This window comes from Glycine max, chromosome 20, assembly GCF_000004515.6.
Source record: "Glycine max cultivar Williams 82 chromosome 20, Glycine_max_v4.0, whole genome shotgun sequence".
In the NCBI taxonomy this organism is placed as follows: Eukaryota; Viridiplantae; Streptophyta; class Magnoliopsida; order Fabales; family Fabaceae; genus Glycine; species Glycine max.
Window position 1 is genome coordinate 31,416,023 of NC_038256.2, and position 72,089 is coordinate 31,488,111.

The following is a 72,089-nucleotide window of genomic DNA, read 5'->3' on the forward strand; positions in this document are numbered from 1 at the left end:
TGGTAAGCCGAAGAGAGGAGAACTTCATGATAAGAGTGCTTGCTAAAGCCTTATCTGAAGTGATGAACTGGTCATCAATGGCCTTAAGCAAGTCTCAGACCTTTTCATGTTGGTCGACATAACCACATATCCCAAGCGAGATTTTGGTCTTAATGAACATCATGTTGAGCCAGTTGGATCACTCTCACCGCTCATATAGCGCAACATCAGCTAAGCTACTTTTTTCAGTGATTGCAGGTGATTCGTCTTTCCTTATAGCATAGTCTATGTCCATCCACCACAATTGCAGAAGAATTATCTCCTTCCATATCTTATAGTTATCTCCTTTGAGTTCGAGAACATCACATTGGATATCAGAAAAACTAACCGTTTGAGAAGCTACAAAATCCAAAGGCTTATGTCAAAATTTGAGGCAAATTAATCTTAATTGTATGTTTTACCAATGTAAACATACCATAAAATTAAATCTTGTGACATAAAAATTGCTTGTGGGCTAAATTTTTAATTCAATAAGGAACAATTAAACTTTATGATAGAATAATCAAATTACATACTCAAATTCATGCTTTACGGGAACAACATGAAAATAATTTAATTTTTTATCGCAAATATTCACTTTATGATAAAATTGAAAAATTATACATACCTCATGATCCCTGTTGGTAAACCATGAAAAATGATATATCATTTTATCCTAATTAATTATACAAATATAATAAAAATTCTTGTGGGATAAAATTCATTATATAAAGTACAATTAATCACAATATTATGTCTAATTCCTTATATGATCTTTAAACAACTTAATATATAATTTTAATCGAATTATAGATGTTCTGGCTAATCTATAATTAATCAAAATTATAAAGATCACTTAGACATAAAAGTTAATCATATGAAAATAAATCATATTATGCATTTTAAGATCACGATATAATACAATGATAAATAAAATTCTCATATATAATTTCATAATTGAAACATAATATTATGCATTTGATTTTATATATATATATATATATATATATGCATAAAATAAATTTTTTTCAGAATATATTTATGCATAAAATAAATCAAAACTCCATAAATGGTAAAGATAAACAAAATAAGGATATAAGATATGAAAAAGAAATATATATCAAAAAATATTCAACGTGGCTTGCGCATATTATAGTATATGTGATACCAAATGTTACATTTAGTAGCAATTACCACTCATTAGTGGTCATTACCATCCAATATTACATGGCCTTCTATCTATAGTAATTATTCATGTCTCATTCTCTATTTTTTTTTTCAGTTTTCTCTTGTGAACTTCATCTCATTGTATTCTTCATTTTTGTTTTCTGTTTTCTCTTGCTCTTACTTTTCAGTGTTCTATTGTCTTGAATCGCTGAGGTCTTTTTCTTTGGCCATCTATCTCCCAAAAATCCAAATCCATTCACTTTTTTCTCTCTATCTTGTTGGTTAGTCACGACATCCTTTGTTACTATTTACTGGTATGTTTGCATAGGAGCTAAGACCTATAACTGTTTATGGTTAATTATGAAATAGCACCATTTATATGTATTTGGTGTGAATTATATAAGCTGTATAAAAAAATTTCAAAATTAGCAATCGTCCTACAATAACATTTTTGGGGTTAGTCGCTCCATGCAACTATCCTGGATTGACTACTATAACTGAATTACTGAAGAATTCTTTTTTCAAGTAGTATATATCTAATATCCATGGTTAGTTAGAATTACATATTATTTCAGAACTTGTGCATGTTCTCTGGCCCCTTGGTTTTTTAAAATGTCAACTTGAGTTGGAACAAACCCTTTTCCCAGCTACATCGGATATTGTTGTAGTTGATGAAAGAGCTGTAGTTTATGCTAAAGCATCGGTTACGAATGACCCAATCTATCTATGGTAACCACCCTTACTTTTAGTAGATGGAGATGCGCACCTAGGAAAGACGGATGAAAGAGAACCTGCCCTAAGAGATTGGCATAGGCCTGTGGGCCCGCTGTGGTAGAAGGCCTTTGTTGGCCTGTCGATCTATCCTGATTAACTTACTGACGCTATTTCTGACTAGAGAGAGGGCTTAGATCGGAGAGGAGCAACTATTTTATTTTTAACATAAAGCAGTGATGAATGGGACGGAGCTGCTACAATCAATAGCTTCAGCTGCTTTATGTATTAGAGCAGAGGTGGTAGTTAGCAGCAGGAATAGGACCAACAACTAGGGTTGTTCATAGAGCAGTTGTCTTTCCGTCTCAAGCAGAGAAAACATCTAAAGAATCTTTATCTATGGCTCTACCAGGGAATCCTAGTTAGTTATAGGGTTCTGAACCAGAGCAGAGATAGGAAAAAGCATATCCTATGTATACTGAACCTGAGCTTGCTTACCATAGGACTGCTATTGGATAGGTTTACGTTTTTTCTCCAACTCGCTTATTATAGTGGGAAGCTCGGCTGGTAAGGGATTCTATTAGGATAGGACTCCAACTGTAAGAACTGGCCTTAGTACTGCAGCAATTGGAAAGAGAACTGAAAAGACCTTCGACCATTTCATTTGGTAACACGTTTAGCTCGTTATGAAACGTATTGTTAGAACTAGAAGTGTTCTTAGTCCAGGTAAGAGTCCAATGCTAGATTAATAATGTAAAATATGAGATATCCTAAGGTATTTAATTGCTTGTTTGATAGAATAAAGAGGAAAGAAGTCTGTTTCCTATTGATAGTGGCACTTTCAGAGGCTGGTGGGGAACTCCCATATGGATGGTTGAGAATAATTCATATATAGGCTATAGGCTTGAAAAGAGTGCTAGCTTTCGTTAGGCCTTTCTTTTCCTAAAGATAGGATCCCATCTTCCCTAATTCTGAGCAAGAACATCTTATTCAATTCAACAAGTGCTACCCACTAATCTAATCTAATCTCAGTCGAATGCTCCTTAAGTTTAAGGGGTAAGTCCTCAACGAAAAGCCATAACTCTTAACCGTTCGGATCCCATATACGCATGGGCTACTTCACTCCTTTCTTTATTTCATGTTTTCTCGAGAAAATTAGTTGCAAATAGATTTCTGCCCATAAACGGACATTCAAATCGATCAACTCGCTAAAACCCTGTATTTTTTATTGCAAGTCAATTTTTGCCTATAGACGAACATTGAAATCGATACAGTTTCATTTTCCCGGGAATTTTGCTTTCAAATGGGAAAGATTGGCTGAATTCCTATCCCAAGAGTGGATTCTGATTCAGTAGTTTTCTTCAGGTTGGGTCGGCTTGAGCTTGAGACAGATATGGTTATTCTGGGTCAGTGCTAATGGGAACTACATATCAAAGAGACCGAGTTCCATTTAGTTCCAAAGACTGGTAGGGATAGGGATCAATTCAATCGACCTACTTCCCCTTACTATAAATATAAATAGTAAAACTACTTTGTCCCATAGTGAGAGTGGAGTTCCAAGCGACTATTTTCTGCCCAAGTTTCTTTCCTTTTGTGAAAGCATATGACATAGTTAAAGAAAAAGAAGAGAATGCAAGCGGAACTTCATTCGTAAGCGGTGTTGGAGGACTAGCAATTGAATCAGCTGTTGATGCAATAAAAGTTGTGATCCTAGGAGCTGCACATGATGGGGAATAGCCGGTGCATCGATATTCTGTAAGTGTTCCATAAACCGGAGGATTTCCGCTTTGAGATCTCAAAGGAGCTCATCTGAAGCCCCTCCCAGGCCAAGTTCCCCCACTGAAAAAGCTAGAGAAAGGTTGCCCAACCCCGACTTCCCTAGGCCCTTCGTTCAACTCGCCTTTTGGCGACTACACTTCCTACCAAAAATAATAGATAGAAATATTGCAAATAGAGCCATTGCAACACCCATCAAGGGAGTAGTTCCCCACCCCGGAGCTACTTTACCATATTCTGAATTTAATGGTTTCAATAAATCACCTACAACAATTCATCTTGGACCAGATCTAGAATTATCCTCAACGGTTTGCGTAGCCATAAATACTATTTTTTATTCATTGAGATATGTTTACTTTGTATATCATTCCGCTGTAAATATAAGAATCTTATCTTATAGATCTATTGTGGTCTTGAAACTTTATAATTCTAATAATGGAAACAAAACCCTAATTGTCATCTCTATCAGTTAGTTAGCTAGCCGCTCTTTCCCTAGTCTTAGCTAGTCTCATTTTCCTTCGGCTTCTTGTAAGGCTCACTTCACTTCTCTTGAAAGACAAGACAGGGAAGAGGTTACTATGTAGCTAACGGGAGAGGTATGAAGATCTCAACCTTAGGGAGAGGTTAGAATACGCTCTCCCTCATAGCCCAAGGAAGGGCAGTAGCTTGATTACTTGACTGCCAGTTCCAATGTCACCTCGTTCTTTCTATCTTCCTTCCGTTACCTTGTTCTTCTTGCCATTGGGGCTTCAACCTTTCCATCATTTCCTGCGATCGAGCTAGCTTAACATCCATCCTTATTAATTAAAGCATGATGTTGTTATTCTGCTCGGCACATTTCTTCGAGATTTTCCCTTGGTCAAGTAAAGGACCAGGTGAGCTGAAGGCGAGCGGGGGGACGTAAAGTGCTCTATAAGCACAATAAGGCGGGGAACTCATCACATATATAATCTAGTTGTTGTTCGTACCATCATGCTATGGTCGAATGGACTCGTAAGGACGAACTGAAATACCCCATCATAGCACTCTAAGGTCCCGCGAGGAACTATTGAAGCTTCCAACTTTCCACCTATATGGATTGTTTGAGCGTAAATAGACATGATCTTCGTTCGGTACGCGTCCAGTCCAGTCTCTCTAAGCCCTGAAACCGTAACTATGGCTATGTTCTGAGATCCGTCTTTTCTGCTGTTCAAAGATCTCTCTAATTCCTTTTCTTTCGAAGTGGCATTGCCCAAAGTCGAATCAAAGGCTTGACAGGGTCTTCTTAGCCCAGGCTAACTAGAATAGTTAGTAGCTTATAGGATCCCAAAGCAATAACCACAGATGGTGGAGCATTCGTCTTTTTAACCAGTTTTCCAAAACCAAGATATCCTGCCTATCCCGAAAAACGGACTCCCTAAAAAAAAAGTAACTTCGTAGCAAGAGTGGTTTTGACTAAGCATATGACGAAGGCTCGGCCGAAGCTAGAGCTAAGTGGCTTTTTCAGGGTAAGTATGGAAAGCATAGGTCGACTTATGAACATTGATTGGATTGGTTAATTTACTTAAAAATCCGAAAGGGCAGCCTATAGACATCATTTTGAGGGAAATTAACATTGAGATGATGAAAAATATAGACCGGTGTGTCACTGGTCTTTCGTTCGTAGTGGGATAAACTAACCTAAATAGTCAAGTGAAGGAGACCCACATGCCCACTTCTCCTTCCTCGCCCTATTTCTGGGACGAGCCTCATTATTATTTGAGGATACCCCCGCTCAAATAAAAACTACAACCCCCGAAAGACTAAGAGGAAGAATCTTAAACCCACATATCCTTTTTACATCATAGCATAGAAAGCAGTACCATTGATCCCATATTAATCGTAATGTGTCAAAGCTCAAATTGTCATGTCTTCCTTAAATGAGGTTTCACTAGTACCATGCCCCACGTTGTTGGACGATTGATCTCGGCACTTGGAAAAGATGATGTTTTCAAATTAGTGTTTTATCAATATACTTTCCGTGGGTCCATTATATGGAAGAAATGGAGGTCATAAAGTTCCTTTTTCAACAACAGGAATTCTTACCTGCAAAAATGTCATCAGTTGTCTTGTGAAGTATCCATCACCTATAGCTTTTCAAGAAGCATCCGCAATGATGGGGAAAAAAAAAGGTATTTTTGAAGGGTAATATTAGATATACAAATACATGAAAATTCACATTGCCAATGAAAAAGCATCAAAAGATAACATTAGAAATTGAAACCTGTAAACTACCGAAATTTTTGAAAGAATTGTTTGGAACTACAGACGATGGTTAAGCTGCAAGTAGTGTGATTTCATTATGCATTAGAGGCTAAGTAATGAGACAGGAGGGAAAGAATGGAGAGTGTAATTGGACGGAGAGTTAGTTGGTGAAAGGTTGAATAACATAAAGGGTATATATGGATGGAAAGAAAGAAAATAGAGAGAAAAGAAAGCACCAATATGAATATATTGTTCTTTGTTTGATTTAAGAGAAAGAGAAAAGAAAGAAAAAAGTTGACTTGTAGATAAAAAAATAATTTTTCATGTTCTCTTATTTTCTTTTTAATTCAAATTTTAAAAAAGAAATTGTCTGTCATTTTCTTTCTTTCAATCCAAACGGAGGGAAGTGTATGGAAAAAAGGATATTGAGAAAAAATAGATAAAACTCAGCACATTACTCTTTCGTATGGGGAAAACCTTTCGAGAATAGTCTCCTTGATTCTGTAACAACGGTGGCAACTTTTTCGTTCTTGTTTTCTTTCTTGACAGATTATTCTATCATGCATGTGAAATTAAAAAAAAATCACATTGTATGACAGTTTATTTTTAACCATGGGATGTGTTACACTTTTAATATTTAAGCGTATCTAACGACTCGGGTTAGTTTCATACCATTTATTTTCGCATGGTAGAATTCGTCTTCTTTCTCTCTGAACCTGTCATCATTCTTTTTGCATTTGAGTTTTTATCGATAAACAAGAGGTATGTCAAAGTCTGATTAGGAACATGCATGTACAAGTCAGATGTTCCAAACTAGGGTATCCAATGACTCAAAGATGCAAGATATCTTGGAGAGAGTTTTAAATTTTTAATTTTTGACTTAAATATATTATTTTAGTCCTTGTATATAAAGTGTAACATACACTTTTAAAAAATTATCCTTTTAAAATTATTTTTTAGAAGTCCTCTTGATGGAGGATGTGAAATGGATGATTTTGTGTGTGTGTATTGTGAAATGGATTACGATAATTAATAATGAGGTGTTAATGATCTTTACCACAAAAGCCTTATTCCTCATTGACCAATCAAAAAGAAAATTTACTCGAGCAAAGAAATTCAAATCCCATACTTGTTATTTTGTTGAGTTGAGCATGTGAAATACAAATCTCATACGTATTCTGCAAATATTATTTCCTTGTTTGTGAATATGAAAATTTTACAAGAAAAATTTCAACCACAAAATTTATTTGTAGTTGTAAACATGGGGCAATCATACTATTTTAAGAGTGAAACCTTCACTTATTTTAATCTCTTTATCGCAAGCATCAATTACTTTAGTTCTTGAATTTGCAAATAGTGATTTACTTTAATTCATTTTTTGTATAAAACAGCAGTAAAAATAAAATAGAAAAGAAAACTAAAATAAAGGACTCTTCAATTAAGAAAATATTTTTTTTTAAATCAAATTTTAAAGTGACCGAGTCTTAGAATATCAAGAATTAAAATAGAAGACTACTCAACACTTTATATTTCAGGTCCAGAAGGAATAATTGCTCAAAGAAGGTGCCAATTATCTTTGTTCAAATTTCTGTTTATAACTTGGTTTGTACAAAGGTAGCGGAACATTGATTATGTATCAATTATTCTGAGGTTGATTAACTTCAATTCATTTCAAACACTACTGTGATTGGTGTAGCTCAAAAAAGAAAGAAAAAGAAAAATCAAGCGACTGAAGTAATAGATAGTATTAATTTTGCCAGTTGCCACCTCATAGAGGCAAGTGCAGTGCAGAATTAGTGATAAATTAGCGAACTTTCTGTCTTTCTTTTGCTGCTTCTGACCATTCAGAAAGCAATCGATGTGCATTCCTTCTATTGTAGACACTATAATCTTGGTCGTATTATAGTGTGTGTTAGTTGAGTGAAAATCATTACATCTGGAGAGTGAAGACGGGAACAATCCCGAGAGAAAGTTATTATAATTTAGCTTTTATCATGTTCATTGTTCAAGAAGCCAATCCTCAATGAACTCGCAGTTAAAATGATTACTATATGCTCATCAACATTCAACATAATTGTGTTAGCGTTTGATATTCACTTAATCTTAGCTTGCTTACTTCAGGGATAAGGCTCTCTTCACTCTAGTCCAAGGAATAGTAGTCCCCTAATTATGATAGAAATTCAATAGAGAATCTAATTATGCGGATAACTAGTCACAAATGATTTTTTTAACAGTATTTTCTCACTTAACATAAACCATTAAACCTTATAGTGGGTATTATACAAAGGGGATTTGCAATTTTTTTAAAGTACGAATTTGTTTTTTTTAATCCTCCAATTCACCACGGGGAAGAGACCCTTAACTAATTTCAAGTTTACCCAAAAGATAGATAAAATTTAACTAAGAATTATTTTTTCCAAGAATTAAACTCGAAAAATATTCATACAATTTAACCTTAATTTCAATATATTAATTACTTGTATAAAATTACTTAGATATTTTTTAAGTAGGGATTTGCATCTTCGGTTTAACTTTTTAATTTAAGAAAAAAATATAAATTTATTAAATATTAATTTAATATATAAGCAAAAAATCATAAATGCCCGGTTATTCATTTAAATATAAACTACACTAAAACAAAATGAAATTGCAAATACTATTTAGGCTATAATTATATGTTTTTCATCATATTTTAAATTTTTGCTATATAATTAAAATTAATTTAAAATTATATTAGTGTTACTTTTTATCTTAACTATGTACAAAAATAACAAATTGTTAGCACTCAATACCTGTCGACATAATAGTAGTAATTATATGCTTCTAGTTATCCCAAAAGAAATCATGGAAACCATTTTTGTCTCCCACTCCAACTTGCCAAAAGATGGGTTAACTCTATGCTCTATTACAATATTTCACAGTAAAAGTACATTAAATTATTTCAAGATTACAGTCTTTTTTTCTTAATCAAATGTTTTTTCCCTTAAAATGGAAAAGAGAATTATTTTCTTGAAGCAATTTACTACCATATTTGCAATTAAAATGCATTCAAATGACTCGCATTTTCCATCTAAAGATATGTTTCGGTATCTTTGTAATCTAATACTTCAATTGATTTAAAATATAATTGTCATTTACATTTTTTTATAGAAATTAAAAAGTATTATATATTCTCTATTTTAAATAAATATCATGCGTATTTTTTATTATATTATAATATGTTCAATCTTACTTGGCATATTCTTGATAACTACTGCTCTACACAAACAAACTATCTTTGGCTAAAAGCCAGAAACCACGAATTGTAAAGAGTCCAATAAGTAGGTTGATTAGAGGAAGCTTTGTGAATGATATATTTGTGATTGCTGAACTCACCATTAACGACTTTTGAGTCTATAAGTTTATCATATATTCTTATCTTCCAAAAGTATACAAAACAAACTATGATCCTCAATTTCAGTGCATTTTAAATGTTTTTTTATTCAATGTTGATTTTCAATAATGTTTATGCAATTCTTGTTGGGTTATAAGTAGAGTTAAAGTCTCACATCGAATAAAAGTGAAAAGATTTTGGGTGAAGCACTTATAAGTGAAGAGAAGATCGATAAATCTGAATGTTAAGGTTTAGTGTTAAAATTTGGTGTCAGGGCTCCAGAGGGAGACTACTATGGGAAAGAGACTCACACTTGTTGGGTTGGTTGGTACTACAGGTGTATCACTCGAATCTTCCCAACAATTCTATCTTTTGTATTTTATTAATATTTATTAAATTGATTCTATATATGTGTGTAAGATAATATGTCTTCACAAACTCATGCAATAATTTGATATAAATTAAATTTTTGAAGTAATAATTATTTAAAACAGAACTATAAATAAGAAAACAAGATTATTCCTTCTTATTGATTATAGCTTTGGACAAAAGTCAGATTCTGCTTTTTCCAGTACGAGCAGGGTGGCCTAGTCTTGAAAACTTTGTAATTCTTAAGCAATTGGCGCATAATTTAATGGAGAACGCGAAAAGGTGTTTTTAGAGAAATACTTAAGGGGAAAAAAATTAGTATTTTAGCATTTCAACTTTATTTATTTCAGTTTAGTTCTTTAATATTTTTATTTCATTTACTGTGTATATAGGTTTGGGTACCCTTTTGTCCTCATATTAATATATATTACCTTTTGCTGATTTTATATATATATATATTTCATTTTAAAATTTATAACTTTTTAATTTATGTATTTTGTTAAATTATTGATTTTAGTAACAATAAAACTATCATAATTGGTTAAAAAATGTTATAATTATGTCTTCATAAACCCCTACTGTTGTCAATTGACAAAAAAGAAAATTCAAATCAAAACAAAAGATTAAAATGAAAAAAAAACTAAACAGGAAAAAATAAAACTAAAAGATCCATACAGTCAGCTTAAATCAAATTAAAACTATTATACTATAAGCATAGAATTATTTAATATTTTTAAATAATGAAAATATTTAATAATGTTTATTTGCGTCAACAATGAATGTTTATTGTGTACCCAATAATTAAATCCTCCATGATAAGTAGCAGTGGAGATAAAATCACAAGTAGAACGATGAAAGAATTATATAATTAATAATATGTGGATAATTAAAAAAAACCAGGGAAATTGACATTAGAGGGGGGAGCCCTGAAAATTAGTAACACCAATTGCTTAGTCCAATCATCTTTGAGTAGAGACTAACACATACGTGGGCTTATTGTTTATGAGGTAACAGAATCTAGCATTTGAGTAAATGGTAGGGTCATTAGCATGTTTTGTTAGCACACGCAATTCATAGTCCATTTAAAGCATCTTTCACCAACTTCACTAGCCCACCCCATCATAAGGGGAAAAATGGTAAAAATAACTCAAAGGTCAAAAACTACATTTAATTACTAATTTAAAAATCTCACCGTTTTATTTTCAAGTCTTTAATGTCCCCATCTTGTTGACAAATCACACAATATGTGCTTAAACACATTTTGTCTTGTATGGTGATTAAAAAAAAACGTTTTTCTTATTAATACTATCAGATTTGAGGGCTGAGATCAAAGAAATAAAAGCAAAAAAGTAGTAATTAAAAGTGATTGAAAATAATTTAAATAACATTGGTATACTTTTAATGTAATAAATGTTTGTAATTTTAATAACTTCAGCATGTTTATCTCCTTAACCTTGATCTTTAAAACTGACGCTATCAAATTGGTGAAAGAAATAATTGCATTAATTATGAAATATCTACTTAATTAAACAAAAATATACTCGTAATCACTTCGCCTCAGTGACAGGACAGCATTTTATATCGAAGCCAAAGGAGGAAAGACATTAAATTCATCAAACAACTTATTATTCCAATTGATTGGATCTCTCTGGTATTACCTCCATTTCAAGGTAGTTGTGTTAGAGTATTATGATTGAAATAAGATTTGCTTTTATACAATTCAACTTTATAATAAATATCTTTAGTTACGGGAATTATATTTGAAATTTATAATGAATGATTTAAATCATGACATAAAATTATTTAAAAAATAAATAAATAAATTATACATTAAGAAAGGTAGACAATTAAAACCATCCAATGACAAATATTTACATCATGATTCAACATCAACATCCCAAATATCCTCATAAAAAAATAGAAGCTTCCCATTCCCACATAAGTAGTGCTTATCTTTTTTAAGAAAATAAAATAAAAAGGGGCTAATATTTCGAGGCATACAATACTACAAGCAGGAGCAGCCATTCTTTGTGTCACTGTCGGATTTCTCGTGATTGTCATTCACTCCTATAATTAATAGCCACCAACCTAACGAACAAAAAGTACTTTAGAATTCAGCAAAATTTAAAAAAAAAAAAAAAAAAAAAGTTGTAGTAACTTGTAATAAATAAATAAACAAATCCCCTAATCCACTTGGAGGAACCATGATCCTTCAATTTCATGACTATGAGTCACTCCCACTGTACACATAACACAATGTACCCCTTCTACGTGAAGTCAATATTATATTTTCCTTTCCCTCAAGCAACAAGCCAATGACAAAAATACCCCCAGCCACGTAATTCACCTCAACCCAAACCACAAGGGCAATACCGTCAATATAACAATTAAAACCTCTCGTCACGTGACTTCAAACCTACGACGCTTGCGGTAACGGAAACGACGTCGTTACGGCGACGCTGCTGTGATCCTTGCAACTCAGTGCCTTCAGTATTCTCCACGACACCTTCCCGTGGCTGCGATTCACGGCCATCTTTCCGCCGGAATCCGCCGTGAGAAACATCGTGCTGGACGGATTTCGGCGAACCTGCCGGTTCTTCATGTCGCTGAGCTCCATCTCCGGCGGAATCTTCATCGTCCCGAACATCAGAGAGTACCAGCGCGGCTTCGTCGCCTTCTTCACCGCTGCCTCCGGCGGCACGACGCTTCTGCTGGAAGAATTCCGATCAACCTCCGGCGCCGCAGACTCTCGCAACCTGCTATAATCCAAGCTCTTGCTGTTCCTCATCATGAGGTGGCGAGAACCGGTGAACGTGCTCACACTGTTCGATCGCGTCACGGAGGAGAGAGACTCCGATCTCCGGCGGCGCGCGGGAGATTTCTCCTCTTCAGCGGCGATGAGGTTTTTCAGCGGCTGTTCGGCCTTGAAAGGAACGAGTTTGCCGCAGAAAATGATGTCGTCGGCGGGGCACATGTCGGAGCTGCTGCTGCTGCTGAAGCCGTTGAAAATCTCGCCGGCGTGATCGGGTAACGAGGACGGTCGGAGAATTTTCTTAAACGACATGTCGTCCAAGCTTGGAGTTCTGGAATTGCGGTTAAGTGGAAGGTCGCAGAGCGAGAGTGCCTCCTCTCGTTCTTCTTCTTCTTCTTCTTGGGATTCCATGTCATCGGAGTCTTTCATTATGTGTGTTTGCTCTTCTTCCATAGTTTAAGAATAATTATGGGAATGAATTGTTTTTTAAAGGGGAGAAGAGACAATGGTTGTATATGTGTGTGTGTGTGTTTTTTTTTTGTGTGATGAAAATGAAATGGAGGTGGGCAGCAAATGGTGTGAATCAATTTGTAACACATACTAACTTTATAAGGAAAACTTAGATTATTTGATTGGTTTAATTGTTAATTTAATCTCTAAATTATTTTTAAACTCAATTTGATTCTTACGTTTTAAAAAAATATATATCAATTTAATTATTTTAAAAGATTTAATTTGTTTCTCTCAATTTTTTTAAATACATCAATTTAGTTATTTTTGTCGAACTGAATTATAATTTTCTGAATTATAATTTTAAAGACTAAATTAAATATATTTTAAAAAAATTGATAATTAAACGTATTTGAGAAAAAGATTAAAAAAAATTAAATATAACTAAAGAAAGATAAAGTGTCTCACTATGATTATTTAACAAATCAAAGTTTGTAAGATATGCGAGTGTCTCACTAAAGAGATAAAAACCTTAATTACCTGATTACGAAAAAGATAAAGTGGTGGAGTGGGGAAAAAAAAACAAAGAATGGTGTGAGGGAATTATTAGTTTCTATGACACCTTTTTTTGGGGAGGTTGGAGTGTACACAACGATATTTGTATTTGTAGTTTTATTCTCAAGGTGCGGTGTTCGGTGGTTATTTTGGGGATGGCTTCTAGAAAAAATGAAAGGGAAAGGTGTCTAGAAAGCCCAAAACAGAGAAAGGTAAACAGAGGAGAGATGAGAATAGTTCAGTGTCCATTTCTGCGAAAGAACAGGCCACGTACTGTGATCATACAATAATTCCAAGGGGGTAGATATTCTTGTGGCTGTGGCTGTGGCTATGGTAAGAATGAGGGCTCCAATTCAACATATTTTCAGTGCTAGGCCTTATTACTGGCTGCTTTTTTTTATTTGCCACCACGGAAGAGGATAGGCCAACGTATACCCACTTGAACCCCTTTTACAAATGCAAACACAACACAGGTGTTGCTGATTTGTCATTGATCTTATTCATTAGTACCAACGTCAACTCAAAATATTAATTTCAAACCACCCAATTATTTGTAAATTCTGAATGCTTGTATAAGTGAACAGGAACCGCAGTTCGCCGGCCTATTTAGAGTCTAGTTTGAGTGATTTATGTTTTTATTTTTAAAGAAAATAAAAAATTAAAGTGAAAATATGTTTACTTAAAATTTAGAAAATGGATTTTTCTAAAATTAATAAATCAACTTTTTTCAGATTTTTCTAAATAAATAAAAGCGCTCTAACACTTTAAAGTACTTTTTACTCTATTTTATAAATCTTAAAAATTTAAAAATAAAAATAAACACTCAAACTAAAAAAACCTAAAGTTAAAAATTTTAAACATAATATTAACATCAAAGCGGTGCATTTTTTTTCTGTTTTTAGGATTGATTGTTGTTTCATTAAGTGATCAATTTTGATTCAGGCAGCATATGATTTGCTGCATTTTCATGTTTTGTTGTTTTCTTGAGTACACAATCCCCTGACGAATGTAACACCGAGAGACCCGCCGTCATTGACATCTCTTAATTAGAAAACTGGATAACACCAAATTACTCGTTTTCCTTTTATTACCCTTTTTATACTCACCAACTCATGTATTTGTAATATTATTTTCCAAATAAGCTGGTTTCGTACTGGCATAACATAGTTATTATACTATTTACAATAGCTAATTAGTTGTACAACCCTACTTTTTTTGTCTCATTTGATCACATCAACTATTTTACCAAACATTTTTCACTCTCTATTACACAAAATATTACATGCTCTAATTTTATAAATCAAAAACTATTTTTAGGCAGCTCAAAAGCTATTCAGCACCTGCTGAGATATAAAAAAGTGAGAGAAGTATAAATATGATATGTGATATAATTTAATAAAAAGAAAGATAAAGAAAAATTAAGAGAATTGATGAAGTGTTTAAAAATTAGGATATCTAACAATCATCAGTCGTCATAAATATAATTTCTAAAAAAAATTAAGTGCCTCCAAGTATAGTATATTTTCTAATAAATAAGGACTGTAACAGACCTCATACTTGGGTGTGAAATTGATGTAAATCAATAAAATAAAAAAATCATATATAATAAATTTGTTGAATTATAAATCATCATAAAAAATAAATAATAAACTCTTACATCTAACTCCATCCTCGTCAAGGTTATGAAAACTCGGGAACTCATCTTATCTTTTTTTAATTTAATTTATTAATGTTTTAAAATAAATATTTTATCAAGTTACTACTTGTATTTTAATTAAAATAATATATATAAATTAATAAATAGCAAGAATTTCAAAAATAGGAAACTTAATAACTAAATATGTATTTATAGAATGTATAGTTTTAATTTTTTTAATTTAATTCTTATAATGCAAATTAATTATCTCTTATAATACTTCATTTATATTTTCGATAATTATAAAATGTGAGAGCATGAGAATAAAATCCTAACTTTGTAGGCCTAGCTGAGGGTGGAGTGAGTGGAGAGGTAAGTAGTTACATCTTGGAACCTATTGGGTCAGGGGCCTATAATGCTGGTTATGCCACAGCCCACAAGAACAATGTTAAACTTTAACATTCCTAACTTGTTTTAGGCTTAGGGGGGTCATCAGGAAATTGTTGAATATAAGAATCTATTGGTTAGTGGGGGACTCCCGAAGGAAGGGAGTGGCACCTGTATACACTATCATGCAAAGTTAGAACTAATTTAAGGTTCAAATAGCTTGTACGGGAAATTTAGATTTTAGAGTATACCTTTATGGGAGAGTGATGATGTATTTTCAATTCTAGGTTATATAAATTTTTAATTTTACTGTAAATCTTTTGATAAGAAAAAAATTGTTATCTACTAAAAATATAAAAAAGTTTTACAATCATATTTAATCATAATTTATCATATATTAAAAATTTATTGATTTTTAAAATAGTTCAACACATATGTTCGATCATGGCATCTACAAAAGGATCAAAATCTTATTACAAACTCTCGTTAAAGTGCACGCCAGCTGCTCGATCTTTGTTCCAGCACATTCAAACCACCGATTCCATACTTCAAACATACTAAAATCTGTCCTTACATTTGTTACACCTGTGTATCATACTTCCTACCATAAATCATATCCTCAATGTTGATTAAATAATACCAGTTTGATTTTATCCAAAACCTAAATCTAACCACGAACGCAGTTGAAGAAACTATCGAAACTGCAGCTACATTTAAACATAACGTTCAGGGTGCAAAACAAAAACACTACGCCAAGCAAATAGCGAACATAAAATCTGTGAAAATGATAAACAAAATTACCTTTGCATTTTTTCAAGCCTAGTAGAAAATTTACATTAACCAACATTCAACGAATGCTTGTTACCTGTCAACCAGAGACTCCCTTCAACGAAAAACGTGTGATTTACCGGAGATAAGAATTAACAATTGGCTAAATAGCTAAATTTGTCAATACCTTAACAAATTAATCCTTAAAAAATAAAAAATTTAAATTTAAACTCTAAATATATGAAAAATACAATAAATTAATCCTACAAATAATTTAATAACAAAGTAATTCCTAAATTGATAATTCAATATCAAATTAATCCTAAAAAATATAATATAATTTATTATCAAATTACCCCTTAAACACGTTAATAGTCAAAATAACATCACAAATTAAACAAGAACTAATATATCAGCTAAATTGCATTTTCCATTTCTTAAAAACTAATTTATCACCGTGTCATAATTTCAAAAACGAATTTAACATTGCACATTAACAATTATACCGAAGACTCTTACTTCATCAACCTCAAACCGAGGCAACAAAAATTGCAATCCGATTAAATTACACTATTCCTTTCACGATTTAAATTGAACAATCAAATTCAACTTAGGCATAAGAACATTGCAAATAAATTTCAGTTTAGCGTTGCATGCTGAGTAACAAGAAGGCATAAATATAATCAAATTGACATACTAAAAATTCTCATAACTACGACTCAAAGAACAATCGTTAAATCTCAAGCTACAGCTAAAGAACCGTTGCATAATATCAACAGCGAAATTGACTGACACTATAAGAAACCCTAATCCACGACGCAATGCAGAAATCGGTAATTCTCTAACCGCCGAAACCGTAGAGGGTCCTGCCCTGCCTCTTGAGGGCGTAAACAACGTCCATGGCAGTGACGGTCTTGCGGCGAGCGTGCTCAGTGTAGGTGACAGCGTCGCGAATGACGTTCTCGAGGAAGATCTTGAGAACACCGCGGGTTTCTTCGTAGATGAGACCACTGATACGCTTCACGCCGCCACGTCTCGCGAGACGGCGAATTGCGGGCTTCGTTATGCCCTGAATGTTATCCCTCAGAACCTTACGGTGTCGTTTCGCTCCTCCCTTTCCGAGACCCTTGCCTCCCTTTCCTCTTCCAGACATGGTTATGGTTTTTCTCTCTCCGATGAGATTCAACCTCGATGCCAAAATGAATATAGACGCAAATTAACTTGATAGGTATTTGGGGAGAATCCGGAGGGTTATATATATAGTTGCGGAAATAGATCTACCGCCGTTGGATTTGATAGCGATCCGTGTGAATCGGTATGGATACCGTTGGATTTAAAATGGTTGATTTTGATTGGCGGAAAGGGTGTCACGCGGATCGTGAGGTTTGAACATTTGAATTTTGGGCTAGTGGTAGTGGGTACTCAATTTTTTTTTCGCTGGGAATTGTGTCTGAAAGAAAACACATTTTATTAGCACGTGAGGGGGAAATAATTGTGTGGATCCGATGGCGAGCTCAATTGAATACGGGAATTTTGAACGAAAATTGAAAATGTACCCACAATTTGGTTAATTAGAGATGTGGCTCTACAACGCGGGAAAATGTAATTTGAGATTTGAGACACTAGAAAACCAAGTCACAAAATTGAATGGCTTAAATTCACTTGTTGTACTTATAATTTTATGATTGCACAAATTTCATCATCAAATAAATTTAACATATATTTTAGTTTTTTATATCTTTAAAATGTAACAATTTTAAAACTTTATTACTTTATCCTCAATTTTTTAACACAAACTTATTACATAACATTTAAGTTCTAGATAAGAATGACAATAGATAAGGTTTGAATAAGATTATATAGTATTTTTCTCATATTCGTGTCAAAAGAAAATATTCATACTCGATCACGTGTAGATAGTAATTTTAATTCTCATCCTCGTATCTTTTAGATATTTTTACACACACTCACATTTGTGATCCGTACTTTACTTGTGTAAAAAGTTAATAAATCAATAAAACTATATTAATAAGAAAAATTGCTAAAAGTAAATTAAAAGTATCCACACATAATACTATGTTTGGTCGTGTATATAAGAAATAATTACATAATGCATTAAGGCCAATATAAGTTGTTAGATTAGTTTGTTTATCATAAATTTTAATTTTATTCCAACACTACCCATGATATTAAATCGGTCAAGAGGTGATTATTTTCAAAAGGTAATATTTTAACCAATGAATACATGTTATTTTGTTGGTAGCTCAATCAATGTTCTCACTTTCATGTAGAAATGAGTGCATATCATTAATAGACCTCACAATTAATTAGGGATAAAAAAATAAATTTAGCAATAAAATAGTTTTATATTTCTTATAATTAGGACCAAGAAAATATTATTTTTTATTTCTTATATATAGGACCAAAGATGGTATTAAAAATAAGCAAACATAGTATTGATTCGTGCAAACTTAAGTCATAAATAAATAACATTATAAATATAGTCATTCAATATTATAAAGATATGTCATTAAATAGATACAAATCTACACTAATAATTTGAAGTATCAAACTATACAAAATATTGATTCACGATTAAAAGACAATCTTAAAAGAACTTTTCAACAAATTCATAAATGTATACATAAAAGTAAGTAATAGTTGAATATTCTTAAATAGAATGTAATATAGAAGAGTATATGTATATGTATATTATAAATTATTTACTTAAGTAACATATTTTAATTGCATTAATATTTAACACACACACACACATATATGTGTGTGTGTGTGTGTGTGTGTGCAAGGCGGGGTGGGTACTATAGTACTCATACCCATCTCGATCCTCGCAAAAAATGCAGGTAAATATTCGCCCCCTTCCCACTTGTAGATGGATAAGTAAATTTAAGTAGAATTCAGATGTAGCTTGTATTTGAGAAATCCTTAATTTATAGTTTTATTATAATTAGAGTTACTACTCTAATTCAATCAATTAAATTGTGATATTGTTTTCATACTTGTTTAGAACTTATCACTATTGGCATGCTTAAACTGATTATTTGAATAATGATATCATACTATGATTATTTAGTAGGCTTATAGGATAATTAAGTTTATGAAAGATACATGATCAAACTTTGTTTTTAAGCTTCCAATTAGCTTAATTACTTTTGTTAACCATCTTCTTTATACGTAAAGTTCTTTTCAAAATGAATCTCTTACATGATCACTTGAGAAGTTAATTTAGATAAAAATATTTTCAATTCATGATCAATAATTGTTAATAGAATCTAAGGATGATGAATTGGTAGTTGAAAATTAAATTATGGTTATTAAAGAATTGGAATTTCGGGAATCAAGGTATAAGCAAACCATAATTCTAGACATTTGTAGCCTAAAAAAAGGGAGTTGAAATCCTTGGAGATTTGGGATCCACTTATCCCCAATAACATTCACACAATCTTCAATGTCAATTCGCTAATAGTTGTTTGCCTCCATAATTAAATGTGTCGCATCTATACTTAACAAAGCATAGTATGCTTTATACCTTTAGGTGCATCCCAAGGTTTTCCACATGGATAATATCAAGCCTTGTATACCTATCTGTTGTATGTGATTTAATATTAGTTGGTTAGTTGGAGGGTTAGCTGTCAGCCTTTAGTAGTTATTTTTATGTTATGTTGTTAATAACAAAAGGCATGCTATCACATTTATATAAGTTTTGTTTTTCTGTTAATAAAAAAAACACATCTCCATTTTATTCCTAATTTTATGTTTTTACAACAAATTCATCTTCTTCATTCATAACAAGTGGTATTAGAGCTGAGTTGAGATCCTAAGGAAAAGAAGGGAGAAAACCATGGCTCTCGCAAGCATGGAGATAAAAAAATTCGTTGGTGGAATAGATGATTTCAGTCTATGGTGGGTGAAGATGAATGCATTGCTCGTTCATCAAGGCTTGGATGCAGCACTTTTAGAGGAAGCAATCGCAAAGATAGAAGAGAGGAGACGCACAGATGTGACGAAGAAGGCTCACAGTGCAATCTTGCTTAGTCTTGGAGAAGAAGTGCTTCGGGAAGTTGCTGAAGAAAAGTCTGCCAAGGCAGTTTGGGATAACCCGAAGGATTTGTACTTGAAGAAGTCCCTAGCAAACAAATTATATCTCAAGAAACGCTTGTATGTTTTGCTAATGGAGGACGACAAGCCCTTGAAGAAACATCTCGATGATTTCAATAGGATCATCTCGGACCTTAAGAGCATTGATGTAAAGATAGATGATGAGGATCAATACATCATTTTATTGAGTTCTCTTCCCAAGCGATTTGAGCATTTTGTTGATACAATGTTGTATGGGAAGGCTACTTTATCAATGGATGAAGTCAAGGTTGCATTGAACTCAAAAGAAAATCAAAGGGAAAATGACTCCAAAAAGGAAGAGATTGTTGAAGGGTTCATTACAAGTAACAAGAATCAGAAGAAGGATTTCAAGAATAAGAAATCAAAGTTTAAAAATAAGAAGAAGAAATGTTTCCTCTATGACAAAGAGGGGCACTTCAAGAAAAACTACCCAAGCAAGTCAAGGTTCAATGAGTGGAACAAGCACAATGCAGAAGTGGTTGTGGCTCAAGAAGGATATGAAAGTGCAGAGGTTTTTTCCGTATCAAAAGAGGATTCTCAAAAGGAATGGATCTTGGATTCAGGGTGCTCATTCTACATGTGTCCCAACAAAGGCTGGTTTGAAAATTACAAGCAAATAGATAGTGGTATTGTATTGCTAGGAAATAATAAGCCTTGTAAGGTTATTGGGATTGGTTCATTAAGAATCAGAATGCATGATGGAATAGAGAGGGTGCTAAAAGATGTAAGACATGTTCCGGAATTGTAAAGAAATATGATTTCTCTAGGCACATTGGACAAAGAGCGTTGTGGCTACAAGTGTGATCATGGTAGCCTTGAAATCAATAAGGGAAAAAATCTGATCATGAGAGGAGTAAGGAAGAATGGATTATATTCCTTGGTTGGACAAACAATTTTTGTTGATTCTGCAAATGTTGTAACTGATGACAACACAAAGTTATGCCACCACAGATTAGCACATATCAGTCAGAAAGGGTTGGAAGAGTTAGCAAAACAAGGTGTTTTGGGGCAAGGCATGATTAAGCCACTGAAGTTTTTGTGAGCATTGTGTGCTAGGCAAGGCAAAGAGGCAAAAATTTCCCACTAACACTCATTCCAACAATGCATCTCTTGATTATGTGCATGTAGATCTATGAGGACCATCAAGAACTAAGTCACATAGAGGGGCAAGGTATTTTCTATCCTTAGTAGATGACTTATCTAGAAAGGTTTGAGTTTACTTTCTAAAACACAAGAATGAAGCTGTCAAGGTGTTTGAAGAATGGAAAATTTTAGTTGAAACTCAAATAGGAAGAAAGGTGAAGAAATTAAAAACAAATAATGGACTTCAATTATGTGATGAAAGGTTTAAGACCTTATGCCAACAGAATAGTATTGCTAGGCACTTAACTGTGAGAGGGACACCACAACAAAATGGCTTGGTGAAGAGGTTCAATAGAACCATACTTGAAAGAGTTAGGTGTATGTTGAATCATGTTGGTCTACCAAAGTCCTTCTAGGCTGAGGCTATAAGCATTGTTGTCTACTGCATAAACAGAAGCCCATCAACTGTCATAAGCTTTAAAACCCCACAAGAAGCTTAGAGAGGCAAGAAATCTGATTACAGTGAACTAAAGACATTTGGTTGTATTGCTTATGCTCATCTAAAGCAGGATAAGTTGGAACCAAGGGCCTTGAAGTATATCTTCATAGGCTATCCACAAGGAGTGAAGGGATACAAGCTAAGGATTTTGGAACCTGAACACAAGAAGTGCATCATCAGCAGAGATGTAGTGTTTAATTAACTACAAATGGAAAATTTAATTATGCCATTCAAGTATGGTAGAAGTCAAAGTTCACAGGTTCAGGTGAAGTCTGAAGAGAGTGTGACTACTTAAACTCATGAGGAATCAGTTGTGGCAAGATACAAGTTTGTTCCTACATCTAGACAAGCAAATGAAGAAGCAACTTAAGATTATTGTTTGGCTAGAGACAGGGAAAAGAGGACAATTAAACCTCCTAAAAGATATGGTCATGCAGATCTGATCGCCTATGCTTTAATAGTTGGAAAAGAGATTGAAGATCAGGATGAACCTCAGTCCTATGATGAGGCCATAAGTAGCAAGGACAATTCAAAATGGATTGAAGCTATGGAAGAAGAAATGGGTTCTCTTGAAAAGAATCAAACCTGGACACGTGTGGATTGTCCTAAAGGGTAGTCAATTGTTTGATGCAAATGGTTGTTCAAGAGGAAAGAAGATGTTGAAGGAGTTCAAAGTGCAAGGTTTAATGCTAGACTAGGAGTCTATGGGTTTACTCAAAAGGAAGGAGTATATTTTGTAGAAATCTTTTCACCTATGGTAAAACATAGTTCAATAAGAGTTATTCTTGCTATGGTAGCTCATTTTGATATGGAGCTTAAGTAGATGGATGTCAAAACAACCTTTTTGCATGGGAAGCTGGATGAGACCATTTATATGAAGCAACCTACTAGTTTTTTCAAAAAGGGTGATGAACAAAAGGTATGCTTTCTCAATCAGTCCTTATATGGTCTTAAACAGTCTCATAGGATGTGGTATAGGTGCTTTGATGATTATATTATTAAAATTGGATTCTCTAGGAGTGCTTATGACTATTGTGTGTACTAGAAATCTCACAAGAATGGGAAACCAATTTATTTGTTGCTCTATGTTGATGATATGCTATTGACTAACCAAAGCATGACTAAAATTGCTAGAGTTAAGAGATTGTTGAATCTAGAGTTTGAGATGAAAGATCTTGGACATGCTAAGAAGATCCAAGGTTTAAAAATAATCAGGAATAGGAAAGAAAAAGTGTTGTACCTATCTCACGTAGATTACCACAAAAGGGTCTTGGAAAGATTCAATTTAAAAGGAGCAAAGTTAGTTATCACTCTCCTAGCACAACACTTTAAGTTGTCTAAGGAACAAGAACTAAAGTCTAATGAAGATATAACCTATATGCAGAAAGTGCCATATGCTAGTGTTGTTGGAAGTATCATGTACTCCATGGTGTGTTGTAGGCCAGATCTATCATACTCTATTAGTGAGGTAAGTAGATTTATGGCAAATCTAGGCAAGAGGTACTGGGAGGCTGCTAAATGGGTTTTGAGGTACATATTTAGGACCATTGATGTTGGACTGAAGTGTGCTAATCAAGGTGAAGTTCCTAATATTGAAGGGTATATGGATTTTGATTTTGCTAGGAGCATTGATACAAGAAAGTCCATTACGGGCTATGCTTTCTAGGTGTTTGGAAACTTAGTCAGTTGGAGGGCAAATTTATAGTCAGTAGTGGCCTTATCCACTACTAAAGCTGAATACATAGCAATTAGGGAAGCTGTAAAGGAAGCACTATGGTTAAGATGCTTGGTTTTAGAACTACTCCAAGTGAAAGAGCTGAAAACCATTGTAATTCACTATGACAGTCAAAGTGCATTGAGTTTGAGCAAGAACCAAGTGCATTATGATATAACAAAGCATATGGATGTCAAGTATCACTTCATTTGAGATATGATCAAGAGTGAAGTTGTTGTTATTGAGAAGATATCTACAAATGAGAATGCGTGCAAACATGCTCACAAATGTTTTACCCTATGACAAGTTCAACTATTGTTTATAGTTGTTGAATATTACTGGTTCTAACTAAGCATTAAACCAAGGTGAAGATTGTTGTATGTGGTCTAATATTAGTTGGTTAGTTAGGGGGCGTTAGCTGGCAACCTTTGGTAGTTATTTTTCTGTTATTTTGTTAATAACAGAAGGCATGTTATCATATGTATATAAGTTCTATTTTCTGTTAATAAAAAAAACACAGCTCCATTTTATTCCCAATTTTTTGTTTCTACAACCATTTCATCTCCTTCATTCTTAACACTATCAACAAAGTTTTTTCATCTAGAATGAGCCCCGACCACTATCTAGCTAAAATAGCATATCAAAAGCTTTAACATATCAAAACCTTAGTTTTTTATTCTTCTTGTTATTAGTTATCTTACTGATTGAGGTCGTACCCGAATCGAATAAATATTAAAAATGCAGTATCTAGGAAGTGATCCTCGGTCGTCTCCCAACGAGCGATGGTCAACCAAATGTTCATAACAGATAGTGATAAAATAGTAACGAATTGGGGGGGGGGGGTTGTTTGTTTTTGTAATTTAAACAGTGAGCAAATTTTAATTAGAAAATAACATAATTAAAACATGTTGTTTCCCCTTGATTCACAAGCAAGTCTCTTATCCTAGGTTACGAGGATTTATCCCTAACTAGTTCAACCTCTTAATCCAACCTTAAATTAAATTACTAAGCGAAAATTAACATAAGGTTATCATTATGTGATTAAGCAACACATACACCAATTAATCATGAACGAAACTGATCGTTAAGCATGAACGTAAATTAAGCGCAGAGACAATTAATCAAGCACTAAGCATGCATGGATTAATAGCAACAAATACAGAGTAATTGGTGAAGAGGAAAAACTGATCAGAATTCAATATTAATAACAAAACCTCAAAGAGAGCTGTGCTTGATCCTCAAGAGAAAACAACACTAGAGACTTAGCCTTTCATTAATCAGCAGAAAACGAAATTGTAGATTGAACTAGAAATGAAATTGCAGAAAACGAATTTTATTCTACGTGAACAGTGTGCACGAACAGTAAAAACTGGAATTCTAAAACCCTAGAATTATTCTCCTCTCCAAAAACTCCGAAAACTAAAACCATGGTGCTGTTATATAGGTCCTCAGCCCCAAAGCTTACAAATCTATTTTAAGTCCAAGCCCATTAACGAAATAAAATAAAATCAAGACAAGATAAGATAAGATTGGATGAAATAAAATCTGGATAAGATAAGATTTGATAAAATAAAATTGCATGCTCTCTTCAAGTCCAAGTCCAAGCCCAATTGCTTATAATTCTCCTGAAATTAAATTAAAAACACAAAATTAGTCAAGTAGGCCCAAATGATAAAACATCATAATTAATTTAATGATAAAACTGCATAATTAATTTGACGATTAAGGCTAATCAGTAATTAAAATGGTGACAAAAAGGGTTAAGAAATAGGAGAAAATAATGACACATCACTTTCTCCAACTAAATCAATGAATCTTCATTTCTATCCCAATGACATTTTGTTGTTAGGCTCTTGATCTCCTTATACATTAATTGTGATAACTCAAAGCACCCCATGATATAAGTGGGAATTGATAGTACCATGGACTTAATGAGCACTTTCCTTCTTGTGGTTTGGATTTGGTTGAATTGAATGGTTTATTATTTACAAACACATCCTTGTTGACATTTTAATTTTGTATGACTCTTTAAATATTAAAATTTAATTTAAAAAAAATATAAAAAGGAAGTACGCCATCAAGTCCAACTAATAAATGATCCTTTTTTTTAGAAGAAAAAAGTTGTAAATCAACTAATAAGGGATCTCTCGTATCCAATAACTTTCTCTTAAAGTGAAAGCTAAGCTAGCAAACTTGTGTGCCACTTTATTGCCCTTTTTTTTTTTGTAAAAAAAGGTCAATATTGTTAAGAGTTTCACAAACTACAACAATGCAAAGAAAGTAACTTTTGTTATAAGAGACATTGTTTTTCCAATTGCTCACAAACTAAAGACAATCTTTCTCAAATAACACATTTGTGAAGCAAAATCTCCATAATTAGTTGGATAGCCTACCTAAAGCATAGATCTTCTGCAACTACTGGTACAAACATTGTTAGAATTGTGCATGTGGTTGCCATGAGCACATCCATATCATGATTTCTTGATACCAATCTCATTCCAATGCATTTTTGTTTAATAATTGATATTTTGAAATTGATCTTTATACAATCCACTCTAGGATGTCTCCATGTGGTTGTTTGTGAAAACTCACGTGTTTCCTGTAAAGGAACATCAAGTTGTTGATTATTCGCCTTAGATAGCACTTGTTGAAAAGCCACATGTCTTCCTTTGTGTATCAAATAATTCTAACCGAACTAGATTGCTCATATAATGTTGAAATGGTTAGAAAGTGTTGTTTTGTTTACAAGTATGATAAATAGTCTTCACTACTCCATGAAGGAGCATGCCTAGTTACAGTTTCGAATGAAAAAATGAAAAGAAAACTAAAATGTCATTGATCCAAAGCATGTTATAAGTGCTTGTTTTATTGATTCAACTTCCCATCCACGCCTTAAGCGTAAGAGTTGACCTCGATGTGACGACCATGGAGATTTATGCATATTGCTAGTGAGTTGCAAGCTCACCACACCAAAATTGTGCATATTGTCTTTGAATTCACTTCCCATATTTTCTTCCATATATTATATCATGAACTTGCATTGTTGAATCAATCCGCTCATCAAGCATAGCTTTTGCTAGACAATGACTTGACTTGGCTTGACTTTATATTTCCAATCATCATTGTACTACCACAATAGTATACCAAGGTCACTAAAATATCAGAAAGGCAAAAACACAATGCAACAACAATATATAGGGAGAACGAATGTTGTAAAAGATGTAAATTTCAATTATTAGTTTCCATGATAATGAAATCAACCACTTTCATAGACATTAGTAGCCTAAAAAAATGGTGCCAAAATTCTGGGACATTTGGGATGGAATATTTACAATCTTTAGATGCATCCAGAGGTTTCTCACAAGGATAATATCGAACCTTATATACCCTAACCATCAAAGATTTTTCATTTAGAATGAGCCTCCACCACACTTTGGCTAAAATAACATATTAAAAGTTTTAACATATCAAAACCCTAACCCTCCATCGTTCTCATTTTTAGTTAGCTTGCTTCAACTTAACCAATGAATATTCCTCCAACTCAGCACCCCATGATAAAAAGTGAGAATTTATTTTACTATGGACTTAATGAAGACTCTCCTTCTTGTGATTTGGATTGGATTGAATGATTTATTTATTTTTTACTAACACATCCTTATTGACATTTTAATTTACATTGCTCTCTAAATGTTAAACTTTATTTTTAAATCAAACACAAAAAAGTATGCAAATCAATTAATTGATTATCTTGCAAGTTTTTTTTATTATCATCTTACAATTTTTTTCTTAAGTTGATAGAAGCATGTGCATTTTAAATAAAAGTCAAAGATTTTTTAATTGCAAATCAAGTCAACGATAACAGAGTAGCATATATAATTTTATTACATTGATTAGATATTGAAGAAAAAAATATAATACAAATATTAATGAAACACTAAAAAGTATAATAAAACAAATAAAAGTTACATGTGAAACCATAAACAATGTATTTTCATATTAAAAATATTTGTTCAATTTTGCAAAGACCAATTTGTTTGGAACCACCACAAAAAATAATTATTTAGCACCAATTAGTTATACAAAAAATATCCAAAAAATATTAAAGAAATTTAATTTTCATTGATTTTTGTTTTCAACGAGATAAACTCATGTTTTGTTAAATGGATTGGATCTAACTTAATCCAAGGATTCAATATAAAAAACTTTACATGATCATTTTTTTTAAAAATAATTTAGAGACATACTTGAAATTGTGAGTAATTTAACCATTTTTAATTAAATAAACATTTTTTTCTATTTATATGGAATACACCGCATAAATATTGTTCTAAATGTGATTCCTGCAACTGGACTAACAAAAAATATGATATGTGCAACAGATTAGGGAGGTGGCACATGTAATATGCAATTGTAGATCGGAGGCTGGGCAAGAAGGTCGCATTAACTTCTTCATCGCGCAATGGCCAATCCCTTTGTTGTTGTTGTCTTCGTTAAAAGGCCAATCACCCACGTTTTTTTTACATGGACAGTCCCTTGCTCGACATACTATTGTTCCATCCATCTTCAACCATATTCTCATTGTTTATCGAATACAATTTTCAAAATCATGTTTATGTTGCAGACACTAAGAGGTTCTATACTCAATTCTAGTAATTATACTCGTTGGTACAAAAAAACCTTTGATTGGTCCCTCAAGGAAAAAGATGATGGGAAAGAAAGCAATAGAATCTGCTAGGGTCTTTGTTGAAGAGAGAATCAATGATTCTCTTAGTGCTGAGCAATTCCTAGTAGAAAGAAAGGATATGCTGCAGAAGTTGTTTCCACTAGTGAGCCTATGCCAATATGGATTAATGGAGCTTATATAGGCTTATAAAAATAGCTTATGTAACATCCCATTTTTCGTAAGCCAATTTAAAAAGAATTTTTTTATTGTTAAATAAATAAATTTTTAGAAAAATGATCAGTTTTTTATAAATAAATAAATAATGAGAAATAATGATTTGAAGAAAAAAAAGGGACATTTGATTTATTCATTTGATAGGGAATAAAATAAAGTTCATTTTTTTATAAAATATTAAAAATAAATAAATAGAGTAATAATAAGTTGTGTGTACCCTAGGTATAAATAGCGATGTTAGGTCAGTTTTAGACTGGTGATGCCTCTTCTTTCTCTCATTTTCGTTTTCCCCCTCCTCCTCCCCAAAACCTTTTTTTTTTCTCGCAGCCCACAAAACCTGTCTCAGAAAAACGATGATCTCGAACTCATTAACCGTTGGATCTTTGTGATATTTGAATACCACGTTCGAAACCCAATCATGAACATTCTCACCGTTGGGAATTTCAAAATCATGTTTGAGTTTAGAGGAAAACCCTTCGCATTGTAGCCTTTTATTTTCCCGCAGAAACCCAAAACTATCTCGGTAAAACTATGATCCCGGTTTTGTTAACCGTTGGATTGTCATGAAATTTGGATATGTTGTTCAACATTCAATTTATCACGCTTTCACCGTTGGGATTATTGAGATAATGTTCGTGAAGGTAGAAAAAGGAATCACATGAAGATAGTACAAATGGAGGCTTCAATCCCTTCTCTGTCTCTCTGACGTTTGGGAACTCTATCGGAGCAGTCAGAGGAAAAACTGGAGAAATCTTAGGGAACCGCTAGAGATGCTACTATCACTTTCAGAAGACACGTGAGTCCGCTTAGAGGTAAGGGATGAGTTATTCTCAATTGGTGAGAACATGTGTAGGGATCCTTAGAGTATCAATTGGAATGAGTTTTTGGATGTTTGTTATTTTTTTATTCTATCCTTATAGTTATAATTGTGAATTGTATATGTTTGACAAACCAATTGTTGTGAAATTGATATGCAATTGTATTGAGCGTGAACTCTATAAATCGAACATTTTTCTAATTAACATAAATTGATGAAATAAAGTAAGGAGAAATTTAGAGTGAGATATTGATTTTGTATTTTCTCTTTTTCTTGCTTTTTTAGGTTTTTTATATATAATTTAAAAATTAATATCATAATTGAAATTGACCAAAATGTTCATATAATTATTTAGAATTTGTGCATTGAAAGCTTACTTTGAAATTTGTGATTCAATATGATGTATGCTAGTTTATATATATAGAACTAGTTATTTATATTAATAATTTATGTACATAATATTGTAGAGTGTTATAGTATGATTCCAAAAATTATTAAGTGTTGGAGTTTGAGAATATTATGGTTAAATTTGATGAACATGTGTATGTTGTACCTTATGAATATCATTAGGAATGTTATGAGATGGTTGATGTGATGTTATGAGATGTTAAAGTGTGGGCAAGATATTCGATTGTGAATAAGTGGATGTGTTTAACACTTGATGTTACATTTATTATATTGTGAGCTATGAATTATATAATAACCCGACCAGTGTTTATGCGCAGTGTTAAAGAGAAAGTGTAGGTTCCTAGTTAGGAACTAGTATTAAATTGTAGCGCAATGTGTTAAACGTGTTTGAAACATGAGTGTGAGGTCATGGTATTGTGCAATTCATGAGCAGTGTTTATAAATGGAATATGTGATGAATTGTGGAATAACATGTTGCTTTGAGATTATAATATTGTTATTGAGATTGAGTATAAGTGTAAGGTTGAACACGTGTTAATTTGTGAGATACGTGTAAACATGTGAAGGTGGATTGTGACACTATGAGATGTGAAATTGTGAATGAGTTTTAGTTGTGGATAAGTGTGTAGTTAACACTTGATGTGAAATTACTTGTGTTGTAAGCTATAAATTATACAATAACCCGACCAGTGTTATCTTGAGAAAAACGTTGATGCACAGTGTTAAAGAGAAAATGTAGGTTTCCTATTTAGGAACCAGTGTTAAATCGTAGCACAATTGTGTTGAACGTGTTTAAAACACGAGTGTAAGGTCGTGGGTATTGTATAATTCATGAGCAGTGTCTGCATACAAAATTATTTTAGGGGTTGGACCTGAATCAGGAGGGAGAGGCCCTGACGGACTCTTCGAAGTGTAGGCCTTGGGGGTCACCGGGTTTGAGTGCTCCTTTAAGCCTATGCTGATCCCATATGGTTGGAGCATTCTCGCAAAACATCGTGACCCTGATTGGTCTCCCTATGATCTTACTTAGTGAGAGTGACTTGACAAACCCAGTGTGTGGTGTGCCTTGTTATGTACTCCGAAGCGCCCAAGGGTGGTTTTTCACTAACATGGTACCACATTGCATATAGGATTGAGTCTTAGCATAACTATTGCATATGCTTGCTAATTGTTTATTATGAAATTCATGTGTTATTATATCTTGATCGGAGTGTGGGATTCTTGTGTAATGTGATTGATGATTGAAAAATGAATTTTGAATGACGAAGTGGTGAAGTTACGTGAGCTATGTTTAAGCAAGTGGTATCTCATTTATATAATATGTATATTTAATTGTTTTGTTTCTCTATTAGTTAGGAATGTGATAACTCACTCCCTGTGTGTTGTTGTGTTTGGATCCTGTGATGATCTTGAACTTGTGTTCGGGGGAGCAGATGAATAGGTGGATGACTATGAAGAACCTCATGCTAGAGGACACGGGAACACAACGCTCTGATAGGATGTGACATTAGGATATAGGTTCTATATTAATTGTATGAAGCTTAGACGACCTTGTTTGAGTCGATAATACTTTATTATTTATTTGGACAAGTTTAAACATGATGTAGAAGAAAATGAATGTGAGATTTTTTCCCCTTTGAAAGACTTGTTTAGAAAAAATGTTTTAAAAATACTTTTAATTAATATTTGAATTTTTTATTCCTTATTAGTATATATGTGAGGGGTAGAGGGTGTCACAGCTTATGACACCTATAAATTGTTTTTAGCTTATTGGTAAAGTTTATCAAGATAAATCTTTTTCATCTCATTCTAGTAAGTTTCATAACTAAATCTATGACATAAGCTCTCATGAAAGCTTATTGAACAATTGCTTAATTAAGTTATTTACCCAAATACACCTTGAATGGATGACATTTGAATGTCTTAATGCCTTAATGCATGCATTATTATGTATATATGTAGCATTGGTAGAACCTTTAATCCCATTGCATTTATTAATGATAGCAACTCATTCAAATTTGTAGACTTCACTAATAGTTGTTCATTCTCAATGTAAAGAGAAATGTAAGAGGGAAAATGAGGGGATTGTTTATGGGTAGAAAACTAGTTTACACCTAGGGGTTGGACAAATGCTTCGCCCTATATGAACTATCTGACAATGGACACACACTTAAAGCATAAGTAGTCTTTTAGAAAATAGGTTTGTTAAACTCAAAACTAAGTTCCTTTCTTATATAGGTTAGCACCAGTATAATATATACAAATGAAGAGAAGAAAGAAGAGACACATAGAGTTTTGCCACCGGTTCATTGAACTAAGCGATATGTTTTGTCTTTGGTTCACTACTAGCAAGATCTTACTATCAACCATGGGTTACAAACATTGCTTCCTAACACCAAAGTATTCATTATACTTGTCTTTTTAGAAAATTTTTCCTAGTATTTTCTTCCATAAGCCTCTTTAGATTTCACACACTTACAATAAATGCAAGCAAGGATAAATCTTGTACTTTATAGCAAGTAAGACTATTGTTAGACTTGTTAAAATAGTTGTTGGAGGGTGTCTTTAGTTCTAGAGAATAGACCTTTTAATTTGAATGTTGGAGCCCATGAAATGCAGGCGTTAACTACTATCTTCTTGCAACTGGATAATTAAACACATAAATAGGTTGTCTTAGAGTACGTTTTGTACTTTGTCTGTGTATTAGGTGAAGTTTCCATTCTGGTGAAAAGATATGCTAGCTTTCTATGAGTGGTTGTCTAGTTTGCAAAGACTTTTGTCTTATCTAATCAATAGTGGTGTTGTAGTTAATGATGAATTGATGGTCAACAAGGTGGACTAGTAGATCCTTCTAACATTCTTGTTTTTGAATATGCACTTGCAAGAGTTCTTGCAACAAAGAATGTTGGAATGTAAGTGGATTGGAGCATTGGAAAATATTTTTTATCTTCATATCTTTGTATTTAAATGCAACAAGCTATGATTTCAATTTGTCAACACATGATAGAATGGATAGATAATTTAGTGCTAGATCTAGCAATTTCTCACTTGTTGTGTCATTTGCTCTCTTTTAATATATTTCTTTTGCCTATAAAAAAAATTGGGCAGTTTCAAATCTTACAATATTACTTGCATAGCATGTAGTATTTGCATCAACAATATATATCACTAATATGGAATTGATGAAATCTGTGCTTTTTCTACTCAACAAATTCTTCAATTTAACAATTATGATAGATTGCATCTTTCTAACATTTATATGTTCAATAGGCTCTTTCTATTTTTTCCCTCTCATATATAGAGGTCATGATTGTTGATATAATATTATTACATGCATGTTTGAGGTCTAAAAAATTGTGACATATGAATATGAGTATCTTCGAAGCTAGGTAACAACTTCCACTGTCTTGTATGTTCCTGCAATAGTTAAGTTTGAATGTTAACTAATTTTAAGTGGCAGTTGCTAATGTTTTACAAGCCAGATAATGATTAACCTCTGAGTTTTAAGAGTAATTGAATTTTTACCCTAAAAAAATTCTATTGCACTATTTAGTTAACTAATAGATATAAATTAGCCTAGAGAACTGGAGCTAATTCACAAATCATAAATTAGTTATGGGTCTTATAACTTTCATTGATCATAGAGAGCTATCAGTTCAACTCTCATTGTTGAGCAAGTAAATAATATTATTTGAAAAGAGTAAGGCATTAAGTGACCAAACTCTACAAGTAACTAAAAATGGATACAATGATTTATCCGGTCTTGATGTCAAGCTAAGAAGACATCTAATGTGGTCTCTCATAATACCCAATCATGGTGATGTCTACCCATTCCTATTTCTTAAGACACATTTCATTATAATTAGTTGCATGTTATTTTCTTAAACAAGAATACATTGTGCTTGTGTGATTAGAGTATTATCTTCAATTTGTTAATCTTTTATGGTTACATGTTATGTAGGTTTGTTGTTATGATTTCTGTTCCAAGGTTGGACAAATCTTTTCTTGATACAACAGACCAAGTTTTGAACTCACTGTTGGATTTCAACCCTAGTGAGTGGAGTTTACCTCCTTTTGAAGATAATAGTGGTTGAAATTGTAAATTTTTACTGTAGACAAAAAAGTTGATGAGTAGGTAATCCATTTCCGCAGATTATTTGTTCTTGGTGAATTACTACAATCAATATTGATTTTTTAGATCTTAGAGGGTCAATGTTTCATTTACATATTTCTCTCGTGGCACAAAATGTAAAACGTGATTGATTTGGTTTATTTAGACCATATACTTTTTTGTTATGATTTACTATCAAAAGCAAATTGATGATGACATTATTTTGGACTAGTTAGACACTATTGAATTAGTCTATTAATCTACTTGAACCAACAAACCATAATATTGTTTAATAAATATTTTCACGCATTTCATAGATGTTTATATACATTTTATATTATTGGATGCGAACTAGCTTTATCATCTCATTTTATTCAATCAGTTGGTTAAACTAGTTGAGAGTTTGAATTGGTTAAGCTTGGATTGAAAATCGTAATGGTTCATTCTTTGGTTTGGGAGTTAACCATATTGATTGTACTAATTATTGTAAAGTCTAGACTATTAGTAACAAGTTGCAAAAAAAAAAGAAAAACTAAGTTTTATAGTTTGTTTATTATTATAGAATATGACATGTGGACATAAGGTAGTTGGGTGATAAAGATGGTTTGGGAGAATAGACAAAATATCCAGTGTTGAAAATGTTCACAATTTTATGCATTTATATGGTTAACTGTGCAATAAATTCATTTAATCAACAATTTTCTTGTATCAAATTTTCCCCAATATTTCTAATTTAAAATATGTGATTGATTATAAATTATAACTAAACTAATTTGTGGTATGGTTAAATATATTATACACATACAAATTTAAAACATTTTCAAATATGCTAATTGGGATTATAAGTGAGATGAACCAAATTTTATTCAATTCAAGTAAATAAAGTTCAACTTTTTTTTAAAGAAAAAAAGTCATGCTAAAGCATCACTTGAGAGCAATGATTCCAATAAGGTTGGTACCCCCACTCCTAAGGATCTCATGTCACACACCTTCAAATATATTGACGAGAAAAGGATGAATAAAACACTTGGCGGGACTAGGCTTGACCTAAGGAAAATAGAAACTACTACAAGGATTTGTTAGAAAGTAACCCTTGTCTATACTTGAAGAGTAACCCTTATCTCACCAAATATACCCAAAAAATCCAGAATATGATTGTGAAGAATTAGTTCAACTCAAACTTGAAATATGAACCATTTTTTCAGCTTTATTTTTCTCCAATTCAACTTGTTAGTTTAAGGAACACAAACCAATGGTTCCCATTAGGCTATGTTCGACAAAACTAGTTGAAAAGTTACCTGGAAGATGAAAAGCTAACTGGTAGCTGAAAGTTGGAAGTTGAAAAACTAAACTTATTAAATTACAAGTGTTCAATAAAACTAGCTACTGAAGTATCTGAAAAGTGTAAAATGACATAAACATAATAAAATCATGATTTATTTAAAAAAGGTAATAAGGAAATTTAATAAATTTATTGAAGATAAAAACGGAAGAAAACATAAAAAGCTAGAAGTTAGAAGCTAGCATTTTAAAAACGTTACTTGAAGTAATGTTTCAAAAAATGTTAAAAGCTACTAAAAAAAGCTTGTTTACTAAAAAGTCAAACAAGTTTTTCAGCTAGTAAAAATAGTTAGAAGTTAACTGAAATATCTTGTCAAACATAACCTTAATTTTGGATCTCGGATTTCCTATCGTTTGGACTATTTTTTTCAGTTTTCACTTTGCCATTATTGACTTATTGACAATGGTCTGTTACATTTATTTGCTAGTGGCCCATATCGATTTAATTTGATGAAAGTTGAGCCTACCTTTAGATTTGAAGCTAATTTAGAGGCTCCATATTTAAATTGGTGGTTCTATTACTAGTCATCTGAAACAACCCATTCCCTAAAGTTAAAACTATAAAAGATGAACATCTCTAGTTGCTAGCACGTACATACTATGTGAAAGGGAAACATAAGGAAAATATATGTTAATATGAGAAACTTTAATTGCACAGATAAAATAGTTACATTGAGATGCTAAAAAATATTACTAAATAACTCTATATGTAAGGAATTTGCAGATTTTACTTTTATGCAACTAACAATGTCGATGTTTATACTAGTCTCATTGCCCATGAACAAAGCAATAAAGGATATTAATAGACTCATCCTTGCACTCGATATTAAATTCATTTCAACCAAGTGAGAGTTCATTTGGATAAACTCTAAATATTTATAGGAGAAAAATAATAATAATAATAATAATAATAATAATAATAAAATAATTTTATCAATAAATTAAAACTAGTACTTTATGCATAAGTTAACAATTAGATTCTAGAGAAGCTAATTAGAGAGTTTTCACATATTAGTTTATTTATATGACAACTAATTTTAGTTTATTGAGAAGTTTATTCATATATACTTTTTATTTTTTTCTCCTATAAAATAATAAGGAGAAGCTCATCTAAAAAGACTGTAAATATTTGAAGAAAAAATATTGAAAATGGAGGATTTTGTGATTAATTTGCATGTTATAAGAAATTTCTAAAGATAACTAATAGGTGAATGACTTAGGTTAACCGAATACTAGTAGTGTCAAGTGTACGTGTTTAGTGGTGCGTTCGAAGCACGTAATTAAAGTCTTGATTTGAACTTGTCAACCATATTTTCTCATTTGTAAACTTGTTTAGAAGAATGTTTGATTTACGTTTTAAAATGAAAAATATAGTTAAATGTAATTCTAATATAAACAATTCTTAGGTAATTAATTTTTACATTAGATTGAACATTTTAATTATAATAACCGAACTTAAATGTAAAATGTTTCATTTTAAAATAATTTTTAATTAAAATTAATTTTTCAAAATTATTTCATATAGACAAATACAATAGAAGAGCCATACCATATGTAATTTTTTGGTAAATCAAGATTAAGTTTTCCATATATCCTTCAATCTTGTAATGGTAACGCATGCCAACAAATCGTATTGTACGAACCAACAGAGATGGAACCGCACACCAATTTGTGGAAAATTTAAATTCTTTGTCATGGTAAGATTTTTTTTATGGTGAAAAGTTTAGGTGAGTTGGATACCGAGAGCTCATAAGGGTCAGGGATAGGCCCCAAGGCTCAAAGAGTGTTTATGGAAGTACTTACAGATTACCCACCAACAAGATTATCATATCGGCAACAAGAATCAAATTCATGTCCTTTTGGAATGAGTCTATTTCTTATCAACTGGATCAAACTTTATTGGCGTAATAATAAGAATAAAATGGTCAAAGATACCATGAATTGCTAACTGGAAAAATACGCTTTTTTATTCATGCAGGCACACAAAGGCTTTACATATACTTCCAAGTGAATTATTCCGTACCCACATTTTTGTTAACGTCGTTATGGCTCATATTCCTGACTATCTCAAACACATTAATTTCTACCCTCCATTCAAATTATTTGATTAGTTTCTACTTCTTTTACATGAACAAAACTTCCTCATACCATATTATGCAAGTGATGATCATCATGTATGCCCCTCTTGTACTTTTTTTTGAATTCCCCCTGATCGGAAGTATATCAATTCTCTTTACTACATGTACAAAGTCCATGAATAATAATATGAGAAATTAGTCACTACCTATATATAATATGAGAAATAATTTAAATAAAATGTTCATTTTCCTATGTAGCTATATATTTCTAAATAAAAAATAAATAAACAAAAGCTCATATCTAGAGAAGAGAGATAATAACATGTTAAAAACTTATACATATTTGTATTTTTTTTTAATAAGAATTAGATTTTCATTCTCCGAATTTTATGTAAAATAGGTTTGTATTAAAGGATTATATAACTTATTCAAGTGAAAAGTCTGATTCTAATCAAAAGATATGTACAAACAATACGTCTAAAGCTAAGGAAGGGTATAGGTAATTTGTCTTATTAATAATAGCCCATTTAGACTCATATATAAGAAAAAATAACTAATTTTATATTAATTAAGAAATTTAGTTCACATCATTTAATTTTTCTAATTTCAAATAAAAAATAAGGTTATTTTTAAAATGTTATTCATTGAAACTTGTTGTCATGAATAAAAAAAGAATTATTGAAAATAGAATTAAATGAATGATGTTTTAGAAATGATAACATTAAACAATACAAAATTAGTTAGATTTGCTTATATTTGAGTCCAACTTAAGTCCAAAGAAGTAATTAATAAACATTAATTATAAAGAGGTTTCCAACTAAGGTCGCCAGCTAGAAGAAGATTGTTCTCCATGTCCTCATATGCAATAAGGTGACCAAGAATGGCATTAGAGTGGTCAAGATCATCATCACTAGTACTGTCTCCATCATCATCATCATCATCATTCATAAACATTTGACTTATGGCCTTGAGAGGCTTTGGTAACTACCATGGTTATGGAGGCTGATGCGCTGGTAGATGGAACAACCCTCTAGCATTATTGTCACTACAAGAACCACAGTGGAGCCAAGATCATCATCCTTAAGCCCAAGGAGCCCTTTGAATTTGTTACTACAATTGTTGGTGTTGTTACCAACATAGAAAGCCAAAGAAGAAAAAGAAGTTGAAGGTGCACTTGTGATTTGTCTTCTATGATCTTGCCATCTTTGTTTAAACAAGTCTTCTCTTTAAGGGTCAAAACTTTTCATTATGTAAGAAGCTGATAGGTTTTTTTTCTCTTGAGGGAAAAGATGATAAACTTTATGAAAGAAAAAAGATAGTTTTATGTGCAAATGGTTGGTTTTTAATACAACATGGGAGCTAGGGAGAAATGAATTAAGGCCTTAAGGGTGTGAAATGGGACCAAAAGTGAAAAGGGCTAATTAACTTGAATGGAGTTTGGTAAAAGTTTAGATCATAAAGAGGGTAGTGATCAAAATTTGAGAGCTTGTGGGGTTCTGAGGCACTATCTTTGATGGTGCATGTATTTGATGAAGTGTTATTGAAAAATGAAATACATAAAAAGAGAGAGAAAGCACAAATGAGGGGAGAGGTTAGATAGATGCCTAAAATCCATCCCATCCTCGAGGCTTAGTTTTCTTTTTTCAAGACCATTTAATGGAGTCCCCTAACACTTAAGCTTATGGGGTTCTGAGGCACTATCTTTGATGGTGCATGTATTTGATGAAGTGTTGTTGAAAAATGAAATACATACAAAGAGAGAGAAAGCACAAATGAGGGGAGAGGTTAGATAGATGCCTAAAATCCATCCCAGCCTCGAGGCTTAGTTTTCTTTTTTCAAGATCATTTAATAGAGTCCCTTAACACTTGAGCTTGTGGGGTTCTGAGGCACTATCTTTGATGGTACATGTATTTGATGAAGTGTTGTTGAAAAATGAAATAAATACAAAGAGAGAGAAAGCACAAATGAGGGGAGAGGTTAGATAGATGCCTAAAATCCATCCTAGCCTTGACGCTTAGCTTTCTTTTTTCAAGACCATTTAATGGAGTCCCCTAACACTTAATTTCTCCCAGTCAAAATATCTCAGTCACTCATTTCTTTATTACTTAAAATTCACTCTATGCCCCACCACCACATTTCTTGTTTTTCATATTCCCACTTAATTAAAATGTTTTCTATCTACATTTGTTCTCCTTTCTATTTTTTTTTAAATTTTCTTTAGAGAGAATTAAGTTAGACAAATGTTTGCTTATGATTGCAAAAGATGGTGTTACCATAGATAAATTAATAATACATTTAAATATATTTTATAGTATGCATAATACCCAATTTGGTCCCTTAATTTATTAAAAATGCCCAATTAGATTCCTTAGTTTTTGGCCTATGCAATTGGGTCCTTTAGTTTTCTAATTCTACTCAATTGGATGCTTTATTTTTCTAATTTTACCCAATTGGATCCTTTTCGTTAGATATGTTATATTGACTGACAAAAATGATATATGTGACACCTGTCACAACGTGGGCCACGGCGAGACGACGATAAAAAAGATAAAAAGAGGCCTTCCAAAAAGGAAAATTGTGGAAGTCGCCACCAATGCTTATTTAAGGAAAGCGTTTGGAAAACAAAAAAGGATAAGGAATGGTCTACAGTTTGAGAAAAAGGATTCAGAAGTCATTTACGCACGGGGAAGGTGTTTGTACCCCATGCGCTTGTCATGAAGACGACAACCTTTAATCGAGTGTGGTAAAAATAAATTGACTTTTTAATTATTTATTTTCTCTTGATAACATGAGTTATGTTTGTTATATTTTAAAAAAGAAAGCAAATTTTTTTTAGGAAAAAGAGGAAATTTTATGTTTTTTTAGTTTTTTAGGTCGACAAGGGGTTTGCCTTCGCTCCTACGTATCCTCAAGTGTAATGAGAAAATCAAACTTACGTAATTCTTTAGGTTGAAATTAGTTTATGTGTTGGGTTGATTTTATATTTTTTTTTGAAAGATTTGTTTTAAGTACGTGACAAAGAGTCGTTAAGGTGTTGGACCTTGAAATGAGATTGAATTTTAAGAAAACAACAGAGAGAAATGCTTAAGGCATTAGACCTTAAAGCGATCTCCAGTAATGTGCAATTTTTGTGGAGAAAAAAAGGAGAATTGAGTGATTATTTGTTTGTAGAGAAAAAAGGAGAATCTCAAGTATACTTTGTAAAGTCAAGCAAGTCGGAGACCCAACATGACTTTCAAGAAATTTTATACACACATTATTGAAACACCACCAAGCAAGTCGGAGACCCAACATAGAGTGCACAAAATGTAAAAAAGGATTTTGGGTGTGTGATAAATTTTGCGAAGCCAAGCAAGTCGGAGACCTAACATGACATTCGCTAAATTTATCCACATGTTTATTAAAACACCACCAAGAAAGTCGGAGACCTAGCATGGAGTGCATGAAATGTGAAAAAGATTTTGGGTTTGCAGTAAACTTTGCAAAGTCAAGCAAGTCGGATACCCAACATAACATTCACTAAATTTCCCACACGTTTATTAAAACACTATCAAGCAAGTCGGAGACCCAGCATGAAATACACAGAATGTAAGCGTGTACAAAAGAGTACTAACATAGAGTTTCAAAATGATTAACGTAGCATTAAGTAATCAATAGACGAAAAGCGCACAAATAAATCAAATGGGAATAGAAAGGGACAGGACAGAAGTGGGGAATACACTTAGTAATTAAGGTGCGAGGTTAAAACATGGGGAAAATAAATAAGCGAAAGAATATTTATAATACACTACACACTAACTAGACAATGATAAATAAAAAAAGAATAATAGAGCAAAACCGAAAAAGGGTGGTATAAATAGTAATTTTTACTTCATTTGGGCTATGCCCAAAAAGAGTGGGGGTGTACATGTAAATAGAGGTGTAACTAATGGTATTTATTTTATGTACAGTTATTTTTTATGAAGAAAAAAATGGGTCGAGCCCAAAATTGAAGAAAAAACTATATATGTGAAAATGGTGGTGTTAATAGCAATTTTTATTTTGTTTATATTTTTTTCATTTTTTGTTTTATTTTTTATATATGAAAAAAGATGGACAACCAATATTTACAAAATAAAAATTCTAAGAATCTCACTAACGACCAAGGGTTCATTGACAAGTTGAAAGAATCAACAAAACAACAAAAAAAAGAGAAGAAAGAAGGGGAGGAAGAGAGAAGGAAAGAAAAAGAAAAGAGAAAGAAAGAAAGGAATGAGATGAAAGGAATGAGAGGATACCTGAATGTCCTTTCCCCTTTCCTAGCTATAGTGTCAAACAATGCGATGGAGTGAGTTATTTTCATCTCTTCAGGATTCTAGCATCTTCTTCTTATTTTTTGCGTGTACCCTATGTTTTTGTATAATTCCTTTTTCTTTGTAATTGTGCGTGTTTGTGATACTGAGACCTCCTCCTTTTATAGTGTTTCTTCTCCTTCAGTTCTTTATACTTCTTTTCCTTTTTATTATTCTTTTTTTTTTTGTTTTAGTTTTGTTATTTCTTTCCTTTTTTCTTTCTTTCTTTCCTTTTTCCCGATTTCTTTTTTTTTTTGTTTTGTCTTTCTTTCCTTTTTTTTCTTTTTCCTTTGTTTTCTTTTTCTGTTCTCTTTCTTTCTTTTTTTTCTTTCTGTTTTTTCTCTTTTTTTATTTGCTTTCTTTCTTTCCTTTTTTTGTACTTTTTTTTTGTTTTTTCGTTTACTTTTTCTTTCCTTGTTTTGTCTTCTTTCTTTCCTTTTTTTTTCTTTTTCCTTTATTTTCTTTTTCAGTTCTTTCTTTCCTTTTTTATTTTCTTCCTTCTTTTTTAATATTTTTTTGTTTTTATTAGTATTTTCTAATCTTTTGATTTATTTATTTTTTTTTTTGTGTTTTTTATATTTTTGTTTTTTTTTTTTCAAAACTTATGCGAATAGAATTAGGGTCTAACAAAACTATACCGTCGTTGACTCGTCGCCATCACCATTAGCATTATCCCTTACCGTTGCCATTGCGGACAACTATTCACCCATTCATCAATGCCTATATGATCCTATCTTTCTCAAAATCCCTAAATAAACTTTTCACCAAATTTTCAACAACCCTTGGTTCCACCTCCAACCTCAACAATGAGCTCTCACCGAATTCTTTAGTGAATGATAGTGACAGTCAACTCATAGAAGAAGGATACACATATGCAGAGGACGGAGACACATTCACAGAAGAAGGAGGAGACACGTTCGCAAAAGAAGGAGGAGACATGCATAAGGTTGATTTTGACAAGTTGGAGAGTGTGTTGTGTCTTCTGAAAACCACCTGTTGCATTTGCCATTGATCGAGGACCAGTTCTAGAGTCCTAAGGGAAGGCTAGTTCCGGTTTTGCATTTCTAACTCAAGAGACTTCGTTGTCATCAACGACGACTCCCGCTGCCATAACCAACTATTGTTTTGGCCTTCAATCAAGGAGTGAGCAACCTAGACCACCGTCGTAGTCACTAGAATCAAATAAAGAGAAGGGGGGTTGACTTTTTGGTGGAATTATGAAACCTAACGGAAAGGACCCAATTGGGTAAAATTAAAAAATTAAGTGATCCAATTGCATAGATGAAAAATTAAAGGACCTATTTGAGCACTTTTAATTAATTAAGGGATCAAATTGGACATTAAGCCTTTATAGTAAATACTTTAGAAGTATTAAAATATTAGAGTGTTGCAGTTATGCTTATGGTAGGTCTTGTTGTTAATACTTTTTTTTGTCAGCATCTTATTGTCAAGATGAATTACAATAGTACAATTTTCACAGGAATGGCCAAAAATATTAATTCAATGCGTCAACAAAAAGCAAGCTTAGCTATGCACAGGAAAATACACTAAAAAAAGGGTTAAAACAATCTTAAAAATAATAGTGTGCATGAGCAATGGAGACGACCACGTTGTGGTCCCCGAATGACTTGTTACATTGAGGAATCCAAATTTTGAGTTTAGTTTGTTCCATCACTGAAACCTTTTGGAACAAAATTATCATAATATCACTGAAAACTTAATTTTAAAATAGTTATTGTATTTTTTATGTATATATAACATGAACATTGATGAAATGACAAAATTTGTGATCTAGATAAACTCAATTATATATGATTCATTCTTAGTTACAAAAATAGCCAACCTATTTCTAAATTAATTAAATAGCAATGACTTTATGTAATTGTTTACTAACCAATATAAATTTGGGTTTACTATCTTTTTAGTCCTTAAATTTTTTTTAGTTCCTGACTTTTTTTCATTGATTTTTAATTTTTTAACTTTTATTTTGTCCTTACTTTTAGTGTCTTAATTTTTTTTCCATTTACTTTTAATCGCTTAAAAGAATTAAAGTAAGAATGAAAAAAAATAACAAACTAAGATAACCTCGAAAAGTTTAACAACTAAAAGATAATTTACTATATAAATTTTGTAGTCACACAATAATTATATACGTGCGATCTAGATGAATTTAGTGGCCCTTCTAAACTTGCCTAGAAAAACTCAATTTGTGTATTAGATGTGCAACTATATGTATGCAGTAATTAATTGTAATTATTTAATTGTGATTTGTAACAATTGCATTGGTATCACTATTCTTTTTCGAAGGCCAGTTTCTGCTTAACCGGTTCACAATGTGTGTATGGCGTGATCAGAACATCGTGATCACGATTTCAAACTAAAAGTAGGTAGGGCCAAGTTTCAAGGATATGTTAGATTTGTTGACCTTAATGACTGTTAAGTGTTGGTAATAACTTGAGAAGTCCGGTTTCATTGACTATTTAAAATCATTTTATTTAGCTTTTAGCAAAACAAGCCAGAGAATTGCCTTCAAACTTTACTGTTATGCATATAATGCCAACAAAGTTTTGCTTTATGGCAATAATTCGTTAAATAGCAACAATTTAACAAAAAAATGATACTCACTAGTGTCACATGTGGCATGTCCCTATGATAAAAAAACATCAAACACTAATCACTATAAGTAGGATACTAGGCTTAAATTTATATATATTTTCCCACTCGAGTAATTTGGCATTAAAAATTTGTTGTTGGGTTACACGGTTTAGGTATATCACAAGACCACCATTTCTTTGTTGTTAAATAAACAAAGAGGCTTCAAATTGAATTATGCACCACCAAAAACACAAAGTCCATAGCGAAAGTTTTGATTTTCAGGTGACAATTGACTTTAGCAACAACGCAAGCAACCTCTTTTGCAGCAACTTGGGATCATAAATTCCTTACTTTGGGATTCAATGTTAAGTGGAGTTTGTGTCATTTGTCTCTGCAAAGACACTACATCACATTATATTAGAGTTGTGTAATATCCAAGTGTTCATACACAATCTCTACTATTCTGTTAGCGGAAATATTCTGTAAAGGAATATTTTTTTTATTGCAATTCTACAAAATACATAGGATTAAAACATAATGCCTTTTTTTTTTAATTTCAAGGAATAATTTTGGTGCATGAATTTTATACATGATTTGATCATGTACGTGAATATAGAAAGACTGATACAAATTCAGCTAAGAAAAATTGTTCACGTGAAAGATAATTTAATAAAATATAACCAGAGATAAAAAAAAAAAAAGTTCATATATGAAGGATAGTTTGATAAAATACAAAATAAAATTACAAAAATTTCTAGGATACGTTATTGAGATAACTCTTAATCTACATAGTCACGCACACATTCAGTGAGTTACTCATGCGACTATTATAAAAAAAATGAAAATAATAAACATAGAATATTAAATCTTATTTAAATGGTCAAAATAAATATAAATACATCTAATTATTAATTTTTTACCATCCATATATATCATCAATTAAAAATCATGTTGAATATATTTTTAAATAATTATTATAAAATTAATTAACTTCTCATACATTTTAATATATGATTTGGAAGGCCATGGTAGTTAAATTTCTAAAATTTCTAAAGTTAACATATTTCTCTTACACTTTTTTCTTAAAAAAAATTCCCTTACACATTTTTTTTACGCAAGCCCTTATATACTGCAAGAGAAGGGAATATGGGAGGCTTGTGCGGATGGATTGAAGGGCATTGCTTAACGCAGCAGGCAAATTTCTTCTACATCCGCCATTTTTTTCATTAATTCCTCATTTATCTTTTTTCCCTTCTTTTTCTTCGTTTGTTCCTCCTTCATTTTGTTGTTACACCATTCACTGGTTGGTTGGAGGCTCAGGTACTCGTTCGGTTGTGTCTAGTTTTGTCGACGTGTATTATTGTGATGATTGGTTACCTGTTGCATTGAGGTTATGATTGTCGTCGAAGTAGATGTTGAGGTGGAAACAACATAGGGAAATGTAAGTTTTTTTTTTACATCAATGACAAATCCATATACATATTGCTAATCCGTAAGAAACATACGGATTTGCAATATGTATGAGTTAAAAAGATATAAAAAAAAATTATTTTTAATGTATTTTCTTATAAATTTAGTTATAATTATTAAAATATTTGTATAAATATTATTATATTAAATAGTTTATTCAAGTGTGTAAAATATGAAAATTTAGATATAAATTATTATATATATGCTTATCAATTTCAATGTAATATATTAGTATATGTAGTAAAAATAATAAAATTGTGTCATACTATATGTTAAAAAAACATATTTATTGATATATCTACATAAATGTTAGAGTAGTATCTTTGATTGTTACATTAATAGTTTTTATCGCATAGAAGATTTTAAAATAAATTTCAACATTGAAGTTTTTAAAAATAAATAGATTTGTTTATAAATAATTATAATTAATTAAAAGTAATAACAATTCATATATTTTAATAAGAGATAAATTTTTATTATATGTATATAGAGGTATGAATTATTATATGTCAATCTGTATAGGCTATACGTATGGAATTTCATTAATTGTTGTTAGTTTGTCATTGGAATTTTTTTTAGTGTTTTGTTAAGATGGACGAAGATGAGGGGATGTATGAGAGCATTCTGTCTGAGAAATTAATATGAAAGAAGGCAACATAGAGGAACCTGCCATGTTTGAAAATATTGATTATTCGGATGCTTTCAATACTTTTCAGGTATTTATATGATTTTGTATTGTTAAAATAAGTAAATGAATGTCCTAAGAAGACTAAACATGTATTATCCCTTTTGTAGGTGTTTGCTACCCATGAGGACATATTGCAATAAGCTTGTATTGTTGCGTATGATATTGGTTTTGCGTCTGTGATAATAAAGTCAAACACATCAACCAGAAAGAGAGGAAGAATCCCTTTTGTTTTAATTGATTGTGAGAGGAGTGAAAAATATATAGTATACAAGAAAGATTTAGTATGAATGGTGACTAGCACTAGAAAATGTGGGTCTCCCTTTAAGCCACGAGTGAAACCAGTATTGGGAGGTGAAGGGTGGATGATCAACTTGACATGTGGGACTTATAATCATGCATTGACTAAGTCATTCACTAGACATCCATATGTTGGTCGACTAATTGAGGATGAGAATATTATTATTGATGATATAACAAAGTCAATGGTCAAATTAAAGAATATTCTTCTCACTTTGAAGGAGCACAATGCCAACAATTGTACAACAATGAAGCAAGTCTACAATGCAAGATATGCATATCTTTCTTCTATAAGAGGCAATAATATTGAAATGCAACAATTAATGAAGTTACTTGAACGCGATCAATATATTCATTGGTATAGATGTTTACGCCCTAGTGTTACTTGTTATTATGGATGCGTAAATCTAATCGGCAAGTGTAGCGAGTCTTGCAAGTAATAATAAAACGGTAAGAACCGAGTATCGATCTCAGGAAACTTGTTTCATTTGGTGAACTCTCATTCAATCAGCAGACATTTGTACAAAGAGTCAATAATCATGAATCAAACAAAGATGTACTCTACTCTAATGATTAATAACAGAAAATATGAGCAAGTGGGTGTTAAAATAGATAATTAAAAAGCGTTGGGTCCTCCTATTGAGTTACTTGATGCAATTAAGGGTTTTTCTTTATTTAAAGATGTTCATGTGTTCTATGTTGAGGACAAAATTCCCAAACATCGATGTCTCGCATGATTGGGCTAACTCTAATTAAACCTCGTTCTCGGATGTCTCGTCGAACTTAGCTTAACTGAACAACATTAAGGTCACAACATAATAAAACTAAATTATCGCACTCTGTGTCCAGACATACAATAACCTAGCCCGTTCTATTCAGTTCTAAGGATGTAGTACATTTTCCAATGCTAAAGCTCCTAACTTTACATACAAATGGGTGATCAAGCCACAAGCATGCATAGATTAAGCATAGATAGAAACATTGAACACATAAAAACAACTTCAAATAGATAGGATAAGAATTTACATTAAGTTCCCAGCAGGATTCCCCAACTGAGGGGGCTTAGCCCTCCATGGCAAGATATCACCTTTCAGCTACAAAAGGGTTTTAGAAAGCACAATACAGATTACAAAGTTGTGGGGATGTATCCTCCACCTCTATGAACCTACAAAATAACATAAACCTAGAATCCTCCTGAAAGTTGGGGTCTTTGGTGCTCCCTTTCCTTTTTCACATAAGCACACTCTTCTCTCAGGCTAAGACTCTGAATTCTCCCAAAGCTCTCTTCTGATTTTCCATTTCAGGCTTAAAAAGGGCTTTTTGACCTCGAAGGTGCGCTTAACACCATTTTCGCGCTTAGCACGAGTAAGTGGATTTTGGCTCAGCGAGCCAGGTGCGCTAAGTGCCAAAAGAGACAAACTTCTCGTTGGGCGAGCTGATGACGCACTTAGTGCATGCTGGCGTGGCAGATTCCCTTCAAGATTCCTCTTACTCACTAAGCGAGCTGATGCCTCTCTTAGCAGATGATACTCGCTAAGTGCATGGTCTCGGCTTAGCGAGACCACAACTTCTGCACCTACCAATTATTCTCCTTTTTACCTAAAATTGAAGTGAAATTTACATTAATTCCATGTGAAGAGCCTGTACTGAGCAAAGATAAAAACTAAACAAGAAATATTTACAATTCTATAAAAAGAACCATAAATTGGGGAAAATATATATATTTTGTAAAACTTTTCTGTACAAAAGTTAGTTGTAGATGACGACTAACAAACTCCCCCAAATTTACAGTTTTGCTTTTCCTCAAGCAAAGAAAGAATAGTTCACTTGTCCTCAAGTGATAAAAGCACAATGGTAATTCACAAAGGTGCTTGTTCTAAAGGATTCAATTACATAACATGAGTGACATACAATGTTTCAATCAACAACTTCTCACAAGACATGCAGCTTTTCAAAGATATGAACATGATTATTAAGCAACACAACTGGAATAAGCTACTATGCAAGACAGATATAAAGGAAGGATCATCAACCAAAGCCTCACAATCACTGTTTCACTCAAGCACAAGTGTTTAGGTTATTCATCAACAACCAACACAAGTCTCAATCTTTGCACTTCATCTCATGCCATACAGTCATAAACACATAAACTGAATCCGAAGGACTTTTCTAGGCTTGTAATGAAGTCAGGCTGCAAACAAATCATGGTTTTTCTAGGATGCAAAAGGTTAAGTTCTAAGAGAGCATTCATCCATAGATCAAATCTTTTCATTCTTATTTCCCACTTTAATTACTTGCCTTTTTGCACTTAGCTTTAATAAATAATAGCACACACACACTTTTATTTTTGATACTTACAGTTTTTTTTTAACATAAACTTTTTACTTGCTGCTTATTGGTTTATTGTGTGTGTTGTCATCTTCTTACCATTAAAAGTTGTCACCCCATAAATTCCCCAAATTTGGGACAAATTTTCTTTAAACCATAATGTTATCCTACAACCTAAGACAAGGTAGATGGAGATAGAATTTACGGGCTCAAGGTTCAAATCAAGCAATCAGATTTTCAGCTAAATCAGGGTGCAAAGGATATATCATTTCATTCTCGAGGTAAGCTTTTTGGCTAATTCACAAAATCATGGCCTTCATCATCTTCAAACTCATGCATTCATTCCATAATCAGAGAGTCATGCAAAAATCATTACTCCATGCTAGTCGTTTTCTCATAATTCAAGATCACACAATCAATCTGTCAAACTAACTAACATTTTCAGTCATGATCCTAATCCATTTTCTTTCTCTTCTAATCAATGCATGCTCATTCAAAGCATATGATTTACTCACTACACTTCACTCAAATCATGCAATCGATCATTTCAAACCATTCAACAATGACGAGATTTTTAAAATCAAACAACCAAACCACTGCATAAAAGATGGAAATATAAATTGTTCAACAAGCTTTGGACAAGCTAAACATGCAAACTAGAAACTAAAATCAAAAACTAAAAACTGAAACATAAATATAAACCTAAATTATAAAATGTACTAAAAGCAAAATAATAATAAAAGTGTTCAAAAGATAGGAAAATAGAAGTCCTGTCATGGGTCCTATGGTGGGTCCTGTGGTGCAGAAGGGGAAAAATCCATGGTTGTGACATCATCCTCATCCTCAGAGAGCTCCAGCACAGGCGTGCCTACTGGTGATGCCTGTGGGGAAGTCAACTCCAGCACAGGTGTGGTCACTGGTGATGGTTGTGGAGTCGTGTCGGGAGTAGCCTCCACAACGTCCTCCTGAGTAGCTGGGTCAGTCTCTAGGATCTCTGGCTCTGGAATCTCTAAGTCAGCCTCTGGATCAACATCTGTATCAGCTTCCTGAGCAGCCTCTGGCTCCGGCTGAGGCTCCTAGGCTGCGAAGGCCTCACCTTCCCCAAAAGAAGAAGGCTAGACTCCTGGCCAGGCCACCTGAGAAGCAAACTCCTCCATGCTTATGATGGGTCGATGCTGAGCCAAAGCATGGATGCTCTGCATCACCAGGTATAAACCATGGTGAAGGCTCTGCAACATCGCCACAATGATGTCTGGGCTCTGAGCGTATGATGGAGGTGAGGGAGCTGGTGCAGTAGACGCAGGGGGAGCTGATGAAGACGGTCCCTCAGATCCTCTGGCCCTAGCCTTGCGGGTCCCTGGGAAAGTGACCGATGGGTCATCCAAGTTCCAACAATTTTTCTTGATGTAGGCCAAATTAATAGCCAGGCTGAGCAACTCGAAAGTCAAGGAATCTGAGACTACTCCTCGGCTGATGCATAGAGCTGTGATAAGAGTTGGGAATCCAAGCCGTGAGGAGTTGGACTAGGCCATCTGAGAAATCTGGCCTGAGATGAGTGAGTCCACATCCATGTCCATCTTCATCACCAAACCATACACCAACCTCGCCTGATCCATGTTAAGATCAGAGGTATGAGAAGTGAGGGCGAGGTTGAAGTAGGAGAGGATGCTCCAGGTCTGAGCTAGCGTTGTAAGATCCTTCTGCAGGAGCTTCCAAGGCGCTCCTTCAGCATTTAGCACAAATCCTAGCCCTGGAATGCACAATCGGGTTGCAAACTCCTGTGGATCGGGACGCGACTTGCAAAACAAGGAGTAAGAAGTATACTGCTTTCCCGGCTGGATGACTGGTGGTGTCTCCAGGAAAGTGTTGAGCGTCTCCCCATCAAATTTAATCAGCCTCCCTCGAACGCGAACCTAGCGAGGGGATTTATCTTCAGGGTCATAGAGGTTGGCATAGAACTCATTGATCAAGGCCACATCAATGTGACCGTCCTCGTACTGGGTCAGGGCCCTATGCCAGTTCCTCCTAATTGGCTCCCTCCGAAACTCGTCGTACTCTGTCACAAATAATTTTATGTTCTTCTCTAGAAGAATGTTCCGGGAGTAAACATTCTGTGCATACCTCTCCCATGCAGCCTCAGATACAAATCTGGTAGAATCATAAGATTCCCGAGGGCGGGAAGCTAAGGCCTTTCTTTTTCTAGAAGCCATATGCAACAAAAGAAACCACAGAACAAGTTAGACAGGTGTTTACTCAAGCAGAAAAATAAAACTAAAAAACAGACTAGGAGCTTAGCGCGACAGATGCGCTTAGGGCGCCTTATGAAAAATAACTCATGCACTTAGCGCGACAGATGCACGCTTAGCGCGTCAACACAAAAACATGACTCTGGCTAAGCGAGACACCCTTGCTTAGCCTAATAGACCATAGTGGCTAAGCGAGTAGGGCTTGTTAAGCCTTATTCAAAAACAGAGAAGAATTGCGCTTAGCACTCAAAGTGCGCTTAGCGCGACAACATTACTGGAACATAATTGGCTTAGCAAGCAGACTTGCTAAGCCCAATTCCAAAAATTAAACAACCAGAGAAGAAATTGCGCTTAGCGCGCGGGGCACGCTTAGCGCATGACAAAACAATCAGAAAAACACAAGTGCGTTGGGCTTAGCGAGACAAGCTTGCTTAGCCCAGGCTTATTCAGCCAACAGGGCTCGCTAAGCCACCAACAAAAACTGAAAAGACTCTAAGAGTCTGAACTAAGCAAACTTACTCGCTAAGCACGACATGCCGACTTAGTGAGTTCATACAAACTCACAATAAAAACTGTAAATTTAAATACTCGCTAAGCCCCAATGCAATGGCTAAGCGAGTTCATGCAAACATGTAGAAATTCAATAGGAATGATGAACTCGCTTAGCGGGATAGGGCTGGCTTAGCGAGTTCATCTGGAAATCTAGATATTCAACCAAAAACTGATGAACTCGCTTAGTGCAAGGGTGCGCTTAGCGAGATCATCGAGATTTCCAGAAAAAATTGGGGCTTTTCAGCCCCTCAACATAGACCTTTATTAGGCCTTCAGATCCTAACCAAATCATGCCAAACAAGGTACATTGCATGCGAATCAAAACCCCTAACATTATACCTACTAAAAACCAACCTACATCATTCAATCATCAACAAAAATACAAACTTTAAATAGTACTCTAAGTCTTCTAACCTAAAGTTCAAAACTTTAAAAATAAAAAGCAAGGTAAAGATGCTTACTTGGGATGCTGAGATCGAAAGCAAGAAGGAGCAAAGAGGCAAGTAGCAAATGAAGCACAATGTAGAGTGCAAAAGAGTGGTATATGTGAAATGCCAAAAATGCAGACTTTAAAAGCAATGAGAATCGTAACTGCCTAAGGCAGTTATGCCTTATTTTGGCAGTTTCGACTGCGGCGCTTAGCGTGTCAACTTGCTAAGCGAGCATAGAATGACGATTGAGTTTTCACACTCACGTGCTTAGCAGGCAAACTCGCTTAGCCCAATGCAAAAATTCAAAATTCCAGAGAAGGAATTAGGCTTAGTGCAAAGGGTCGCGCTTAGCGAGTTCTACAGCTCTGATTGGCCTACAGCTCACGCTTAGTGGGCATGGCCGGCTTAGCGAATAAATATGCTCCCACATGCAATAGTGGGTCGCGCTTAGTGTGTCCCTCTGGCTGAGTGCAATTCCAAACCGAGAGTTATTTGGGCTTAGCGGGTTGACCCGCTGGGCCCAATTCTCATAAATGCTCAGATAGAGGGGAATAACACTTAGCGCGTCAGTGTGCTTAGCGAGATAAGGCTTGTGTGCTTAGCAAGATGACTCGCTTATCCCAATTCCAAAAATTGAAATCACAGAGAGTTTTTGGGCTTAGTGCACGGGGCTCGCGCTTAGCGGGATCCTATCAGCCAATAAGCAGGGGTTGATGCGCTTAGCGCATGCGATGAATTGCTTAGCGCATGAAGGAAGATTCGCTTAGCGCGGAAGGCACGCTTAGCGAGTGGACCACTGAAAAAAAATTCTAAGTTATTTTTCGTCTACAGCTTCAAAGAAGCTCATTCAACCCCCTTATGCAATGCAAAACAAACTGATAATTGTTCCATACAACCACAAATAAGCAAGCTCAATCTCAATGCAACAAAAACATAATTAAAAAGGACTGGGTTGCCTCCTAGGAAGCGCTTGTTTAACATCATTATCTTGATGCATAGTACCTCATGATTCTTGTAAGTATAGAACGGTGGTTAATCTTTCAATGGTTCCACCATGGTACAACTTTAACCTCTGGCCATTCACTACCCAAGTTTTGCCTGGAGTCTTGGATTGAGGATCACACAACTCTACTGCTCCATATGGTCTGACTTCCTTGATGGTAAATGGTTTGGACCATTTAGATTTGAGCTTACCGAGAAACAATTTCAGCCTTGAATTGAACAACAACACCTGTTGTCCTAGATGGAAGTCCTTCTTTAGCAGCTTTTTATCATGATAGGCTTTGACCCTCTCTTTATACAACCTTGAGGATTCATATGTAGTCAGTCTCATTTCTTCCAACTCCAAGAGCTGTAGCTTTCTTTGTTCTTTGGATGTAGCTTCATCAAAGTTCAGAAATTTTAAGGCTCGATATGCCTTATGCTCTATTTCCACTGGTAGGTGGAAAGATTTGCCATAAACCAGTTGGAATAGGGATAGGCCTATAGGAGTCTTGAATGCAGTTATGTATGCCCATAACGCGTCATCCAGTTTAAGTGATCGATCCTTTCGAGTCGAAGCCACTATCTTTTCTAAGATCTTCTTCAATTCCTTATTAGACACTTCAGCTTGGCCATTGGTCTGAGGATGGTAAGGTGATGCTACCTTATGTGTTACATTGTAATGCCTCAACACTTTCTACAACTGATCGTTGCAAAAATGAGTTCCTCCATCACTGATTAATATCCTAGGCACCCCAAACCGAGCAAAGATATTTTTCTTCAAGAATTTAACTATGGTCTTGGCATCATTCTTTGGGGCAGCCACTGCTTCAACCCATTTAGACACATAATCTACAACTACCAAGATATATTCATTGCCAAAGGATGAAGGAAAGGGACCTACAAAGTCTATTCCCCAACAATCAAAGACTTCAACCTCCATAATATTCTGTAGAGGCATTTCATTTCTTCTAGAAATCCCTCCCATCCTCTGAAATTGATCACATTTCAACACAAGCTAGTGAGCATCCTTGAATAACGTTGGCCAAAAGAACCCAAATTGTAGGACCTTGGCTGCTGTCTTATCTCCACCATAATGGCCGCCACATGGTGAGTTGTGACAATGCCATAATATGTTCTTGGCCTCCTCCCTTGTCACACATCTTCTGAGAAGATTGTCAACTCCTATGTTGAACAAGTGTGGATCATCCCATATGTAAAATCGAGCATCATGAAGGAATTTCTTCCTTTGCTGCCAAGTCTGGTCCTTCGAAATGATTTCCGCTGCTTTGAAGTTGGCCAAATCAGCAAACCAAGGTCTTTCATTCACAATGAACAGGGATTCATCAGGGAATTCATCTCTGATTTCTGCTTCTTTCGAAGTAACTTCCTCATTAACCAATCGTGATAAGTGGTCTGCTACAACATTTTCAGATCCTTTTTTATCCCGGATAACCAAATCAAATTCTTGAAGCAACAGAATCCATCTTATCAGTCGAGATTTAGAATCAGCCTTGTTGAGAAAATATTTAATTGCTGTATGATCAGTGTAAACGATGACTTTTGATCCCACCAAGTAGGATCTCAATTTTTCAAGTGCATAGACAATTACTAACATTTTTTTCTCGGTGGTAGCATAATTGATTTGTGCATCATTCAAGACTTTGTTGGCATAATAGATGGCATGGAAAACTCTGCCCTTTCTCTGCCCAAGTACAACACCTACAACAAAGTCACTAGCATCACACATCAATTCGAACTCTTGCCCCCAATCTGGTGCTATAATAACAGGGGAAAATACTAGCCTGATCTTGAGAACATTAAAAGCTTCCAAACAGTCTTCATTAAATGCAAACACAACATCCTTGTTTAGTAAATTGCTGAGTGGTTTGGCAATTTTTGAAAAGTCTTTTATGAATCGCCTATAAAACCCAGCATGTCCTAGAAAGCTTCTCATTCCCTTGACGTGTACTGGAGGAAGGAGTTTCTCAATGACATCAATCTTTGCTTTGTCTACCTCAATTCCCCTCACATAAATTTTATGCCCCAACACAATGCCTTCTTGAACCATAAAATGACATTTCTCCCAGTTAAGCACCAAGTTGGACTCTTCACATCTCTGCAACACCCTTTCCAAATTCTATAGAAAGTAATCAAAAAACGAGCCAAAGATAGAGAAATCATCCATAAAAACTTCGATACACTTCTCCACCATATCGAAAAAGATTGCCATCATACACCTCTGAAAAGTAGCAGGAGCATTGCATAAACCAAAAGGCATACGCCTATAAGCGAACACACCAAAGGGGCAAGTGAAAGTTGTCTTCTCTTGATCTTTAGGATCCACTGCAATCTGATTATAGCCAGAATATCCATCTAGAAAGCAATAAAATGATTGCCCTATGAGTCTTTCAAGCATTTGATCCATGAAGGGAAGTGGATAATGGTCTTTCCTAGTGGCATCATTCAATTTTTTGTAATCTATGCACATCCTCCACTCGATGACAGTCCTTGTGGGAATTAGTTCATTTTTCTCATTTTTAATCACTGTCATACCTCCCTTCTTAGGAACAACCTGCACAAGGCTAACCTACGTGCTATCTGAGATAGGATAAATGAGTCCTGTTTCCAGCAATTTGAGTACTTCCTTGCGCACCTCTTCTTTCATAACTGGATTCAGTTGTCTTTAGGGCTGTCTCATTGGCTTGTAATTAGCTTCCATGTTAATTTTGTGCATGCAGTAAGACGGACTGATCCCTTTCAAATTAGAGATGTGCCATCCAATCGCTGCTTTGTGCTTCTTCAAAATTTGCACCAGTTGATCCTCTTTTGCCTTCTTCAAGGAGTCTTTAATTCTACTTTGGGTTTTTCTGTTGGCCTGCTGCTCTTCAATTCTTTGAACACTGCATGTCCAACAGACTTTTCCCCTGCACCATCTAATTCTTTAATACAAGTCTGCACTTCTTCTTCCTCTTCCTTGGTCAGACATTCTACATGGTTATTTAATGCTTTTTCCAAAGGAGACTGCAGTACCATGGCTGTAGCTGCTAATTCTATCTCCCGTTCCACCTTTTCCACATCAAAACAAGCCTTCTCATCATTTAGGTGCTTCATTGCTTCAAATAAGTCAAATGAAATTTTCTGATCCTCCACACTTAATTCTTGTTTACCTTTCCCCATATCTACTACACAACTGGCGGTTGACATGAAAGGACGTCCCAAAATCAAGGGGATCTTTGCATCTTCTTCGATGTCCATGACAACGAAGTCCGCTGGAAAAGTGAAGTGCTTTACTCGAACCAAAACATCTTCTATCACTCCATATGACCTGGTGATGGAGCGGTCAGCTAACTACAAAGTCATTCGTGTTGGCAGTATCTCCAACTCTCCCATCCTCTGACACATGGAGAGCGACATCAAATTAATGATGGCTCCTAAGTCAATAAGAGCCTTACCAACTGAAACTGCACCCATCGAGCAAGGATTAGTGACACTTCCTGGATCTTTATACTTGGGTGGAAGGATGCGTTGAATCACCGCACTACAATTCCCTTCCACAACAATGGTGTCACTATGTATGTACTTGCTCTTTCGTGTTAGCATATCCTTGAAAAATTTAGAGTAGAGCAGCATCTGCTGCAAAGCCTCTCTGAAGTGCATAGTGATCTCCAATTTCTTGAAAATGTCAAGAAACCAAGCAATATGTCTTTCCTTATCCTTCTTAGAAGGTACCAATGGATATGGAACCTCTCTCCCTTCAGTTGGAGTTGCCTCTTTTTTCTTTTCTCGGGCACGCTCACTCTTACTCTTTTTCTTCTCTTCTCTCTGCTTATCTTTTTCATTTTTCTCATTTTTTTCTTTTTCTTTTTCTTTTTCTTCTTCTTTATTTATTTTCTTCTCATTCACACTTATTGGTGTCTCTTTCCTCTGGTCATTCTCTACTTCTTCCTCCTCCTCAAATTCAGACAAAGGTTCAACTACTAGTTCAATTGCTGGCTCAATCACCAGCTGTTGTTTTTCTTCACCTACCCTCTTCTCATCCTCTTTCATGGTTGCCATCCTGCCACGGGTCACAACAAATTTACATTCTTCCTTTGGATTATTTTCTGTGTTTGCTCCAAATTTGCTGGAAGAATTGTCAGCTATTTGCTTAGCTAACTGCCCCACCTAGATCTCCAGATTTTTAATGGCTGACTCCGTGCTTTTGTGATTGGACATTGAAACTTGCATAAACTGAGCCAGTGTCTCCTCCAGCTTTGTGGTTCTCTCATATAGGCTAGGCGCCTATTGCTGAGGTCTATTAGAAGGTTCACCCTGCTCCTTGTTAAATTGATTGCCAGGATGGGATCTCTATTGCCCTTGCTGCTGATTGAAATTTGAACCATGCTGAAACCCTGAATATTTGCCTGCATTATAGCCTTGCCTTGGCTGATTCCCTCCCATGTAGTTCACTTCTTGAGCAGAATCATCAATGGGAATACAGCGGCCTGACTCGTGAGCTCCACCACAAATAATGCAACCTGTAACCTGCAAAACAGAAGAAGGTGAAGGTTGACTAGCATTTAGTTGAGTTGGCAACTTACTCAATGTCTCTGTTAATGCCTCAAGTTTCTTGGACATCAGCTTGTTCTGTGCCAATAAAGCATCTTGTGAGGATAGCTCTAGCAAACTTTTCTTGGTGGGATAGTGTGTTCTGTCATGAAAAATAGCATGATCACTAGCAGCCATGTTCTCTATTAATTCCATGGCTTCTTCAGGGGTTTTCAATTTTATTTTGCCCCCTGCATAAGCATTTAAAAGCTGCTTTGATTGTGGCCTCAACCCGTCAATGAATATGTTGAGCTGAATTGGTTCTGAGAACCCATGAGTAGGCATCTTTTGAAGCAGACTATGAAATCTTTCCAAAGCCTCACTCAAGGATTCATTTGGAAATTGGTGGAAGGAAGTGATGGCAGCCTTTCCCTCTGTAGTCTTGGACTCCGGGAAATATTTCTTCAAGATTTTTTCAACAACTTCGTCCCAAGTCTTCAGACTATTGCCTTTAAATGAATGAAGCCATTCTTTTGCCTCTCCAGCCAATGAAAATGAAAACAGGCTCAATCTAACAGCATCCTCCGGCACACCAGTTATTCTGATTGTATTGCATATTTCAATATAAGTAGCTAGATGTGCGTACGGATCTTCATTGGGCAGACCATGGAATAGGTTGCCCTATATCAGTTGAATTAGAAAGTGTGGATAGGTAATGTTCTGCGCCTGAACCTCTGGCCGCGCAATGCTAGTGAAAAACTGTAGCACAGTAGAACTTGAGTAGTCTTCAAGGGTTACTCTTCTTGGTTGCTCCTCAGTCATTATGTCGGCTTCATGCACTGCAATTTTGGATTCCCTTATTTCTGGAAAACTGGAAGACGACTCAGAAGATTGAGGTTCTTCAAGAATTGATGCTGCTGTCCTGTCTTGCAAAAATTTTCTTCTCCTCTCTGCATTTTTTCGTCTACAAGTTGCTTCAATTTCCAAGTCTATTGGAACCAAATTACCTGCAGAGGGCTTTCCACGCATACACAACACTAGCAAGAATAGCAGTTAACTAATCCAAGAGAAAAATGAATTCTGCACAACTAAATATTCACAAAAACAAAACAATGAATCAAAGAATAAAGAATTAAATGCCTACAAACTGAACTCAACTTCCCAAATGGAAAGAAGTTCCCCGGCAAGAACGCCAAAAACTTGTTTACGCCCCGGTGTTACTTGTTATTATGGATGCGTAAATCTAACCGGCAAGTGTACCGAGTCGTGCAAGTAATAATAAAATGGTAAGAACCGAGTATCGATCTCAGGGAACTTGTTTCATTTGGTGAACTCTCATTCAATCAACAGACATTTGTACAAAGAGTCAATAATCATGAATCAAACAAAGATGTATTCTACTCTAATGATTAATAATAGAAAATATGAGCAAGTGGGTGTTAAAATAGATAATTAAAAAGCGTTGGGTCCTCTTACTAAGTTACTTGGTACAATTAAGGGTTTTTCTTTATTTAAAGATGTTCATGTGTTCTATGCTGAGGATAAAATTCCCAAACATTGATGTCTCGCATGATTGGGCTAACTCTAATTAAACCTCATTCTCGGATGTCTCGTCGAACTTAGCTTAACTGAACAACATTAAGGTCACAACATAATAAAACTAAATTACCGCATCCGTGTCCAGACATACAATAACCTAGCCCGTTCTATCCAGTTCTAAGGATGCAGTACATTTTCCAATGCTAAAGCTCCTAACTTTACATACAAATGGGTGATCAAGCCACAAGCATGCATAGATTAAGCACAGATAGAAACATTGAACACATAAAAACAACTTCAAATAGATAGGATAAGAATTTACATCAAGTTCCTAGCAGGATTCCCCAACTGAGGGGGCTTAGCCCTCCATGGCAAGATATCACCTTTCAACTGCAAAAGGGTTTTAGGAAGCACAATACAAATTACAAATCTATGGGGATGTCTCCTCCACCTCTATGAACCTACAAAATACCCTAAAACCTAGAATCCTCCTGAAAGTTGGGGTCTTTGGTGCTCCCTTGCCTTTTCACGTAAGCACACTCTTCTCTAAGGCTAAGACTCTGAAGTCTCCCAAATCTCTCTTCTGATTTTCCATTTCATGCTTAAAAAGGGTTTTCTGACCTCGAAGGCGCGCTTAGCGCCATTTTTGACTCAGCGAGCCAGGTGCGCTAAGCGCCAGAAGAGACAAACTTCTCGTTGGGCGAGCTGATGATGCGCTGAGCGCGTGCTGGCGTGGCAGATTCCCTTCAAGATTCCTCTTACTCGCTAAGCGAGCTGCTGCCTCGCTTAGCAGATGATACTCGCTAAGCGCACAGTCTCGACTTAGCGAGATAGCAACTTCTGCATCTTCCAATTATTCTCCTTTTTACTTGAAATTGAATTAAAATTTACATTAATTTCATGTGAAGATCTTGTACTGAGCAAAGATAAAAACTAAACAAGAAATATTTACAATTCTACGAAAAGAACCATAAATTGGGGAAAATATATACATTTTGTAAAACTTTTCTATACAAAAGTTAGTCATAGATGATGACTAACAATAGACTAAAGGATGAAGATGTTGTACATGATATATTTTGGACAATCCAGATACAGTAAAATTAAGCAATATGTGTCATTTGGTATTCCTCATAGATAGTACATACAAAACAAACAAATACAAGTTGTCTTTACTTAACATTGTTGGTGTTACACCTATTGGGATGGCATTTGCAATTACATTTGCCTATTTGGATGGTGAAGATATAAACAATGTTGTTTGGGCTCTTGAACGGTTTAGAGGTGTTTTTATGAGACATGATGCAATCCCTCAAGTTATTGTGACTAACAAAGATTCAACATTGATGAATGCAATGAAAATTGTGTTCCTTGAGGCAACTAACTTGTTGTGTCGGTTTCACATTGATTAGAATGTTAAGGCAAAATGTAAAACCTTTGTGGGTCAAAAAAACACATGGGACTATGTGAGGGAAGCATGAGGGACTCCTTTGGATTGTCCTACTGAGATAGACTATGATGACTGTCTTACGAAGTTTGAAATTACTTGCTCATCATGGCCAATGTTTGTTGACTATGTCAAACAAACATGGTTGATTCCCTACAAAGAAAGATTTGTAAAAGCATCAACGAATAAGGTCATGCATCTAGGAAACACAACAACTAACGAGTATGAAAATTGTTAATGTATATTGGTTTTAATAAGAACACATTAATGGATAAAAATAATTGTTTGTGTTTTTCAAATGCAGGGTTGAGTCTGCACATTGGGCCTTAAAGAAACTACTGCATAATAACCTTGGAGATCCATGTAGTGTTTGGGAAGCCATGAACAACATGATCACTCTGCAACACACTGAAATAAAGGCATCTTTTGAGACAAGCACACATGTGGTCGAACATGTTTTTAAAGCTACCTTATACAAGAGACTAATTGGCATGATATCAAGATATGTGTTAAACCAGATTGCTGCTGAGTTTGAGCGAGTAAATTATGTTGGCATTGACAGTTCTCGTTGTGGCTGTATTACATGGTCTCCCATGTGCATGTGAGCTATCTGGATATGTTGCTGGTAGCATACTACTTGACATAATCCATATGTTTTGGCGGAGGCTAAGTTTTTTAGACCAAGATTTATCTACGCTCGAAGTCTGCATAACCGAAGAGATGAAATCCATATCAAAGTGGTTTGAAGATCTTGATATATGTGACAAAGTGACTCTAAAGAGTAAACTTCAGAAAATTGCATACCCTGATCTTAATTCGATGTGTTCCTCTTGAAAAGGTCAAAATAAAAGGTGCTCAAAAGAAACACATGACCAAATAAGAAAGATCAACCAAGCGTGATCTGTCTTACCAGAAGTATGTAGATGCATTACATTCATTGAAAAATAGCACATCCTTACTAAACAGTCTGCGTCATCATCTGAACAAACAAAATCAAAGAGGAAGATGCCAATGTTGGATCAATTTCATTCATGCATACAGAATTTCATTGAAAACATTGTCGATGTCAAAGCTAATGGTAATTGTGGATATCATGTAATTATCGCCTTATTAGTTTTAGGTGAAGATTCATGGTCTTTGGTTTATAATCATTTGCTGAAAGAACTTGGACAATGGTCTAATGCATATATAGACCTGCTTGATGGCATACATATATATGAGCAGTTAAAGCAGTCCCTTCTTGTTGATGGATTGTCCATGGTATATAAATTTTTTGTTACACATTCATGTATAAATATTCTTTTAATAATATTGATTAAAATTGTTACGTGCAGGTAACCATGGATAAGTGAATGAATATTAATGATATGGGTTATATGATTGCATCAAGGTATAATGTCATCCTTGTTTTTCTTTCTCTCCAACAAAGCATGATGTTTTTCCCTCTTAAAAGTCAACCATCGAAAGATAGTTTTGTTCATCACATTATATATATTGGTCATGTGTATGCCAATCATTTTGTTCAGGTATAGCAATAATAACAACATTCACTAATTTTTGGATTATAACATGTGTTATCAACATTTGAATGTGTACTTGTCATTGTAACATGTATTTCTAAGAGATGGTTGTCACATGCAGTCAATTGCTTTATTATGGTCAATACATTGTCATTATCAAGCAAAACAGTGGCCTACTCCTTATATTAGTCGAATGCACCAGTATACTAATTCCATGAGGTTGACGACACAACATGTTGATTTAGGAGAAGATTGAACATTTAATTATTGTTTATGTGTTTGTAACTTACATATTTTTAATTTCATGGATAATGCATATAACACTTTCTAATCATATTTGCATAATGCACAGAGTGTTTGTTTTCAATCAAACATAATAGTTAAATACAAAATAAACACATATGTTCATCATAGTCAACTACATAACCAATGAATATAATACAAAATCATGATCCGAGTCCACCACGAGCTCTGTCTTATGTATCCCTCCTTCGTCTTAAGCAAACATAAACATTTTCTTGCTCAGTGACAACCCTGACTAATGTTAAATAGTGCTCAATTATAGTGTATGCATAAGTTCTAGCAGTGACCATCCTCATATTTATCATGTGTTGCAAGCTTTCTGCTATCTTTTCGCTAGTGGACTACAACGTTAACAACAACGTCAAACTAATTACCTAAATTATATAAAAAAAGTATATTAGTGGAATTGTAAATATATTATACCAATGCATGTCGAGGCATGTTTGAATCAAAAGTTGCAGCTATAGCTAATTGTGGCATAGCTGTTGTGTGAATGGGCAACACAGGTGGATTAGTATAATATATGTATCATCATGAACCATGGGTGGAGGTCTAGGAGGCTCCCCAAGCTGTGGCGAACTCATGAATGGGTGAGATATCATATAAAACCACTCCATGTAGCCTGCTGCACACTGACCATGAAAACTACAAAACTCTTCAACCAGAGCAAGGTATTGAGAAAACTGAAGCCATCGAGATGGGTAGATGGAAACTTCTAGTTTCCTTGTGCCACCTCTCTACAAAAGCTAATAAAAGTCCCCTATCATTGTCTCCAATGAACATGTAATCAGAGAACTTAATTCGGTAGTAATCACTATGTCTTTAATCTCAGGTGCATGCCTTCCAAATTTCTCCATCTTCCTCCCATGAAAGGCCAACTTCAACTCAATACGTTCCTGAAAATAATTAAAATTATTTATGTAAATTAAAATGATGTACTTATTTATATAAATTTTAATTAAACAAATAACTATCTCTCTTGCCCACACTTTGGATGCCACATGATAAGTATAATCCATTAACACTGATGTATCTTGGGACCCACCTAGAAAATCATGTGAATCACCACCTACATCCTCCTTAATAGGATCTTGAGGCTCCTCATGAGGCTCATCGGCAGCATTGTCCACATTCGTAACATCCTCCACAATAACTGCAGTTGCCCATTGTCTACATGTCGATGCTATCAGCCTCTGACGCTAAGGGGTTTCTTCCTCATCACCACTAACTTGTCTACCTAAGACTCTTTCTAAAACTCTGCCTAAAGCTCAACGCAATCCTCTGGTTCTAACCATAATCTAAAAATTTAAATAATAATAACAAGTGATGTCATCGTTCAAATAATAGTTGAGTTTCAAATTTCATAACAAAAATGTTTTCATTATGTTACTCAAAAACTAACTAAAAAAGTAACTAATAAATCTTCTAAAACCCTATTATATTATTAAATGTACTATATTTTAACAAATATAATAATTAAATTTAAATTAACTTTAAATGATTAATCTAGCAAACTAAAATATATCATCAAAATCAAACTACAATTTTATTTTAAATATTTTTATAAATTACTATTTAATAATTCATAAATAAGTATTTAATTATTTTATAAATAACTATTTTAATAATTTTACATATTCATAAATCAATGTATAAATTCATTTTCTAATTTTTTAAACTTCAAATCACTATTTCTAGCAAACTAAAATATATGATCAAAATCAAAGTATAATTTTATTTTTAATTTTTTATAAATGATTATTTAATTATTTTATAAATAACTATTTTAATACTTTTATATATTTATAAATGAATGAAGAAATTTATTTTTATATTTTTTATACTTCAAATAACTATTTATATAAATATTTAATAGTATTAATGTTATAATATTTATACAAATATATTAAGAAAAAAAATTCTTATACAATATTACCTATTTTTGTTTAATTTTTTTAAAAATAAGTACATTATAAAAATTTGGAATTTTTGTTATTTAATTATTTTATAAATAACTATTTTAATACTTTAAGTATTAAAATAGTTATTTATAAAATAATTAAATAACAACACAATTTTTTATACATTAATTTTTAAATAAACAAAATGATTAAATAAATAAAATATTTAAAATTAACAAACATACGGATTGACAATCTATACACACTGTATGGATTGACAATCCCTATGATCATAAGGTTGCAATTTTGCATGCTCCACATGGATTGTCAGTGCACATAGGGTAAAACAGAGTCCAAAAAATAAAAACTGACCGTCGACAAGACAACGCTATTCACGATGGTGGAGGAGAGGAGACTTGCGGGGGAGAAGAGACTTGTGGAGGAAGCACATAGGAGGAGAAGAGGTGTGAGGAGAAGAGGCAAAAATATGAAAATGTTGGGTGCACAGTAGCAGCTGGTGTATATCAACTTTTAAGTGAAGGCCAAATTTGGAATTTCACATAAAATGCTGGGTGTAGAAGAAAAAATGAATGGTGCAGGAAGAATATCCCTAGATTGAATGACCAATTTGGCTTTGATGGATCTATCTATTACTATTTCCAATTTGGGATTTAGAAGAGGAACAACTATTCTCACTATCATATTTACTATTGACACTACCAACCTTTGTGAAATTCCTCTTTTGCTCACTCACCAAATCCCTACACCCCTTCCTTTCTCCTTAGGTCCAAAACCGTCTCCCCCACCCAAGCCCAAATGTAGAACTCTCGCGCTGCCACTCTCCCCTGCCACCATTCACGCTATCCATCCCTCTTCCTCGCACCCCTCCCTCCTCAAATCCACGCCCCAACACTTTTTCCTTTGTGCATCGCTCCGACCCTCTTCCACTTTCTTTTTCTCACTTATTCTTCCTCCCTATTCCTTTACGCAACTCACCCCACTACGGTCCAAGAGTTGCACCTCCCTATTGCCTTACTCGTTTTTGCTTGTAAACAAATCTAGGCAATGGCATGAATTTGGGGTTGGGACTTTGGATTTGGTTGTTGTTGAATCTATGTTTGTGTTTGTGATGGTGATTCGACGAGATTGGGATGAGGTGAATCGGTGTTGATGCTTAACCAACAACAAAAATATGATTTTGTTATTGTATATAATATACAACTGAATCATATTTTTGTTACACACATAGGGGTGTAAAATTTAGTGCAACAAAAATACGATTTCATTGTACATTGCTATATAATGGAATCATATTTCCGTTGCTTTATTTTTTCCACCCCTTAAATAACAATGAAAATACAATTCCGTTGTACACTGGTACAACGAAATTGTGTTTTCATTGTTATTTATTTTTTTCACCCCCATATAGGTAACGGAAATATGATTTCATTGTGTTTTCATCCAAGAAGCAATTTTGGATTACAACTAAAAAGAACCCCAGAAAGTAGTTCCAATAACAACTCCCTTTAGAAATGTTTGGGTCAAACTCGATCCAACCCGATTAAGACCCGACTTGAACGGGTTGGCCCAGTTGGATAACAAGTTCTATTTTTTTGAACCTGACTTCACCCATATCAATAATTTAATTTATTAGATATAAATTAATTGTTAAATACAAAACACATTACTAATTTTTAGCTCATAAAATTTATTAAATTAAACCACCCATGATTTTTTGAAGTTATTTTTATCTCTGCCTTGATTTTGTTTATATTTCCATATGCTAATATCAAACTTTATTTCTATCTAAAATAAAAATATCACATTAGCATTAAAATCATTAATTCTATTAGTCAAATATTTTTACAATTTGATCTTTTTTGAGTACATTTAGTTATTATATACTTTAAAAACTTTAGACCTATTTATGATTGATTGGATAACATTTAGTCAAACTGGACCCATCAACACCCTATCCAAAACTATAGGGCTCCACCAACGTTAGTGTTATAATTGGAATCACATTTTTCTCCTAATTGACTTCACGTGACAAAAATAAAATACTAGGAAGAAGGCTCTCCTTGCGAGAACGCCAAAGCTGTGTTTACCGAGTTGATGCTGTTAGAAAATTAAAATAAAATAAAATAAATAAATAAGAAGAAAATGCAAAGCCTTGAATTAAATAACAAAATAACAATAGCAAAATAACTTTAATTGGCAGAACATGAATCAACAATGCACTATATCATACAATAAGCACAAAGAAAAAATAAATTAGAGGAAGAAATAATTAGCCTGAGTTGAAGTGCGCAAACGCTATCCTTAGAGAGAAGCCGCCTCCATTGCTGCACTGGTAGGAAAATCTGATTGCGCTCATCTCCCAAGATACGACAACCCGTTGGTTCTGATCGTGCGCAGTGAAAGGATCCCAACCTTCTAAAACACCAATGTTCGTGCTCTCAAAAATAAGTTTTTATAAGAGAAGGAAGAGAAAATTTTAGGGATAAAGAAATCAAATTGTTGTTCTACTTGTATGTTTTCTAGAGAGGAGGAAAGAGATATATATAAGCATAGACCCCTTTATGCAACAACAAAAATCTAACCGTTGGAAACCAACTTACAAGTATCAAACCAAATATAACAAATTGCATTGACCCATTAAAACAAAATCTTAGAAAGATAGAAAATCTAATTTTACGTAACAGATTCTAAAATAAATACTTTATTTTATAAAATGGAATTAATATAAGTAATATATATTTATAAATTTTAAATTATAAACAAATATTTACTAACATTCCCCCACATAATTTAAAATTTTAAAATATTTTTTTAAAAATAATTTGTATACAAATGTAAAAGAAAGAGCATGAGATATTGTATTTCAGTATAAGGAACCTTCCGGGTTTGAGCCTTATACCTAGTGTTTATGAACTTCCACCCGAGAAAAATGTAGTGACTTAATTGTCTTGAACTACACCTTCTTTAACCGGACTTTAGTACACAATCCCTACAATATTGACGTTCATTTAGGTTCTAATAAGTGGTAGCGCGCTACACGACCTTACGCATGTATCTTGTTTCGTGAGTGTCACTTAGAGATTAGCCTATATCTCACAGTGGCGACCCCACCACCACACTCAATAGGTGAATCCTCGAAGAGTGGTTTGTGACCCCTGCCCCTACAATAATTGTCATCGGATTCATTAAGAGGTATTTTTTTATACCAAAAATACACATATATAAATAACTCAACCTTAATATTGCCACAATTTATTATACACCTCGTCATAGGAATGAGAAACTGAACAACTCTGCAAAATTTTATTTTGGTGTACTTTAGTCAACAATCAATTTCTTTGTTACCCGTTGAACTCCATTCATGGGATCACCAATCACACTGAGACGGGTGTCCATTGTTGTAACTAAATAATGGGCTCTAGTCCCATTCCCCTCAACGACTCAAGTACTTGTTAACACGTCAACCCTTTTATAAGCGGATCCGCAATATTATTTTCTGACCTGACAAAGTCAAGAGAAATGACACCATGAGAAATCAAATTTCTGATAGACTTATGTCTCACTCTTTAAGTGTCTTCTTTTTTCATTAAAATTTTTGCTAGTAACTTTAGATATAGAAACTTGACTATCACAATGCACTGAAATAAGAGGTATAAGCTTATTCAATAATGACAAATCACATAACAAATTTTTAAGAAACTCAGCCTCACTAGTAGCAATATCTAAATAAAGTAAAGACATAACCACTTGTCGATTTTGTTTCATTAGAATCAAAAATCCAATTTTTATTAGTTTTAAGAGAACTCACTTCATCATTAACAACTTCTTTCCAAAAAGGTGCATCAATAGACCTCATGGCCTCACCATAAGTTTTAGGATCATCTTTAAGTAGAAAAGAGCAAAATTCATAATCAAAATCCTTAACTTTTTTAGATCTTTTACTCATCCTAGGTTCAAAAACAAAGTCCTTATTAGCATTACTACAAGATGATAAATTAGAACAAGAAGTATCAAAAACAGATTTAGACAATTTATTTTTCAAAGAAAAAATATTTTCAAAGAAAGTGACATCTCTAGATTCCATAATAGTACCATTAGAAATTTCGGACACTTCTGAATTAACAAAACCAAGAATCTATAAGTAGTACTATGCAAAAAATACCCAACAAACAATTAACTATTTTTGGTCTAATTTTTCTTTTCTTATTAATAAGGATGTTAACCTTTATTAAACACCCACACACTTTAAGATACTTCGGATTTGGTTTTTTTTCTCCATAGCTCATAAGGGTTTTTTTTTCAATTTTTTTATAAGGTACTCTATTAAGAAAATATGACATGCGGAATATAAAGCTTCACCCAAGTGTTCATGTTATTGTTTTGTGTGTTGTATTTTCACATGTTTATTTTTTTTATCAATGAGCTATATATAGAGAGATAATCAGTCACCAACATGTGGCAACAAAATACTTGCAGCAATAACAATAACGTTAAACAATAGAAATTAAAAACCAAACAACAAACTTTTTAATTTTAAAGACTTGTAACGTTCACAAAGGAATTTGACCAAATAAAAGATAGTTTCCTAACATAAGAATGTAAGTAGTGGGATGCTTTTAGTTTATCACTGAAACTAATTCTAAAAGCATTTTATCTTTAACAAACATAATTGATAAAAAAAATATATTTTAATTTTAAATTCCAAATTTATAAGAAAATATTTTCCAGCAATCACCCACTAATTTAAAATTTAAAGAAATGAAATAATATAATAAAACATTTTTAATGGAGCATAATACATTGCGTTTTCATCCATTAATTTTTCAGACTTACTAGAAAGAGACTCAATCATATTCATGACAAATATTTTGATAAAACAGAATACTACTGCACAAAAGACTATGCAAGAAGAAAGTAGTTTTTCTCTCTAAAACTGTTAGAAAATTAAAATAAAATAAAAGAAATAAATAAGAAAAAAATGCGAAGCCTTGAATTAAATAACAAATAACAATAGCAAAATAAATTTAATTGACAGAACATGAATCAATAGTGCACTATATCATGCAATAAAACAAAGAAAATATAAATTAGGGGAATAAATAATTAGCCTGGGTTGAAGCGCGCAAATACTATCCTTAGAGAGAAAACGCTTTACTGCACTAGTAGGAAAATTTGATTGCACTCCTCGCCCAAGATAGGACAACCCGTTGGTTCTGATCGTGTGTAGCGAAAGGATCCTCCAACCTTCTGAATACCAATGCTCTTGCTCTCAAAAATAAGTTTTTATAAGAGAAGGAATAAAAAAATTTAGGGAGAAAGAAATCAAATTGTTGTTTTGCTTGTGTGTTTTCTAGAAAGGAGGAAAGAAATATATATAGACATAGACTCTCTTATGCAACAACAAAAATCTGACCGTTGGAAACCAACTTACTGGTGTCAAAACAAACGTAACAAATTACATTGACCTATTAAAACAAAATTTTAGAAAAATAAAAAATCTAATTTTACGTAATAGATTCTAAAATAAATATTTTATTTTATAAAATAGAATTAATATAAGTAATATATATTTATAAATTTTAAACTATAAAACAAATATTTACTAACAGATGCACAATATTGGAAAGGAGATTATGTTGGGGTTTTTCTTTACCCAAGGGAGGTGCATTAGTAACAGGAGAGGTTAAATAACACGAGTCTAATAATAAAAAAAAGAAGCCCAATGGGTTCTCCAAACAAAACCGGAATCATATCCCAAACTCCTTCCTCCCTCTGGGTCTTGAGGTACAAAACCCTAATCACCGCTTCGAGCTCTGTCATTGTCTCAAGTTCCAGGTTTCAGCGATTTCGATCTCGCATAGCATTCTACAATGGCCGTGAGTACCTTCTTCTTGCACTACCCGAACTTAATTATCTTCCATTTTATTTCATTCACTTAATCATCTTGGCAGCAACGTATAAGCCTGTTTACTATGCTGATATTAGTGTTGCCACGTATTTTTTATGTGGGGGGGGGGGGGGGGGGGTTCATTTACTGGAATTATGTGGTACATTAGTATTTAATTAGCAGTATCGGGGTGTGGGGATATGTTTCAGCAAGACCAGATTCGTGTTCTTGGTGCAGGTTTTGGTTTTCTGATTTAAAGGTCTCTTAGCGCAGGGGTAATTAGTATTTATGCCTCCTTTGGTATTAATACTCATTAGCCTAATTGCTTGGTTATTGGGAGACCTGGATACTTTGTATTTTGTTGTTTTTGGTAAAAAAAAACCCTACATCTTCATAGCTGAGCGATTTCAATGCTCACATTGAGTGTAGAAGGTCACACAATGTGATTAATTGTGCCTTATTTTTTAATTTATTCTGGTCTTCCTGTTTTTGCAGACTATTCCAGTTAACCCCAAGCCTTTCTTGAACAATTTGACTGGGAAGCCCGTAATTGTGAAACTCAAGTGGGGAATGGAGTACAAGGGTATGACTATGATGCTTTGTAATGAGTCAATTGTTCTACTGTTATTTCCCTGTTACACTTTCATTTCAGTGTTTAATCGTTAGCTTGTGCATGATTTTTTTTTATCATGTATTCACTGTGTTATTTTATTTTTCAGGCTATCTCGTTTCCGTTGATTCCTACATGAACTTGCAGGTTATATATCTAAATTAATTTTTAGGTGTTTGTTCCGTATATGAATGATCATTGACTTGGGGCTCTGGGCTTGTTTTTAATATCTGTGAATATCTCTGTAGCTGGCCAACACTGAAGAGTACATTGAGGGACAGTTTACTGGAAATTTGGGAGAGATTTTAATCAGGTAAATTCCACATCAACTATTCTATTTGTTAGTAGTGGTTTTTTATGTTTTGATAAGGCATAGGAGGTTTTAAAATCTAATCCAAGCCTTTAAGTCAGAAAGAAAAAACTGAACCAATAAAATCTTCAATAACAAAATCCCCTAAAACCCTACAGTTTGAATCTGTTTTCATATTCCATTTTTTAAATTGAACCCAACCATACCCCTTGTATTATTATGATTGTTGTCGTATTTTTATTGTTCCACCGCAAATAAAATCAAGTGACCATCCCTTATAGAAAAGACCATTAGAATCAATGTCATTGTATCACTGCTTAAGATGCTTGAAGCCTTTTTTGTCTTTTAGGTACTAAAAGATTAAATCACACCATTACTTGAGATAAGCAAACTCATTTTATTACAATCAATTGTTGTTGTATATTTTAGTGACTTAGAAATCAAACTAGTTACTGAAGTAGCTAGTTCTTTTAAGAAAATATGCAAACCATTTGCTTGAAGGGAAAAAAATATACAAGTTAAATTGTGCTATTTGAAAAATGTTGAAGTGTTAAAGGAATATTTTAAATAGCAATAGTCAAGAAACTGAATCATCCAATCTAGTTCAATTTGCTTTTAATCGGATTGGATAGTAGTATATTCAATCTTTTTCAAATCAGTTTGCAGTTTAAATTCTCATTATAGTTTTCACTATGTTTTCACATTGTTGTGAACACTTGAAACTAGAATTTATAATCATTTTTTTCACTCGGTTTTGTAACATATTTTGGGAGGTAGAAGATAACATGGTATATGGTTTCTGAATCGTGTTGTTTAAATTGAAAAGAGTGA

The 72,089-nt window shown here is 33.7% G+C and overlaps 5 protein-coding genes across 5 annotated transcripts in view; 1 reads left to right on the plus strand and 4 right to left on the minus strand.

Annotated features, from left to right (window-relative positions):
- Positions 1 to 12,053: 12,053 nt before the first annotated feature.
- On the minus strand, positions 12,054 to 12,842 carry LOC100777782 (uncharacterized). The gene has a single exon (XM_014772290.3). It carries the CDS (start codon positions 12,840 to 12,842, stop codon positions 12,054 to 12,056), a length of 789 nt encoding a protein of 262 aa, XP_014627776.1.
- A 4,023-nt stretch (positions 12,843 to 16,865) lies between these two features.
- LOC100778317 (histone H4) lies at positions 16,866 to 17,619 on the minus strand. The gene has a single exon (XM_003555694.5). It carries the CDS (start codon positions 17,336 to 17,338, stop codon positions 17,027 to 17,029), a length of 312 nt encoding a protein of 103 aa, XP_003555742.1. The 5' UTR covers positions 17,339 to 17,619; the 3' UTR covers positions 16,866 to 17,026.
- A 19,696-nt stretch (positions 17,620 to 37,315) lies between these two features.
- LOC121174349 (auxin-responsive protein IAA33) lies at positions 37,316 to 49,429 on the minus strand. Its single transcript, XM_041013543.1, is given in 5 exon segments — positions 37,316 to 37,445; positions 38,082 to 38,241; positions 38,244 to 38,494; positions 47,679 to 47,746; positions 49,418 to 49,429. Coding segments are annotated over 5 exon segments (621 nt in total).
- Positions 49,430 to 56,541: 7,112 nt separating this feature from the next.
- Positions 56,542 to 57,249, minus strand: LOC102661965 (uncharacterized). The gene is made up of 2 exons (XM_006606779.1): positions 57,097 to 57,249; positions 56,542 to 57,015 (listed from the first exon to the last, which is right to left on the minus strand). The coding sequence occupies exons 1-2, from the start codon at positions 57,247 to 57,249 to the stop codon at positions 56,542 to 56,544; spliced, it is 627 nt and encodes a 208-aa protein (XP_006606842.1).
- A 12,916-nt stretch (positions 57,250 to 70,165) lies between these two features.
- The window catches only part of LOC100499965 (probable small nuclear ribonucleoprotein F), a 2,533-nt gene continuing 609 nt past the window's right edge, over positions 70,166 to 72,089 (plus strand). The window contains exons 1-4 of the mRNA XM_003555695.5: positions 70,166 to 70,327; positions 70,834 to 70,921; positions 71,058 to 71,095; positions 71,197 to 71,261. Of these exons, the coding sequence (XP_003555743.1) occupies positions 70,322 to 70,327; positions 70,834 to 70,921; positions 71,058 to 71,095; positions 71,197 to 71,261 (197 nt within the window). The 5' untranslated portion in view covers positions 70,166 to 70,321. The remainder of the gene's footprint in view (positions 70,328 to 70,833; positions 70,922 to 71,057; positions 71,096 to 71,196; positions 71,262 to 72,089) is intronic.

Bases quoted from the DNA above. Each gene is read 5' to 3' on its own strand.
- LOC100778317 (XM_003555694.5), bottom strand. From the start codon at position 17,338: ATGTCTGGAAGAGGAAAGGGAGGCAAGGGTCTCGGAAAGGGAGGAGCG.
- LOC100777782 (XM_014772290.3), bottom strand. From the start codon at position 12,842: ATGGAAGAAGAGCAAACACACATAATGAAAGACTCCGATGACATGGAA.
- LOC102661965 (XM_006606779.1), bottom strand. From the start codon at position 57,249: ATGGCAACCATGAAAGAGGATGAGAAGAGGGTAGGTGAAGAAAAACAA. The intron at 57,016-57,096 runs GTGAATGAGAAG...AAAGATAAGCAG, and splicing joins GGAAAGAGACACCAATAAGT to AGAGAAGAGAAGAAAAAGAG.